Here is a 60,948-nt window from a genome sequence, read left to right on the forward strand (position 1 = left end):
AAATTGGCTCTTATCTCCACACTCATGGATTCATTTCCTCTTCTGCAGATTCCAATCTTTACATTTTTCATGAATCCTCTACCATTGTACTGCTTACTCTATATGTGGAAGACATTATTCTCTTTGCCAACGATGTCAGTACTTTGGCACATGTTAAAGATAGTCTCCATACTCATTTTGACACGGTTGATCTTGGCGAGATTGGTTATTGTTTGGGCATGGGAATTTTTTGAGATCGTGATGCTGGTATCCTCCACCTCTCTCAGCATAAGTATGTTCGTGATTTGCTGTTCAAGTATAACATGGTTCAATGTAATCCAGCTTCTATTCCAATGGATCCCGGTGCCATCTCTATCTTCAATGCTGCTGCTCCCCGCTCTGATCACACTTCTCCTCCATCCCTTTCGCAGCTTGCTTGGAAGCCTCCTCTATACTATGGTTTGCTGCAGACCTGGTATATATATATATATAGCCTTTGCTGTCATCTCTCTCTCACAATATAGTTCCAATCCATCCGCCATTCATTGGCAGTTATATTCAGATGCCAATTGGGGTACAAACGTTCATACTGGCCGATCCGTCACTGGAAGCTTCTTTCTTCTCAATGGCACAGCGATCAGTTGGTTCAGCAAACCTCAGAAAGTAGTTGCAATACCTTCTACTGAGGTAGAGTACATTGCAGCCTCTGCTGCATCCCGGGAGATTGTTTTGCTTTGTCGATTGCTTGAGGATCTTTATAAACTTCCAGATTCCACTCCCACACCTCTTTGGTGTGATAACCAAAGCACCATTGCTTTGACTAAGAATCCAGTTTGCATTCACGTACAAAGCACTTCCGTTTCCACTACCATTACATCCGAGATCAAGAACGTGATCAAGTTCTGATGGTTCGTTATCTACCTACATCTGATATGCCAGCAGACATCCTCACCAAGCCTCTCCCCCGACCACGTTTCCAACTGCTCCGATCTTCTCTCGGAGTATCAACCATTCCTCAGCAAGGTGTCACATAAACGAATCAAATCAAACCAATCTCATGACCCAAGGGTCGTGTTTGAGGGGGGGTATGTCAGGTCATCCACGACCCTGAACCATAATCGTAGCCTAGCATCTCGGAATGCATCACGTGGAGTAACACATGGAAAGCTCCATTATATATCATGTGCACCAAATGTATTAGATCCTATATTCTAAGAGATGATCACATGCGTCATCGTTGTACTGTGATCTATAAAGATCAGTTTGTATCATTCAATCAGTGTGCAATAGTTCTGTTTTTGCATTAGTTCTCTGGTGTTGCTATCAGAGTATTCTACTGTTGTTTCGTTTTGTCATATTGTATTGTATGTAAGCTTGTGGTTCGAAGGACTACATTTAGCGAAAGTTTATGTGGGGTGTTACAGAGGCTGCATGCGGACGGTGCTGTGAACATAGCAGTGATGAATCTGATACCTCTGGGGTGTACACCGGCAAGAATGGCTGTAAGGAATCCACCGGTGGAGGATCAGGATGAATATGGGTGTTGGGATGCTCTGAATAATCTGATGGATGTGCACAATGCAGGCTTGGAAGGTTTGCTACAAAGGTTGAGTAACGAGCTACCGTCTGCAAATTGGATGTTGTTCGATGCGCATGCTGTCTTCATGAACGCCATACGCAATCCCGAGAGCTATGGTACGTGAAGTTCGGTTCTTGCATTTTTCTTTCATAATTTACTGCATCAGCCGCCACTATGCTATTGAAAGTTGATAATTTTGCTTCTCTACAAAGTCTCAAATCCGGACTTTGTGGGACAAAGGCTTCAATATGTTAACGAATTGCATCAAACGCTTAAGCAACTTTTGGATTGAAGGAGCCTTGAAATTTATCGTGTAATGGATTCACCTAGTTAATTTCTTACCACAATAGCATGCTTTTACCAAATGCCGAACGTTCTGAGATCGTATTAAAATTCGATTTGATGTTTAAGGGATCCCCTCCCCTCGCCACTGCATCTTTATTAACATTTCCTACCTTAAATTCCTTTTGCTCCTGTACTTAGGTATTGACATTGTGAATGTACGCTGCCTGTAGGTTTAAAGTATTATCGTAGAGCTTGTTGTGGAGCTGGAGGAGGAGAATATAATTACAATGCGGATGTTATGTGTGGCACAACTGGTTACGTAGATGGGGTATTGACAAGAGCATGGAGGTGTGAGGATCCTTCTATGTATATGTTTTGGGACTCAATACATCCAGTGGAATCTTTCGCTAAATATGTGTCAAATGCGTTCCTCACAAGAGAGCATTTGAAGACCTTCACTAGATCTAGGATATCCGTGGCACCAAATTGGATGTACTACACATAAGTTCCTTTCGATCATTGTTAAATTGATCTCTCAAGCAAACATCAAGGATAGTGTTTGTGGGGTCAAGAGTCACGTAAACAAAACATTCAAATTCTCCATTCATAAAACGAAACGTTGTCCATCTCTCCATTGGAAGAATTATTGTCCATGTTTCATGTAGTGACACAATACCTCAGGATAAGTAAGTACTTTAAAAAAAAGAAATTCAAGCAAACAAACGAAAAAACACCATTGTTGTGCTAGATGTCACACTCATTCTAATGTTATAAACAACTTCTAGACAAAATTTCCATTGGTAACCTCCACAGATTCATTAAAATTAAGTCTTCCTTTAAGATATATGTTTTCCAAATCAATGACCTTGTTAAAAGCGTTGTTTATTGCATGGGCTATACTTTTCAAGGATCTTAAATGTTGGATGTATCCACAAGCCTTGCCTTTGTATACACGTAGGATTTGCAGCTTTGGAAACGTTGCAAATTTATGCTTGTTGTCTAAAAAAACCATCTCCATACACTAATAGAAATATGGGCCTAAATCAATGTTTGTTAGCAACAAGTTTAGAGAACATAGATACAAATTAGGTGGGCATGGGAAAATTTTGGTTAACCTATTTTTCGAATCCAATTTGAGACTCTTGCTTCTAGAATAGACTTGGATAATCCTATGTATTTGTTCTATCTCTATTCGATGGAGGCTTGATGGATGTGATGTTGTTGTCAGCATAAGTGGAATGCTTAGACAAGTATACTTGCCAATATGCTCATCGGTATAATAGCCAGTAATAAAGTCAATATCCATGCCGATAACAGTGGAAGGTTACTATCAACCATACCATATTTTGTACCATCATCTATACCTACTTTGTGTAGATTGATAGATAATAAAATATTAATTTCCTTTATTTATAAATATTAAAACTTTTGTCATTACACCTCAGCATCATGTCAAATATATAATTTTTGACATGTACAACAATTTTTGGATTTAAATTCACTTGAGAATACACAATAATTTAAAGTTTTGAAGGAGACGTGAATCATGAGTTTACATGAGAGTTGGCATCTTCAACAAAGTCCATCATATGGAAAAAATCTATCTCTAGATCTATGCCTACATCTATGTGATCTAAAGTAGAGAAAATCCTATCTACTAATGATGAGGCTCTAGATGCAATAGAAGATGTGGAAGCATGATCTCTTCCTCATTGTTAGATGCATGGATGGAATCCACCATTATCATCTCCATCTCCACATCTTATATTCAAATATCTATTTATTGCAAGTAGGATCATGTGCCATCATCTTCGATCAAAACAATTTAGATAAAATACCACCTATGATTCTGATACATTGAAATACACTAAACTATAAATACACTTATAACAAGCATGAAAAGTACACTCATAACAAGCATGAAAAATACAGTAAACTATAAATACACTTATAAGAATCATGAAAAATATTAGTCACTTCAAGAGCTTTGATTTATATGTATGCACCTACTCACATTGCATTAGATGATTAAACACTTGAAGTGTCTTGAAGATGTATTGAAAAAGCAGAGAATATGGAATCTTCTTGAACCCTCTAAAATGCCAATTATTGGTCACCCATGGAATAGTCTAAGGGCACATAGTCTCTAGGCACGGGATTGCTATTGACATGGATCAAATAAGGGCACATAGTCTCTAGACATGGGATTGCTATTGACATGGATCAAATAAAAATAATCATGGAGCTGCCACCCCTACACAATGGCAAGGGTGTCCAAGCATTCGTGGTCCATGCAAGATACTATAGAAGATTAATCCTTGATATGCCCTCGATATGCCATGATTGGCAAAGTTCATCTACATAGAAGAATGTGAATAGGATTACACCCTCTATTACCACACCGTGACCACATACCAAGCGCTCAAGGATCCAGATGTGCAAGCCTCCTTGGTGATGATAGGTCTCAAGCGTGGATCGACTGCCATGTCACCTCAACATGAAGCTGCTCGAGGAGTTCATCAACACTTACAACTCAAGTTCATCAGCACTTACATGAAGCTGCCCTCCGCGATGCAACAGGGGACCCCCACTTCCACCACCTCAATGTGGATGTAGTGCACTCGGCCTTTGGCCTACCAACAGTTGCAAAAAAGTATACACACAAGAAGAATATGTATGAGCCCCTCGGCAAAATCTCCAACTACGACAGGAAGAAAAGAAAGGGCTGCATCCACTTCTCAAAGCTCACTGTGCTCGCACTAGATAAATCGGCAAGAGTCCTCCAGTTGTTGACCCAGGGAAAACACACTGACCACCATCAATCTATAGTTCCAAACATCCTTGCGAGGCTGGAAGAGCTAAATGTCACCAACTAGGCAAATTTTTTATGTACTCAGATGAGGGAGGACCTAAAGACACATGGCAATGTCTTACATGCCTGTACTTTACCACATGTTGGAATAGTAGTCGCCAATTGGATATGGGCTCGCCGACAAAGAAGCCATAGGAGATGTCAACAGAAGAAGAGACAATGGTGGCCGATCCCAAAAGGCTCAGAATTGATCCAAGTGCGACCCCACCAAGCCGCCCTGCTCAACAGCCACTCGACAGTCAACTGAGGGAGCAATATGAGGACCATCAATTGTGGGAATACCTGGTGAGACAGAGATGCCTCGAGGCCACAAACCGTCAATATAAAGGCAAAGTGACAATCCAGACCCCCATTGACGTGGAAATGTTTCAAGGGAAAGATACAATAAATATTGGCCTCCACCTTGGAGCAACAAGTATTCCCCCCACCTCCTCTGCTCCCCAGACTATAGCCACCACCACAGTCCAGCCCCAAGAGCCATCTTATTTTGTCACAGGCTATTCCTCTTCTCCATGGGCAGGGCTCATAGAAGCCCTACAATTTTGGAGTGCATTGGAGTATCGAACACCTAGAGGATACAATGAAATGTCAACCGAATAGTTATCAAAGGCAGACAACATGAAGCTCCAACTACTGGATGCAATGGCCCCAGGTATTGTGCACAATTTTGCAACAGAGGCAAGAACACGCCTCCCAACTATCCTCCTCTCTACTGCAAACACAAGTTAGAGCATGTAAAAGCCACACCCTCATGGTCGCCACACAAGCTACTAGGAAAATCACCCTAGACAGAGCAAAGGAGCACAGGGCCAAGGTCGAATGCCTAGAGGTTACGAAGCTCAAGGATGAGCTCTCTGCGAGTGAATCCCTAGTTCAGCCCATGATGGATTAGTTGGACAAGGCAGAATCAAGCCTCTGAACCGTGGAAGAGGGATGGACACAGGCCAAGGAAAGGACCAACCGACAAATCCAAATGCTTCAGGACCTCCTCACACAGGAGTGAGCCCTCATTGGCGCATTGCAAGCCAAAAACAAGAAGCTTTAGACCTCTGGATGCCCAAAGGAGTCCACGTTGGAAGACAGTGAGCAGCAAGAGTTCATAATGTATAGGGAGGTCTCTGCACAACTCGCCACCTACACACTATCCCCACGCACAATCCCCCAAACAATGTAGAGATGTACTCCGCATACAAAATCTCATCTTCCACATCGATCTCACTATCCCTCTCCCACCCAACACCCTCCCGACCATCCTCTGCCGAAATCTTGACCACTGCTGCTTCGTTCTAGCTATGTCCTACTTCTCCCTCGGGCTTTAGTCTGAGTCTGCCAGCCTATCCTTAGTCTGCCCCTCCAATCTTCAAGCCTTAGCTGCCCACTCCATTCTCTTAAACTTCAAGGCATGGTGTCGAGTAATCACCGAGTCCACCAATTATCCACAGGACGATGACAAGATGTAGCTAGCCAAGCTCGACGAATTGAGCCCATGGGTTTATACTCCTAAAAGCATCCAAGTTGACATCGATTAGATGCAAACCTATGGCCGGGCTTTGGCAGTTCAAAATCAAGTGCATTTAGCTGCCTATCACTCCACTACCTACCACCCCCTTGGAATCATTAGTTTGTTCAACAGGGTGCTACAAGGTCTCCAGAACTCACACAACTCCTTGGTGAGCAATTTTAAAATAATTCATGTAGCACACCTTGAATTTGTCACCGAGGAGTAGGGGCAGGTAGCCATCTCTGTCTTTAACGTTGCCGCCCCCCGGCAGTATTCCTCACCTAGATCCCACACCTTACAAATCTCGCCCACCCTCCTCAGCAACCTGCCAATCCCGTTCCGCCTCCTCTCCCCCACACAAACCATCCCGAATACTCCTCTAACTCCTCCAACACTAGCACCGCACAGCATAAGACCTCCCAATCCATATTCTCTAATGCTTCTGTCGACCTCCCAGACGAAGCGCTCAATACATTGCTATGGTCGGCAATTCTGGTCCAGATCGACCTTTTGCTCGTAGCGAATGTACAGGAGGACCCCATGCCAAATGTGGATGATGATGTTCCTCCAGTGCCCCCTCCTCATCGTGAAAAGATGTCCAATGGTGTCCCGACTTGCAATCCTTCCAAGGCTTACCCAACAACGTGCTCATGCATCATTGGAAGGCACGACTCAAAGACTCCCGCCTTCACCTGTATGAAATAATGGAAGTTCGCTCCCTCACTATGTTTATCACTCAGTCGTTGAACAACTGGAGGCAAGCCAACCCAAAGCGCACACGTGGAAACTACCACTTAGTCCCAAATGCACCCATTTCCCTCAACGACATGGATGTTGGCCTTCAACCTTGTTGGGTGGCAAACCCCCTTTTTGAAAAAGGAGAAATTTTGGCGCTACTATCGCAGTGCACCCCTCAAGTGCCAGATCCATCCCCTCTATATGCCCATGGAATGATGATGGTCCTGGGCTCAATTCCGGGAGCTCCAATAGAAAGATCCCAATATCATATATAACTTCCCTAAGTACAAATTCCCTAAGGACATGACTCAAGAAGGTTTTTTCTTTCGCCATCAATCATTCAATGATACCTACGACTCAGTCACAGTGCACTTCAATTGCCTTATCCTCCTATTGTTCCGAGATCTCCCCACCCACAGGTGTCTAATTAATGACAAACTTCACAATCAACAACTAGATTGTCTTCAACCCTGACATCACCCCCCTAATTCCAAGACTTACGCCTATACTTTCGGGGGTTGAAACCACCATGGCCATCGCATTCACACATTCGAGGACATGCATGCCACCCACTTCTAGAAGTATCGAGCTTATTTTGCATGGATCACCCCACAACAATTGGATCGCTATGTTGTACTCCAAACGGTTCTCTCCACCCACCTACTGCAGCACAACTGACCCAAAGATGGCTCAACAACAGGAAGGGGGGCATGTTAACAACCATGTGGCTCATCCAAACCCTATGAGTTTTGAGGCACAAATGGCTCAGTTTTGAAGTAGCCAGCGAGATCGCCCCAATTGGCAAGGATAACACAAGAGCCATTTGAAGACAGAGAGAAGGTTGAGAGAATCAATATATGCCTTGGCGCCATATCGACCCAAGTAAGTGTAACAAAAGAGAGAGGATTATACAAGGAATACAGTTGGCCCTCCCTTCAAAAGGTGACATTTATAAAAGGCCAAGTGGTTGACTTTGGTCTTCATTGTTATATGCACCCTTTGAGAAATACAAGCTTTCTTCTTGATCATGTGTTGAGATTGAGGCTTGTTTGCTCTCCTTGTTTGCCTTTGGTGTTTGCTACTACGACCCCCCTTCACCTTCTTCTCCTTCTCCATCCCCTTCCCTTCTTCCCTCCCCCTCCCCCCTCTCCTTATCACCCCCTTCTTCTTGGTGGAAACCCCATTGCAACGATCCAGTAGGCACTTGAGTGACATGAGTGAAGGATTTACTACACTATGCTCCCACAAGGAGTAGCACAGTGTGAGGAGCTCCAGCGGCACACTTCTAGCATCCCCACAACATGTATGTCTCCGTCAGACAACATAGTGAAAATCTTTCTTGTCCCCACATTTACATTAAAGAATAGGTGCACAAAGAAGCTTATATTTGATCGCTTCTTGAGCATGATGTTGTCTTTTGGTTCCCTCTTCAAGAAGATTGTCACTTATAAGATGCTAAAGCAAAGAGACAGTGTATTCTCATGCTTTGACAATCCAAACTACGTGAAAGACTCGTCTAAATCACGTAGGAGGGTTTCTTTCTACTATTGAATAATTGTGCATATCGGTTGAAATTGACCTCCAAAGTTGTGGCACTTGTGGATGTGCCTAGATAGAGCAACTTTTTTGTTTTACGCATGGGTGGACATGGAAAACCAAACCTGCAGCACTTGCCTCTTCTCTTGCATGTCATCTTGTGCTTGTGCATTTGGAACTCTTTGTATGAGAGCTAAAGCTTTAAGATGTTGATTGTGATGTATTGATCTATGAATTGTTCTATTTTCTTGTATGTTGACTTTCATAAAGTTTGTGCAATTATATCCACCTGGCTGCAATCCATTGTTGCATTGACTTCCTCTATTTTGGAACTTAGTGAGACGAAGAAGAATTCAATAATGGTGCCGCGAATAGTGTTGCAGAACTTGATGAATGTTTTCATGGCCTTGAATTTGTGGACATAGTAGAGCACAGTCATGACGGGATCTGAGCAAAAGAGCTTATGCATGGTGGGTGGAGATGATGCTAGAGTGTCCGCATTTATTGTTTCTTACAAGGCAAGGAAGCAATCAATGAGTAGCTCCCACAATCTTTCCGCTCTGTGAAGAAAGTAACAAATAAAGGTTGGGTCCCTAATTGCCTAATCTTGGCAAAGAGGTTCTTCTTAAGGCATTGCTTATAGTTGGCTAATGTACACACACATGTGAAGTCTCGATACCCAGTTTGTGAACAAAGAATTCTCTCAATGTTTGTAACAAGTAGTATGCCTTTGAGTTGGATTGAAGCACCTTTGAGCTATAGCCCTTTCTCATGCAAACCCAAGTGCATGGCAACAGCTGTCAAAGCAATATTTTCATTGTCTTAAAGAGCAAGTTTTCTATGGATAGTGAAAGACATCAATCTTTATGTGTTATCTCCCATTTAGCTCTCTCTCGATATGTAGCCCTTGGAGGGACATCATAGCTCCATGGGTGGCCATAGAACAAAGTTGGATATAAACGACACCTTCGTTAGAATTTGTCTTTGAAAATGTTTATAGGAGAGAACAAGGTATCTGGCTCTAATTGGTCTTTTGTCAAATCTTCTTTTTCTTGTTCCAAGGTGGGTCCATTTTGTTGCTCTGATATTTGTAATAGAGGGTTTATTTGGACTTTGTTATCTCTGTAAAGAGGGATATCAAGCAACTCATGCATGGAAGGTAATGGTGGGACAAACAAGGCCATTCATCTAGTTGTGTGCGTCTCTTGATTGCAAGCATGATCGTTGCATGATAAAAAAAAGGAAGCATAGTAGCACACAATGTGCTCTATCGATGGCCATGAACACATTAACAATGCTTCCTCTCAAACCAAGTTGGCCCTCATATGTTCGTTCATGTATTTACGCAAATGGGACCTTTATCAATATTAGTTGTGCTTCCACCATATTGAGCTCAAATGTGTACTTTGTCTTCGTAAGACAAAGTCACGTTCTTCATGCATAGTTTTGGAAACTTGCATTTCCATAAGTCTTTTAAACAAAATGCACACACAATCTGTTTCTTCAAGGGTATGTCCTCATCTAGCAACCCATGTTGGTGGAGGAATAGTCGACTGATAGGATCAAATCTCTTCAACTTATGTGGAATGTTAGGCAACCACAAACAATGTAATGTTCTTAAGGTATTGGAGCCTCGGTGATATTTATGGCTCTTTTCCTACAATTAGAAGATGCTCTTGCAATTGATTGTATTGCGACATTATTTCGTGGTGTGGTGACCTCGGGCAAACCAACTTGGAGGTCAAGGCTTTTGGCTTGGATGGTGGCTACCTTGATTCACTATATTTAGTTGATGATACCTTGAATTGATTATTTAGCATGAGCATATTCATTGTCAAAAATTCTTGCCACATCGCCAGTATTGGTTGCTACGCAACACCTACTTTGAAAGCCTCAGTAACTTTTGCACCGTTGAAGTATAGCAATGTAAATTTGGTAGTAGGAGCATGGGAGAACGATGTCAAGCATGCATAAGAGCAAGGCCCTGTAGTAGCTGGATGACTTCATGGAGTAATCGATGAACCTCACTCTCAAGAATTCAAGACATTTTAGTCCATGTGCAAGGTAGTGCAAGATTGTGCCAAAGTGGCATGTTGTCTAGGTGTGACATCAAAATGTCGACTGCAAGCATTTCAAACAAGATTTGGTAAGTGTATTTTGGAAAAAACACTAATAAGCAAGTAAGCACATCGGCATTTGATGGATGTTTGTTGTTGAATGTTTCGATCCTCTAAACATTGTGTTCTCATAGTTGCACACTAGAATCCATACTTACTATTCGTGCCACGAATTTGTTGGGATAGAAGACTAAAGTGCTTTGCTTAAGGACTATGTTTCTTGTGCCATGACTTTCATAAATCTATGCATTTAAACTAAGGATTTCCCACAAACTTTGTGCCACTTAAAGCCACTTAAAATCTGTTCTTTTTTTCCTACTTGAAGTCGATGTTTCAGGGGCTCTAAAGCGTAAGCAAAGTCACTAGTTGAGAAATTTGAAACTTTCTTTGAAAGAAATAGTAGATGTATGGCAACACAATTTGCAGCGATGTTAACTACGAGAGTTCATGTAAAGGGAAAAAATTTGGCTAAATACTTTAAATATATATATATATATAAGAGCATAAATAAGAGTACCATGTGAACTTCAAAAGATAGAGATATAGTTCCATATTAAAGAGTAAGGAAACACAAGCTTCAAAACATTAATTTAGAGGAAGGCATTATAACAAATTCGCAACAATAGATGCTAATTGAGAAATGAGCTTCGTGTGGGCTTATTATATTTCTTGTAGGACTGTGAGAAAGAGTACAATGTGAATTTCAAAAGATATAAATTGAACAAGAGAACTTCCATGATCAAAGCATGAGGAAACACAAGCTTGAGAATGTTTATTTAGAGAAAGGCATTACAGCATCATCATAGCAATGGATGCTAACTAAGAAACAAGCTTTGCATAAGGTCATGCATTTGTATCAAATGTGATGATAAAGCCCAAACCATTGATGGTAAAATGCACTGAAGTTCTCCTTCCATCAACAAACTATGAGTGGTAACCATACGACACATGTGAACTCCAAAAATGAGCAATCAATATCTAAAAGATGACATGCACGCCTTGAACTTGCATAGTGACTTGGAAGCCATCACAAAGAAAATCTTGCACCTTATGCAAAGGTAAACAAACCACAACTTGGATGCTTCTACATGTGAAGCAGAACAATTGTGCCGGATCACGATTGACTCGAGGGCCTCCATACATCTCACTCTAGAACTCTGACATTCAAACTCATAAACTGCAAGACTGTAGAGACCTACAAGGGCCACATATAACAAGTAATTAGAAGTAGTTAAGAGATGTATGCAAAACCCAAAAAAGCATTACCCATACCTTCTAGCCATATCCAAGTGCAGAGACCTACCTTCAAATCACATTTTTAAGTCCTCCTTGAATGGAACCAGTAGGCATAGAGCACAAGATTGTAAAATGAAAAACACAAAGGGAGTTCCTAGAGCATATGAATGAAATGTTCTAGCAGCATACATCATGAACCCTTCCTGATTAAACTCTTGGACAAGGAAAGAGAGTGTGGATTAGCTGTGTTAATAAATTCTACATGAGTTCACATATGAAAAGCTCTCAAGTAATAAACATTGTCCATTTATGGTAGCACGATCCTCAAGATTTGGTCCATATACTACTATAATCAAATCAGATGTTGGTTCTTCATGATCGACCTTCACAATGACAAAAGTGATTGCATCCATGATGCACGTGAAAGGGCCCATTCCAAAGTGAAACTAAAAGGTTGTCCCACGCCAAGTATTAGCTAATGGTTTTGTTTGGGTAGAAACAAATCAAGCCGTCAAAAGGCTCAGCTTTCATGATGCTTTCTTGTGTGTCTAAGTGCATTGATACAAGTGACGTACCACCCTTGCTAGGTTTTTTGGGCAAGACAAAAGGCCCTTTACACCTATAGAGAGTGTCCACTTGTAGAACATCTTTCAATTGCAAAATGAATGTATGTGGGATGGTTAATGTAACTATCTTGTAGCAGTCAATATACATGAAATCCACCCTCATGTACATTGGATAAGAGGGATCCTTCACTTTAAATGTGCCATACCTCAATAGCACTTTGCCCTCGAAAGCAAAGTGATAGCACATAACCTCGCATAACTGCTTGATGCAAAGCACTAGAAGTTCATTTGGTCCGCCTAGTGTGGCCTCTAGTGGAACTAGTGCTCATGAGGTAGGATAGGTGTGTACATCACATTATCATTGTCCTCATGCCCGTGTAAATCGCCAACGTTGGTTATTTTGCTCAAGATGGTCTTTCTTATGTACCGCGGTAATGCTTGTTGGAATGCACCATGCTAAATGAAATAGAAAGTTGTGTCACAATTTGACTTATGCTCACAAGTACTTTCAATGATCTTATAGAGAGTACATATCATCTTTTATCAATAATTGTGATAGTGATTGAACACATAATCTTGCACTTAATCAATAAAAGCAAATTCATTAGAATGTTTATGATGTCATAAAATGATTAGTATCAAATTATGATGTGCACACGCCAATTTTAATAATTTATCAATATACTTCATCATCCTTTTAACTTCTTTACTAACGTAATGCACGAAATTCAATAATATTATTGTAATTCTATGTCTCACATCGAGTATCACCAAAGCAAGACTTATGCTTAACAAGCTCCATTGAAACATAAATTTATGTAATTAAAATGTTTTGTGCATCACTAAAACTCTTCTCACAAAACTGCCCTCACTTTTATCCACCAGACGCTTCAAAAAAATATGCATAGTCATTCGCTTCTTGCGCATGCAAAAAATTTCACCACTGTGGAAAAAAGAAAAATTCAAACTCAATAAAAACCTTAGGCCCACTTTAGATCTTCAAAAAGACTAGGGGAAAAAGAGATCACCCTCGATGTGGGCTTGCTCCGCAATAGCTTGAAACGCTATCTTCAATTATCTTCTCGGTGTCTTTTGAATCGTAGACTTTTTCAAAAGAGCATGATCCTTATTGGGTACATTCCCAACAAAACAGGAATGAATGTCCTTCCTGGAGAGCTTGAGCTCTTAATAACGCAACTTGTAGAAGTAGGGACAACTCGTATTTCTAGTCCATTTCCTTCATGCAAAATATGTGAAGGTGAGAAAAAAAATTCACATAAAAACCAATGCCAAACACATTTTTTGGCGTTTCAATCAATTATAACAAAGCAAGCAACTTTGCAAGATAGACATAGTTCCTTTAATCCAAAACTACTATTAAACCAAGTTTTTGCCATTCCTATCAACCATGATAGCTCAAACCCATTTGCAAAACATACACATAATTGAGCCGTCAACTCTACACATACCTCACGATGATTGGCTTTTGAATTATGGCCGTAACTAATTAATTCAATCCCTTTGTAGTCAATTAGACAATATGGTTGACCTCGACTGAGTAGACTGTGAAATTAACCAATCGACCCTAAGATGCCTTCCCCATCCCCCCGCTAGACCAGCTTCACAGGGGGGTTTTGCATTTAATGGGGTAGTCCCAATAGCATAGCTCCAAGCTGCCCTACAACAAGCCACAACACCTTCCCAAGACAATTTGCTTGGTACCCCACACCTCCTACATTGGATGCAAACCTCCTACAACTAGTTTTGAAAAGGGTTCAAAGGGGCAAAGAGGCTCTACTGCTTGCAAGTGGGGGGGTAGAGCATCCAACTCAATTCAACTTGCTTCGTAGCAGTTTTTCCAAGGCTGGGTGTTGCCCTATGGGGACAATAGAGGGGTCAAGAAATGCAAAACAGTTTGAGACCTTTTAAAAAGAGCTGCATTATTCATGTGGTGAGCATCCAAAGCCTACTTCTTTGATCAAAATCTCAATGGGGTGCCAAGTACTTCATCAATTATCCTAGTAGGTAAAAATCTCGAAGGAGCACAAAGTACATCGATTATCTAATTGATTTTACCATATGTGTGTAAAGGTTTTATAATCAAAATCAGTTGTGAGTTTTAATAGTTGTAGTTTGATTCATCCTATTTGGTTAAGCATTAAGAAATTAATTTATTTATTTCATGATTTACACAATTGATGGTTCCAATTGGACCATGGATATACAACCACCAATATATGGTGGGGGAACATTTATCAATTTCCAATCATCATTGGACCATTGGAGTCCAGAGTCAAATTTGGTACTTCTCACACTAAACTATGTCTAAACCTCATCAATGTCTCTACTACAAGCTACCTATGTGCCTTGCAAAAAGTATAATCAATGCATTTGATAGTATAAGTAGAAACATCTATGATACGAGGTGGGACACGACTTTTGAACCATACTTAGAAAGCCTTGTTCTACAAATTCAATATCTCAACCTTGACCCCCCAAATCAGCATACAAATCATTTCCAAAACATGTTTGAAGGTTTCATGGTAAATTAAAGCTTTACTAAAAACAATATCAAGCTAGTCCTCCCATACAACGAATGAATTTTGAATAATTAGCAAGACTTGTGTCATCACAAGATCTCCTAAATTGCATCATTGCTTCATCATAAACTTATTTAGCTTCCTGACTGGTGCCATAAGTGCTTTTCCATAGCCTTACATATTGGAAGGATGTCAAGACCTCAACCACCATTCCCCCATATTTGCATGACACAACAACCTTCCATAAGAGGTGAACTTTTTGACTTTCCCACATTGACATAATTGCAGTTCCACATCTTCAAAATTCCTTTAAAGGAAAAACTTCCCAACTTACTTTAGTGAAAACCATGGCTTCTTGGTGGCAAGCTTTGAAGAATGATCCTTAAAAAAAACTTAGACATGGCTCAGATAATTAGTGGGAAGAGGAATAAAAATCTTGAAGAAGACATAAATCTAGTAAACAAGTTGCAGGAAACACACAAGAATTAACTTTCTAACCATGAACAACTCTAAACAAAGAAAATTGAGCTTTAACAACCATCAGCAAGAAATTGAATTTCAAAAAACAGAATCAATAAGCAAATGACCCATCCAACCTATTGAAAAATTTTGCAAAAAATAATTGACCTTCATAATAAGCAATCCACAAGAAAATATCCCATCCACTCGTGAAAATGTAGCAACATGCATGGAAGTATTGAAGTGATTGTAGAGAAGAGCCAGAAGTGGCATAATAGTATGGAACTTTGTAAGTTTCATGACCTCTATACACGCAACCTCGGACATGGAATGAATTATTCAAAGAAAAGATCTATTAAAAAACAAGGTGGCAAAACCATTATGGCCCCACTTTTATATTGAAGCTTTTAATGAAAGGAAGAGTAGTTGTATAGCAAGAAGACTAAGCTAACTTAAACATTTCAAAGTCATTTAAAACACTAATTAGCTCCTTAATAAAGTAAGTCTATACAAATACAAACTACTAATAGGATACTTAAAAATAATCTCCATTTCAAAAAAAGTGGCAAAACTCCATGGCCCTTATTTTAATTAAAGTAAGGATAAAATATTGAATAACAAGGTTTTCATTCACTTCCAATGTAAACTTTTATAATTTGTTTTGTTGCTTTACATGTATGTATGCCCTTTTATGACTGTTGAGTTTTGTTAGATTATTTATGCACATATATAAGTTATTGAATCCTTGTCCAATATGCATAAGAAGAAGTAGCATCGTTTGATCTTTTGGTGTGTTGCTCCAAATGTGGTATAATTGGCTACCATACATTGTTGTCATTTCTATAAAATGAAAATGGTAGTTCAATTGTTTTTTGAAGGATTTTTTAATTTAATGTGTTTTTAGACATGTCAATGTTGAAATTATAATTTCTTGCGACACCGTAATAAATATGTTGTTATTATTTGTTGGTGGTCTATATATGTTTTAAATTTTTTATAATTTATTTTGCTTGCAAATGTGAGCTTCGTAACATCAATGCCTCCATGGATATGTCTATGAGGTTTCTCAAGTAATATAGATTTGTCTTTATTATAGAAGAACCCTTATTTCTATACAAGAACAAATGTTGGAGTAGTTTTCAATTGTATTGAATTTGTGAGGTATGTATGAGTCATAGTTTTTAGTTCTAGTTTTGTAAACAAATAACACTTGATTATATTAAATTTGTAGTTTCTTTTATGGTTAGATCATATTTGATAAAGGACTTTATACTTAAACGTTGAACAATTAGATTGTATTTGTTTGTATCTTGTCTTTGGTATTTTATAGTTTGCCAAATTCATGTAGTATTTAGCCTTTCCATTTCATTGTGGACATCTTTTTCTATGCTAAAGTGCATAAATTCTCAATATTTTTAACACATAAAATAGGTGCGTACACAAGTCCATGTGTGCATATGCCTTTTGGTGAGAAAGCTAGTCTTTCCATAGTGAGTCCTTGTGCTCTTGAATTGCTTTTATAGCACCTAGCTATATAGGACATTGTTCATGTGTAAGAATGCTTGTTTTTCAAGGTCCTATCTGCACTTCCTCTGCAATTCAAAAAAGTAGAGTCTAATTCCTACATCTTTATGTGGGAAGTCTACCCACACAATACCTTTACAATTATATGTATACATTTTGATGAAAATCCCACTCGCTCCATTGACTAGGCCGTCTTGCTCATTTATATTTTCAAAGCATGATTCAATTAGCATGCCTTATTTTATTTCTATGAATGTTTATCGTCTAGCTATTGTTTAAGGATCTTATAATAATTTGTAGCTACGGCACATTGTTTCAATAAAGTGGTCTGTTGCTCTTAAAACATGTTCCTTTCCTTTTGCAATTTGTAACATATTCTCATTATTTTTATTCATTTGTGAGTTAAAGTAGTAAAGGTGGGGCTATGTATGGTCTTGTGGTGGTTCATATAAAGAGTTATTGTTAAGGTAATGTATTTGTTCTTGTGTATGAGTGCATTTTCTAAATGAGTTTAATGCTTTAATGAAGTCATTGTTTTCTTTGGTCTCATTGTCTTTTTTACTTCATAGCATTTTATTTTGGTTAGCCAATATGTGTTATACATGCACTCCAAGGTATCCTTTGTTTTGAATGCACATGTGTCCTTTACACATTTTTCTTTTTGACAGAAGTCCCCACAAGTTATCACATGAATGCCACCACAATATTCACAATTATTTCTTTTAAAAGAATGCATACATAAGTCTGCAAAATTTAAATTTCAACTTCCCACTAAGAATATCTCATAAAAAATGAGCACTTGTGCCTGTAGATAAGGGAGCTCAAAGTGTCAAGTTTGTCTCTTGACAAGGATGTGAGTTTTGTGTCATGCATTGCCCTTTGCAATAATGAATGTATGGTGAACTATTTAAGTTGTATGTTTCCTTTCTGGTGCATGTAATCAGAAGAACTTTAGGTAAATGAAAGTGCTTTGATTATTATATCTTACTAAGACTTGAACAAGAAGGTATGCTTTCCATGTTCCACTGCTACCTATTAGGAATTGATGTAGTTTTTGTAGTGGGTGCATCCTTTTGCATAACAACATGTCATCAAAAATATCTATTTGTTATTTATTGAATCATATTTAAATGGATAGTACAAAAGTAATTGTACTTAAAATAATTTTTGGATACTTTACTACATCAAATTCAATAGATCTTAATGTTTTGGTGCTCCTCATGGTTACTTGATCCATCTTTGTGGTTATATTCAATTTGGAAATGTTGCTAGGTAGATATTTCTCGCTTTAATATTTGTTAGCAATTGTCTCACACATTGTATTTGTAGATTTGTCTTCTAGTTTTTTAAATTGATGTCTTTTTTAAACATGAATGCTCTGTTTTGTTTGTGTTTTGTGTTAATAAATTGAATATGAACAAGGATCAAGTAATAAAAAAGGCTATTTAAGCACTCATTTGTTGAGCATGTAAAAATTCATTTCCATTTTCTGTAATCTTTCTTGTATGCTTGAGTTCTCTTGCATGCAATGTTTCATGCAAGCTTTTGATTATTGTGTCATCCATTTTTGTGATCTAGGAAATATAATATGATTTTGTAGCATATGCATCCAAGTCAAATTGCATATCCATTTAATTTTGCAACAAGGAGATTATGTCTTTTGTTTTGTCTCTTTAGAAACAAAGTTGGGTTTGTTAGTTGAGACTTTATGGATAGTATATATGTTGTTATATTTAATTGTAAAGAGTTTAATCACTCATGTATTGTTATTGTAGTATCAAGAGGTATTAAACTCATTTCTTTTATAATTCTCTTGAAAATTTCTTTATATTATTCTCTAATTTCCTCATAAATGAGTATCATAGTTTTGTTTAGTGGAGGCTTTGGATAGTAAAAATGATAGAGAATTTAACTTTGTTTTGTACATGTTGGTGTATGTTTGTGCATTTGAAAGAGCATCTTGAAGCCACAAATTCTATGTTCTTGTTGGCTTCCTCTACTTGAAGTTTTGTCACAAAAAATTAATCAACACATTTTTAAATTAAAGATAACCTATGTTGGAGATTATGAATGTACTCTAATGCAGGTTTTCTCTTAATAGTTTTCCTAGTAGTTTGTTTTTTTCATTTGTTCCTATGCTATTGAATTTAGAAGAGTAAGTTCGTAGACATCTTGCAAGCAGGTCCCATAGTCGTTCTACAGAAGAAAATGTGACAAAAAAGTAGGAGCTCCAAATTGTCACATCATTGCAATTGCTTCATTATGCAACTTCTCTTTGTGATCAAGAGAAGGTCTTAACGGGTAAAAATCTCTATAGCCAATTCTTTAGTGAAAAACTTTCTCAATGTTTGTATTGTTCATTACATCTTAGCGAGACGCATTTTATTTTGTAATATTCCTTTTATTAAGAGAACCCATATGGATTGCATCACTTGCTAAATCAATGCTTTTATTGATTTGACAAAATTTTAAAGACACATGCATTAATTCCCATCTTACAATGTATAAGTATGTTAATCTTGCATTTGCAATGGATCTTGGTGATCCAAAGTTAGTGTGGAAATTTTAATTCTTCACTAGTTGCAATGGATATGCTACATAGAGATGAGATGTTAAATAGTTGAAGCTGTGTTGTAATGAAATTTAATTTGAACATAGCAGCAAGTTAACAACTTTGATTAAATTTTTGTCCATTCGGCATATAAAAATTAATACACATTATTTCGAATGTCAGCATAGATTTTACACAATACTTTAAGAATAATGAAATCATTATTTGGTTGATCTATTTGGTTGTTACATCATCCTTGGAGAATCAATGAAGTCGTGGCCTACTTGTTAACAATGCAAAGTGTAATTCTATCTCGTTGACATCCAAAACGTTATACACGGTTAACATTTAGTGTTCCATGTAGCACCATAGACTTTATATAATAACTTGTTGGATCATGAACATGTAATCTAGTTGGTATAGAGCCTCTGAAGAAAATTTACCAAGTTGTGGCCTACTACACAAGACAAAAATATGTGCTTATATCAAGTTGCCAATGTATAAGGATACATAAATTGTAAAAAAAGATGTCATACTGCTCTTTTTCCTCTCATGAAACTTTAGAGTACCTGAAATCATCACAAACAATTCCTTTAATACAAATTATTACAAGTCATTCAAGCCCAAGCAAGATATTTTTGTAAACGTTGATACCATATTAGTAATAGCATAAGACAAAAAGGATATATAATACATAAAAATCATACACTACATTCAAATCAATAGAAATGATAATTTCCCCCCTTAAAGGAGCTAAAACTTGCCCCCTTCTCCCCAAAAAATAAGGGATGCTATTTACATGCTATTTTTGTAAACTTTGATACAATATTAGTAATAGCATGAGACAAAAAGGATATATAATACATAAAAAGCATACACTACATTCAAATCAATAGAAATGATAATTCCCCCCTAGATGAGTAACTCATGCTTCCCCACCTAGAGTATTTGAGGTATACGGAGCTAAAACTTGCCCTCTTCTCCCCAAAAAATAAGGCATGCTATTTACATAGCCTCTTTGGGCTTGATTTGATCAAAAAATGATTTATGTCCTCATACAAAAATATTTCTCATTATAAAAATAATACAAAAATTGGCCCATGGCCATATATGTGCCTCATGACACCTCAATTGGTACCCTCGCACTTAGTTTTGTCCTCATCATTAGTTAGATCACTTGTACTAATTTCACAACCATAGTAGTTGCTAATAATCAATTGAACAAATCACCAAATCAACAAATCCCAATATAATTGTGCTCAAAGTACAATAAGAAAAAACATGAAATCACCCACCATACTGACCATTTATCATGGCAAAAACACAATCCCAATTTTGCATTCCTAGCCAAACCACCCAAGGCATCCACTAGAACCCCTGTCGATTTCAATGTGGTTCTATGATTTACTTTGCCATAGCCGACATGACTATAAAATAAAAATGATATCCCTAGCTAGAAATTTAAGAAATGCAATTCTGTAACATTCCTCTTGCTTGAATTGCAACTGGCCTTTGTTGTGTGTTTAATTAAAGGAATTGATGAGGTTTGGAAAGTATTGAAAGAACCATTTTTGCATCCATTGAGAATAATTTCACATATGGTTCTTAAACTTGAGCAAATACTTGAAATAAACGTATTCTTTGTGGGTTGAGTCCCTTGAATGGTTTCAATAAGATAATGTGAAATTGCGTTATGGATTCTCCAATCATTAAGTAATTCAAGCCTACAAGCAAGATCATTTATTTTCTGAATAACTTTTAATGGTCCACAAAATCATGGAGCCATTTTGATGACTGGCCATTTTTTAACACTTCATAATTCTTTTCTCAATCCTCAAAAGGACATAATCACCCTCTTTTGAAATCATACGTTTTCTCTTTTTATTTTCTTTTGAGCAAGGCTAATGGTTTGTTGAGAATATTGTTGTAATTGTGGGTAAATTCATCAGTTACGTCAACTCTATGGGTCAATCGAGTGATAGGTATACGTAGAACTTTCCCATAGATTATCTCGAAGGGTGCTCTTCTAGTTGCCAAATGAGGTGTATAATTGTAGGCAAACTATAAGAGATGAATATACTTTTTCAAAACCCAAGTTTTGTGATGTTTTGAGCAAAATATTTTCTATGCACACTAGTCAATAGACCCTTGCAGGGACAAAAAGGCAAAATGGATGCTAGAGCACTCCTTAGGCAACACTTATAAGACAAAGGGGCATGAATGAATCCTATCATTGCCTTCAACTTTCCCTAACATGATGAATATTATTCAAAAAGCCTATCCAAAAGAAATGCCTATTTGAATGAAGGATGTTGTGAGGAAAATTTAGAATTTGAGTTTGTGTTGTTTGGTCTTGGATGCCCTTGGGTTCAAAGTTGTAGTTGTCAAATATTTCTAGCATTCATCAATGAAGGGAATGTTGTCAAGTGTTGTAGTGTAGAGCAAGGAATGATCATACTAGTAGATGAAGTTTGTTTTGTTTGTTGGTATGTTAATCCAAATGCAGTCCATAGTTGATCCATGGATTGTTGTGGGTTTGCTAATGAGTTGTTGCATATTATATTTTGACATGAATTTCTAGATTTGTGTGCTACTTAGGCCCATAGTGTTGTAGTCAATGTCAAAATCTCCCAATATGTATATATTGGAGTCCATAAGTTCAAAATGACAAGAATTTGGTGGAGTGTGAAATAGAATATGGAAAGTGAGCATTCAGTGCCTTAATAAAGCTATAGTCCTATCTCATTTATCTGAGCATGGTTCTGCAATATGTGGTAATGCCAAGTTTTTATGTCCTAGAAATGTATAGAACTGAGAGAGGGATGCATTGTGTGTTGGAGCAACATGAATTTATTGCAAACAAAGAATTGCTAGTGTAAGAATGCTTTTACTAAAGAGGATGTTGGGCATGTTCTTTGAGAGGAGGAATCTATTATTGCTATGTGTTTGCATTCCTATCTTGTTGTCATGGAAATGAATCCATACAATGGGAGGCATTATGTTTGTTTGTGGCTATTCAAAAATACCATTTGCAGCCTTCACGAGGCCATCATTTATTATAAATTACTAGAACAAATTTTAATGATTATGCTAGTTAAGCTCTAGGTGCAGTCCTCTAGTAGCCTTTGTATCTTCTTGTATTGCTCTGCTATAGGTTTTGTGTCTGGTGTCAAATGCCTTAAGGATGTGTGGTGGGGTGCCCAATAGATTGAACACGTCATTATTGTGATTTTCTTTAGATGTGTTTGTGTAGTAAATCTGTGCTACTATATGTTTTAATTGGGGGATCACAGAGGTATAGGTTGTGTAAGGTAGCAAAGTCATTACTTGATTGTGCTCCTACACAAATTCTTTTCAAAATGTCAATGAAGAAGGCATTTTTTGATGCATTGGTTATGTGAGTTCATAATAATGAACATGATTCTTACTAAAAAAAGATAGCATTACCAATTATGTGGACCATTTTGGAAAATCCCAAGAGTCTTTTGTTATGCTAGCTTGACACATGTCACCACAAAGAAGAACATCAATAACTCCAAATGTTTCTACATTTTTTGCAGTTTGCTACCACAAATGTGTTTTTTCCTAACACAACTAGCTCTAGGTTTTTTATGGAGTAGATAGTGTTTTTCCTCAACAATGATACTTTTTTAAACATAACCCGCTCTAGGTTTTTGTATGTAGCATATAGTGTTTGTAGTTTGTCTCTTGAGAGGCTTGTGTATGCTAGTAGAAGTTCCTATGGCAAGTTTACATCAGATGTTGAGGATGGGAGAAGTAATGCAAGGAAGCTTGCACTAAAAGTAGTACCATGGAAGTTTGATCTATACCAACATTGCCAGTTAAGAACAAGTGTAAAAGTGAGGCTAGAGTAGTCTATTTCTTTAGCATTATGTCCTCCAAGGGTAGTCATTGCTCAAAGTCCAGTTTGTGCAAGGAATAGTAATATGGTCTTTTGGAATGACTTTGTATGTTAACTACTCGACTTGATGAAATTGAGTTGTCTTGCTAGTCTTATCCATTTCCCTACCTATGCCATATGTATTAGCACTATCTTATGTCCTAAAACTTGTGGATGATGTGAAGTAAGGTTGCTTGAGTCATTATAAGGAGATTGGAAGGAGGTTAGTTTGTTGAATTTGTTTTGGTTTCCCTCAATAATGTATTGATGATGGTTATGTAAGTCATGCCCTGTGGGAAAATCATCATCCAAGTATTGCTTGCTAATAATGAAAGGCAAAAGTAGACACAATTCTTTTTAAGTGGTTTTCTAGGTCTCTCACTTTGTTGTAATTGTTGAAGCATATCATCCTTGCGTGTTAAAGTAGACACAATTCTTTTGAAGTGGTTTTCTGGGTCTCTCACTTTGTTGTAATTGCTGAAGTGTATCATCCTTACGTGTTTTCTTTTCTTGCATTGTGTAGTTGTAGTTATGTATTCACTAGCAAAAGAGACAAAACATATATGTATATAAGTAATGGCATACATCAGAGATATTTGCTATACTAATGTTAGCAAAGAAGATGTGACTATTCATGGGGTCCATTTTCTCTAGTTGTGATCTTTGTTTCAATAACAAAGTGCATTCCTTTGCCATGCGTGTTGATTATGAAAATTTTCTTATGTTACTTGTAAGTGCAAGGAAAGGCACAAGTAAACACCTAGTTGTTGATGATGTGTTGCATGTTCAATTTATACCTTGCGAATGCGCTCATTGGTAGGTGCATTTATTTGTGCAAGCTATGTGTGAGAGTGGTCTCAAGTACTTTGTCAATGTTGGCTCCCCATAGTTTCAACAATGTGTCAAGTTGAAGTTGTTAGTATAGATGTCTTTTGGGTCCTTCTTCAAGAGCAATGCAGGTTGTGAAGTGTTGGTGTGTAGGGCTAAAATGTATTCATCTTCAAACAACCCAAGCCATTTGAAGGAGAAGCTAAAGTCTAACTATGTTATTGAAGGTTTTGACAGGAACAAAGAGATGTTTAAATGCAAAGGTTTTTTTTCATGGAATCACTGATAATGTTGTTCTCCATGGGGGGCAGAGTCTATGTCTTGTGCATAGGTGGCTGCGGATAGCCAACAAACTTGCAACCTTTTCCTTTTTTCTTGCAAGTTTTCATATGTCAATCTAGTTGCAAGTCTCTACATTAGAGATCAAGCTATGGGATATCATATGTTATATAGTGGTTGATGAATTCTTCAATGTCTTGGTTTGTTGAAACACCATAAATTGGTGCACATTCCACCCAAAGCAACCTATGGTCATCTGTTTTGAAACTCAGCAATAAAGAAGTAGTCTTGAATTTTGCCTAAGATGGTAGGTTATTTCTTCAAGAGAGTTTTAATCGCTTGGAATCTTTGGACATAGTACTTTGTTGTAGTGACTAGGTATGATTAGATCAAATTTTAAAATCCGAGCAAGCATAATCTACCCTTGTAGTTTGGAAATTACTCTGCAAGGCTTTAAAACAATCTTAAGCGATGGCGTCCATAGTTTCTATACTACTAAGAAGGTGAAAAAAAAGTTAAGGGCCCTAGTTGGCATAGCATTGCAAATAGATTTTTAAAAAGCCTTTCCTTGTCGTTGAAGTGGAAATAGTATTAAAGTCACAAAAACCAATGTTAATTTCTAAAAGTTTTCCTATGGCTATGTCCTCAAGTGCATCTTTGACTAAAGAGTTATTCTCCTCATTTGAGCCTTTTGCATTTGAACCCAAGTGGAGAACAACACTTGACATACCATGAATTTCATTGTTTTGAAGAACAAAGTTTATATTGAGAGATTAAAGCATCTGTCCCTATTAGTGACCTCCCAACAAGCAACAACTTGGTAGGTAATGTGTGGAGGGGTATTGTAATTGCGTGCCCAACCAAAGAATAGAGTAGGAAATACCAACTCCTCACAAACCTTATCCTTGAGTATGCTCAATGGCGAGAAACCTTTGGAAGGAGCAACCACAATAGGTTTGTCCTCAAAGTCAACTACCTACTAGCTAGTGTAGATTCCATGCACATGAGTGTTTGTTTTGAAGTCTTCTTATGAAGTACCATTTCTATTATTTTGACCATCTATATCTTGTAGATGCTTGCATATTGTGTATGTGGTACACCTAGACTAGATTAAATTCTACGTCATTCTCCTTGTACAAAGGGTTGCCAAACAATTCCTTCAATGTACACATTGTTAAAGTAGGTCTCATTCATATTTGCCTCTTTATTGCAACCATGGAAATAGCATTATCTATCGAGAAGCATGGAAGGAGTCATTATGCTCCATCAACATCAACAAAAACATTGACAACACTTCTACAAAGTCCAAATTGCCTTCATAGGTCAGATGTCAAATTTGGGTAGTGGGTATCCAAATTGTGACTATGTAGGCCTTGATATCACTAAGCATGGATGTGTATTGCCCTTGGAATGGGCATATTTTTTATCCAAAATATTGGAAGTTTCTTGTTTTCAATTGTTTGTAGCAAGTACAACATATGCTTTTTTTGTTCCAAAGGTATGGGATTAATTACCACGCCATGTTATTGTAAAAGCATTTGGTTAATGTTTCTAGTTTGCAAGGGGTTGTTAAACACCCGCACAAAAGACATGGAAACTAGGGAGTGTCCACACATTTTTGCATGTAAGACACTTGTGTTTTGTTTGAAGATCGCTCTTGTTTCCTACATCTACTTATTTGTGGTCTTAATGAATCGCTCCTTGGATTGCCATTTAAGGCAAATGTGTAAAAAAAGTCCAATGGCATTTCATGGGACATATGTGTGTTATTGCAAAAGCCCTTCTAGTTGAATATACTTTGTTAGTAATGGCCTACGGGGCGTACCTCTTGTGCGAATACTTAGCATCATATCTAGCCGCAACTTCTTTTGCAATTAGGGCCAGTTGTGACTAGCTAAACTAGTTTTGCCTTATGTTCTTATGCCCACATGACATATTTTTGCTTGATTTGAAGTCTAGACCAACGAATTATAGTTGGCGGAGTAGAATTCTCATCTTTGCAAAAGAAAATGATTTGCTTGTGTTATGGCTACACCAACTTTGAACAATATTTGGACCCCATCAAAAGACAATAGACCAAATATGCTCGTGACTGTGTTCGAGAAGTTCTTTAAGCAATCAAAAAGTAGATCTATAGAAGTAGATGTGTTGGACCCTCCACTTAACTAACTAAAACATGTAAGGTTCCACCAAGTTTTGTTCAGTTGTAGATTTCGCTTGAAAATCAGTAGCATTTGTAAGTAGATTGCCAATGCATTGACAAGGGTGCATCCCACATTTGTAGCAGATATCTATCACCTTAGAAGTCATAAAAGCAAAACCTGAAAAGCATTAGATTGTAGCATCAATCTAAAAAACTTAGAATTGTCTCTCAATCACTCCCAAAATTACAATGAAACCACCACTATCTTCCATGTATGCTTGTTGAGCAACCGCTTGAAATGCTTTTTGGAGAGACATATTTGGACTCTTCTTTGTAGATGAGTTCTTTAACAAGTTTCCATTTTGCATCGACTATAAGCAATACATGAGTTGCAGACATTGTAGGGTGGGTTGGGGAAGCACTTGGAGTACAAGATGTGCAAATGAGTTGTTCTTCAGAGGAGAATTGGTTGAGCAAGCCAATAGACTTGCAAAAATTGACTTGAGATAACAGACCAGCCATAAAACAGGGATAGGCATAACAAAGCAAAACATACCATCAATAAGAGATTTCCCCTCATCGGTAGATCATTGACATAGGCACGTTCCAATTTAGTTCACACTACCAGTTTAGAAATTCAAAAAGAATGGAAGCAAGAAGAATGAAGCTAAAGAATTGTGAAGTTTAAAAAGATTTGAGCAGCCAAGACCTTGTTCAAAGTTGCTGTTGTTAGTATCCATGGATTGACTAGAAGGCTTGCACTGCACTAATACTAAGTTGCTATATGACTGCTCGAAAGCTACTCGAAAGAGATGGGAGACTTACTCAACTAATCCTTATTACATAAGAATAAGAACCACTTGCTCTCATTCAATACAATTCAGCTACTTACGTAGTGATTAATGAAGCCGCACATGCCTAGCTATGACCTACAAACAACTTGCATGCTTGCGCTAACTCTTCCCCACTCGACAAAGGAACCTCACATCCGAATAAACAGTCTTCGAAGGTACAAGAACGAAATCAAATAAACAAGAATAAAATGTTCGCAGCAAGGAAATGCTTCTGATAGTTGGCCACCTATTGCAGCAGCAATTGTAATATCTGAAGCCGGTGAGGCTATACGTCCTTATCAAGGTGAGCATCAAACATTGATATTGCACCATGGGTTGTAAGGTTGCAGCTTGAGTTGCTGTGGTGGTCTGGTTGTGCTTGCGTGGGTATATGGACCTCCCATCTCTCATTAACACACAAAATCTCCTTGGTTATAAGCTTGGGGCTCAAGAACATTTGTGTAGTAATGCATAACTATTCGCTCGGCCTGTTAGGTTGTGGGGGAGCTCAACATTTTCAAGCTATCATTAGTGAAGTTGTACAATACTTCATAGTACTGCGCATCACAAACTAGAAATCTCTTAGGAATTTGATGCCCAAAAATATTTGAATTGACCTCCAATATCAAAGCTAGAGGGGAACCTTATATCCAAGACGGAAGCTTTCATGAGCCTTGTTGTGTTGGCATCTTGGAAGGACTTGATCTCTTTATTGTAAAGCTGTGAGTAGCTTTCACCGCGGGCGAAAGACTTGCACATTGTTCAGAGATGCAGTGAGTCCATTGCTTGGAAGGCTTGCACTGATCCCAAAGGCATCCATTGGTAGTTCACAATCATGACAAGCGGAGGGAAGAAGCAATCTAGCCCTTTGTTACATAGCTCGTTGGTTGACAACATAGAGAAGATAATTCCATAGCACTGGTGGCTTGAAGAAGTGTGTTTGCTCAACACATAGTATTTCGTGATAACCATAAACACAATTAAGGTGAAAGGTATGCATGCAGACCTGCTCGGACCTGCTATCGCGTATTTTATGTTGAAATGTCTTAGTATTGTGGAGGGAAGAGGCAATCTAGCCCTTTGTCGCATAGCTCATTGGTTGACAACATAGAGAAGATAATTCCACAGGACTGGTGGTTTGAAGAAGTGTGTTTGCTCAACATAGAGTATTTCTAATAACCATAAACACAATTAAGATGAAAGGTATGCGTGCAGACCTACTCGGACCTGCTATCGTGTATTTTAGGTTGAAATGTCTTAGTATTGTGGTATGTCTATGTAGATAGTTTCAATGTGACTTTAGCATATCTTGAGTGTTCTGTTCTTAAAAATTAGCATTATTACTCACATTATTCGTGATTTTGAAGCATAGAGATCGTCTTTACTGCATGTGCATCCCCTTCCTTGGACAAGTAGCGACGAATTTCTAGGTAGCATGGCATGAGAAGAATCAACCTTTAGAGTAAGCTGGGATTTTGCCTCTAAGATAAAAAAAATTGCCAAAAGATGATGAGAATTTGAATTTTGGGTGGCGCTCCGCTCGTGGTGATTTTACAGATGTTCCACTACGATTACGACTATTGACATTCAGGTAATATGCCTATATCTTATTCATTTGTTAGACTTCTGCTCGATGCTAATATTCTCAGCATTCTCAATCTCGGTGCCTGAGGAAGGGCTCGTTCCCTCGGATTATAACTCTTTGGGAAAGGAAGCGTGCTGCCTCCGTCCACACTATGTGATTATAATAATTATATATTATATATTATCATACAAATATTTTCAATTGCTCCTCTGTTCAAAATAGCTTGCTTTCTTACAACCTTAGTCTCTTTTGATGCATGTTCTCGATGCAAGGGGGCAAGGAAGGCCAAGTTGGATGCAAGATCAAAATATATCGACACTTTTATTCATATGATCGCAGTCCATGTGACAATATTGTATAGACTACCACCCTTGACATTTGCTGGTACGATCAGGTCTTAAGGGACCCTCATGTCCACGTCGTTACTTATTCACTTTTTTCCTTTGAAAAATGCTAGGAGCACGTAAGTAGTAACTCGAAATTGAATATGAATCCTAGATGGAAAGGCGGCCTAGTTTGGCGGAAAAAAGTTGAAGTCCTTTGCGATTCGATCAACTCCCTTGCACATCAAAATTTGGTGCGATTTTGTTTCGTCTTGTTTGAAAGAAGGTTGCGGTTTGCAAGCATGGCCGGGGCCCTCGATTCGGACGAGAGATCAGCTGCTGCTGCTCCACTATCATCAGCAGCTGGGGGCGCATCAAGCTCCCTGGATGCTTCTCGAGCAGATCGTGCTGTTTGGTTGCTCAAAGTGCCCCCCATGGTCTCTCAGACCTGGCAGCAACAGACAGAGTCAGGAAATAGCTTAGCCAAGGTGCTTTTGTCGTTCGATCCCACAAAATCAGACTCGGAGTCGGCACTACAGGTGGCTATCATCTTATGCGGCTCCCTAACTGCTTTCGCTACTTCATTGTGATTTTAATATTTTTATACTTGGTAATCAAACATCTGTTTGACAGTTCAGCTTGGAGTTATCAGCAAATGAAGCAACAGGGGTTCCCAAGGCCTACAAACTCAATTTCACCAAAGACATCGTTCCTATGTACATCTTTTCAGAGACGCCTCAAGGTGCGTCCTTTACGCATCTTGTAGGCGACGCGTTTCGGTTATTTTTGTAGGGTTGAGATCGAGAGGAGGCTTGTGAAGCTCGTAATGACAATCATTCGTTCTATTCAGTTGATTAAAATAAGGCAATTGCGCTCTTTCCAGGTAAGTTGGCAGTGGAAGGAAAAGTGGAGCATAAATTTGACATGAAGCCGAACAATTTTATCAGTGACGAGTATCGAAAACTTTGCAGGGAAAGGTTGGACAAGTCTAAAGTAAAAACAAGAACCTTACAGGTCTGTTACACTGCTCGAGCAACACTATTACCGTTTGGTTTTCTTCGTGTTCGTTCCAGCTAAACTCCTGAGATGTTCTTTAAATCTGAATCCAGGTTCTCGAAAATGACCATGGAGGTTTCATAAGGCCTTCACCTGTGGCAGTCGGGCCAATGTATGCTTCAAAGGTATACCCTTAAATTCCTAAACAGACATCAGAGAGAATCTATGTTTTGTTAGAAAAGATAGTGGGAGAGTTTGCTTAGTCTCAGCGGAAGCTCGAACTCAGAAAGATAGCCAAACTCCCTTTCCTTAGTGTGTACTGTGTACTTGTGCAAACAGTAAATGGACAATGCACAAGAGAGAAATGTAGAACCAGCAAAATATATTTCTGTCCAATGTGACTATTCTCCTACTTCCTTGGTACCTTCAAAACACTTAACCTACATGGCTCTCCTAGGGCTTATGTGGGCCTCGTAAGATGTTTCCCATCACACCTCCTTGCTGCTCCTATGGACAATCAATCCTAAGGTAGTGCTTGCTGTGGATCCTTTAACCTCTTCGCTGTTGTGAAGGCAGTCCACAATGAGGCACAAGTCTCCTTTAATGCCATCGTCCTTTGCTGCTCCTGTGTACCATTTTCTACGCTGAGTAGATCTGCTCCTCCGTGTGCTCCAGGAATGTATGAAGACTGGTGATCTTCACTTCCTGCATTCAGCCGCACTTGTGCATCCATCAGACGGATGCTGGTCTACTCCTGAAGTGGATTGGAATGACCAAATCTGAACTAATGAATGAGCCTTGAAGGGGCTCCTTTTATAGGCTGGACCCCAGCCCTAGTACTTGGCTGACCTACAGGTTGGGCCGACTTGTAGGCTTATTTGCTAGCAGACTGTACCGACCTTGCCACATGGCAGCCTAGCCTGCCACTAGCCTGCCTACTTCCGCACGTATCTCGGACCTGTACAGGGTCTTTTCCTGGTCCATTCTTCACGCCAAATTGCTGCGTGGCAGACCTGACAGTTCAGCCTCCATGTCGGCCCTGATCTAGTCCATTTGTACTTGATCCATGCACCTGTGCAGTCTGTCCTTACACTTCCATGTGGCGGTCTTTCTTTTCCCATTAGGCCTGCCAATGTGGCATCTAATCTAACTTGGTACACCTCCTCCATGCCCTCCTTATTTGGGGGCTCACAAATGGGGAGGTGACCGCCTAGCCTCTAGCACTCCCTCCCACGACATCGTGGGCCAAGCCCAACACGTAAATGCAAGTGCTCCATCAGCTCCCTTGTCTGAAAACTCGGAGTCGTCATCCTCCTTTGGTCTTTCAACTGCTCCTCTAGGTTGTCTTGCACAAGAGAAGAACATAGGTAGTACCACAAGTCCATGGCACCTCCACCTTCAGTGTCAAAGAGCATATACAGTGTGGCATGCTGTCTACAGGCTGCAATGCCATCATATCCTGCCATGCAGCCTCAGAAGACAGCACTGGTCAAAAAAGGCACAGCTGACTTTTTGATCAACGTGTTGACTTTTTGATCAATGTTGACTTTGGATCAACCTTGTCAATGGTTTGCGTTGCCCAGGTGATCAGGGTTGGTCAATCTGCCCTTTGGCCTCATTCTTCATCCCATCTTCAGAGCAGTTTGGGGCTTCACCACCTCAGCCTGCAGCAGGGGATCAGTGAGCTTTGGTAAGCTGTTCACAAACGAATTTGGCAGCCCGGAACCAAATCGCAGCAGATACGGACCTTTTGGAGCAAATCGCAACTAGGTTTAGCCTCGTGGTACAGATTGCAATCAGATTCTCTCTGTCATGCGGAAGCTCACGCGTGCAAATTGCAGAGGACTCTTGCGTTATCACATCGTAGCGGGAGGCATGGAGAGACAAGGAAAAGTGATTTGCAGCAAGAGAAGGTGTCTGGGAGAGAGAGAAGAAGACGATACACAGTACTAGGGCCTAGAAAAAAGGGCTGGACATCCCAAAGGTCTTTATTGAAATAGAAATTAGCTTTGTACAACTGGCTCTAAGAAGAGCATAGAGTTGAGTACAACCTTGAATGAATCTAGGAGCTTTGAGGTCCTTTCTTTGACAGACGTGGTCTAGCTAAACATAGACCTGCTTTTCTAAAGATGCTTTTTACAAAAGCTGAGCTTTCTTGCTTTTAACCCACTTTGGGGCAGCTTTTATGCTCTTTTTAGAACCTCGTTGGGTCTCCTTTAATGGTCCCATTTCCCGGGTGTTTTTTGACTTGTGGGACTTGCTTTTTGTCACTTCCTCCATCTCCTTGAGCCTTTTAGCACGTTTCCAAGTTCTACACAAACTCCAATACTTTAACCCATTAAAGTGTAACAAGGCAGTTTCTTGAGTTAGGTACTGGTTTAATTAGCCTCGTTATTGCCTTAGTAAATAGTGTGATTGATGAGGGCTGTGCTGGTTGTGACATGTGGCATCATTTACAGCCATCCCATAAGTAATATGTACTTGATGAGCTCTGGCCTTGTACCTATTCATTATCATTGGAATGAACAATTGCTTTGTTGTTCCAGATAGCTGAGCTACTTGATGTGCATAACCAAACAAAGAATGTTCCTGTCTTGTCCCTGTACAGACCACTACAGGGTCCTGTGTAAGTAACTTACCACTCCTACTCTTCCCCTAACTCATAAGGTACTATCTTGGCTGTAACCAGCTTTTGGAACCCTAAAGGGCGGTAAACCACAACTAACTTGTCAATTACAGCCCCTTAGCCTCCATGTACAGGTGATGCTAGAATGCCCCTGCTCAATGATCACACAACGACACCGATTGGCCCCAAACACTTGGTGCCCCTTGCGGTATTTCTTTATTCTTCTTTAGTGAAAAGTAATAGCAAAATTACAACAAGGGCGCACCTTGAATTGTTCACACTAGCTATCAGTGTTCACCGGCCCACACTAGGCACACACTGCATCCCAAACCGTGCATCCCAACTGCTAGAGCAAGGCATAGGCATCCTCTGACCTCAACAACCTGGTATCAACCTGGGTTCACCCTCTGTAACTGGGTGATTGCAACAAACCCAGGGAATCTTGTAGAGAATCTCAAATAGAAAAACTAGAAATAAAATCCACAGCGAAAAGAAGAGAAACTGGGTTGGAATTTTGGGATTGCACGCCCACAGCACGGGCTGCAACCAAAAAACCCTGCTCCACACTAGGACAGGTACCTGTGGTATCCAGAACCCCTCCAAAGACCTCAAAACAGGGATTCGTGCAAGAAACCCTAATTTGCAGCAACCAGAAGTCTGCCTCGAGCTGCGTGCAAGTGCAGAACTCCTGCAACAAAGTCTGTACAGGCTGTATGGCCAGTCCGTACAGTCCGTACACAGGTACCCGCAGCAGGAAATGATTCCGTATAGTTTGTACGGACTGCCTGTCAGTCCTTACAGCCGTAAATACTGCCGTACAGCAGCAGATCAGCACCAGGATGGGCTTCGGCAACTCGCAATTGATGCTCCCATAGGCAGTCCGCACGGCGGTAAATACTGCCGTACAGCAGCAGATCAGCACCAGGACGGGCTCCGGCAACTCGCAGTTGATGCTCCCTGGCCTAGACTGCGTGCAACAAGACTGGAGAGCCAGGAAAAGGTGAAAAATAGTGACCAGATAGCAACCCGCAGCCTGGAGAAGGTTTGGCGCAGCAAATAGGAGAAGAAGGAGATGGCGATTTCTAGAACAGGCTCCAGAATTGGACGCCATCTGCCCTAATAGGAGGGAGATGCTAAAATTGGAGCTGGTAGGCTGCATGCCTGACACATGTCACATTAATGCCCCTAACCCCCCATACCAAGGAAATGTTGGTTTCCTAGGGGCAACTTTTAAAGGCTCTAACCCCACTAACCAATGACAAACCCCTCTAACCCCACTAACCAATGACAAACATTGGTGTTGTCTAGGGGCAACCTTTTGATCCTTTTTAACCCCTCTTCCAATGTGAAACTTGGGAATCTATTTGGGGGCAAACTTCCTAGCTCCATCACACCCCTTCGCGGGGTCAAAGTGATGCCATGCCTTGATTCTAGTTCTAGCTAGTGTGTCTAGTTAGATTTACACTAGGGGCTTTTAGGAACTCACCGCTTCTCTGGCCAGTCCCCCATGGCCAAACTAGTTACAAACTTAGTCACAGGTTATTTGCTTACAAAATTCACGTCCCCGTGACATACCCCCCTCTTGAAACAGCAAACATAATGGTTTGCTGCTCCAAATTACAGCAAATAACAATGGAAGGGATGGGGCATGAATAACCCATCCAAGGATATATAATGATATACAACTGGCCATGAACATATGGTCTAGGAGAGCACGTGAATCCATCCATAAGTCCAGGCATAACCAATTGGACTGACTAGTACACTCATCATAGGGGTCTCATGGCAGAAATATTGTCAGCCAACAGCTCCTCGGGTGAACATAAAGTATCACCAAGCGACCCTATGATACCGTGTGAGTTGTCCGTCCTGAGGAGGTGGAGGCATGACCCCCTCGTGAGCACCAGGTACTGCTATAGACCGATGCTCAGCTGAACTTGTATGTCCCTCGATTGCATTCGGCATAAGCTGGAATGCATCCAAATAGAGCTGCACTAGCTCAGGTGAATCTGCCAGTTCACGTTCCACCAACCACTTCACATCTAGTGCTGAATAGTTCTTAAACTTTACTTACCAAGTAGCGACGCTGAGTGCGATGCTGTACTTTCCTGTTAGAATGTGCCAAAATCTGCTCAGGAATAAGTACCTCATCAAGCTTTTCAACCTCGGGCTGATCCCCATGGAGCATATCATCTGGCACTTCACCTTGAAAAGGTTTCAACAAACTAACATGAAAGGCATTATGGATGGTCCAGTGATCCGGTAGCTTCAGCCTGTAAGCTACATCATTTATCGGTGCCAAAACTTGGAAAGGACCATAGTACCGCATCTTCAACTTTGTGTACACTTTATCCTTGCCTTTCATCTTTTTTAGTTGTGCTTTCTGAAAACGCGCAGCACCCAATCTCCTTCTTTCAGAATCATTTCACGGCGGTGCTTATCTGCTGCCCTTTTGTGCTTATCCTGGCTTTTTTGGAGGGCTAATTTGATCTTTTGATAGGCAACATCCAGACTTTCCACAAACCTGTCCACTTCAAAAATCTTCTCCTTTGTGTGCAAAATGGGTGGAACCTTGCGTTCCCTTGCCACAATTTCGAAGGGTGCTTTTCATGTGATTACACTGTCAATTACAGCCACTTAAACACACCACATTAGATAGCATAAAAGAAAGTATAGGTAATGCTAGAATGCCCCTGCTCAATGATCACACAGCGACACTGATTGGCCCCAAACACTTGGCGCCCCTTGCAGTATTTCTTTATTCTTCTTTAGTGAAAAGTAATAGAAAAATTACAACCAGGGCGCACCCTGAATAGTTCCCACTGGCTATCACTGTTCACCGGCCCACTCTAGGCACACGCTACATCAAACTGGCAAACTGTGCATCCCAACTGCTAGAGCAAGGCATAGGCATCCTCTGACCCAACAACCTGGTGTCAACCTGGGTTCACCCTCTGTAACTGGGTGATTGCAACAAACCCAGGGAATCCCGTAGAGAATCTCAAATAGAAAAACTAGAAATAAATCCCACAGTGAAAAGAAAGAGAAATTGGGCTGGGATTCCGGGATTGTACGCCCACAGCATGAGTTGCAACCAAAAACCCCTGCTCCACACTAAAATAGGTGCCCGTGGTAACCAGAACCCTGCCAAAGTTCTCAAAATAGAGATTCACAGCAACCAAAAGTCTGCCTCGGGCTGCGTGCAAGTGCAGAACGCCTGCAACAAAGCCCGTACAGGCTGTCCGACCTGCCCGTACAGTCCGTACACAGGTACCCGCAGCAGGAAATGACCCCGTACAGCGGTAAATACTGCCGTACAGCAGCAGATCAGCACCAGGATGGGCTCCGACAACTCGCATGTGCAACAGGATAGGGGAGCCAAGAAAAGGTGAAAAACAGTGACCAGATAGCAACGCACAGCCTGGGGAAGGTCTGGCGCAGCAAACAGGAAGAAGAAGGAGATGGCGATTTCTAGAACAAGCTCTAGAATTGGGCGTCAGCTGCCCTAATAGGAGGGAGATGCTAAAATTGGAGCTGGTAGGCTGCATGCCTGACACGTGGCACATTACTGACCCTAACCCCCTGTACCATGGAAACGTTGGTTTCCTAGGGGCAACTTTTAAAGGCTCTAACCCCACTAACCAATGACAAACATTGGTACTGTCTAGGGGCAACCTTTTGATCCTTTTAACCCCTCTTTGAACGTAAAACTTGGGAATCTATCCGGGGGCAAAGTTCCTAGCTCCATCACACCCCTCCGCGGGGTCAAAGTGATGCCATGCCTTGATTCTAACAGCTAGGTCTAGCCAATGTGTCCAGTTAGATGTTACACTAGGGGCTTTCAGGAACTCACCGCTCTGTTAGGCCAGTCCCCCATGACCATACTGGTTACAAACTTAGTCACAGTTTATTTGCTTACAAAATTCACGTCCCTGTGACATTGGCCTAACTTTCTTGCTACATTTTTATCTTAGACTGCCTAGTTAGTGGTGACTATCTTCAGTTAGAAGCAGTCTTGTTGCATTAGTATCAGAGCTGTTTCCTTGGGATTTAGTGGTCAATCCTCCATCATTTTTGCCTGAAAATTGGAGCATGGATTCATGAGCCTCGTCCCTACCCCTGTGCAAAAATTTTGTCAACCCGCTGCCACGTAAGAAACCCTATTTGTCTCGGATTTTGGGGCTTTTTGCATCAATGGAAAGCTCTTGATTTCCTGATTCTCATTATTTGCTGGAATCACGAAATTATTAGGGTTTGATCCCACATTGCAGTCATAATCTAGACGCAGGTGGAACCAACAGCCAGTGAACGATCTCCTGTTAGAATGCACCAAACTATGTCATATATGGCTTGTTCTGGTTGCCTTAGTCTCTAGGTGCTGCTCGTAAACTTTTGTGAAGATCTAAGTTCAAATGGAGGAGTTATGAGCAATTTCGATTGTTTGGCATAGAAGAACTGCTGTGAATTTCATATTTACAGCTCCATTTTTTCGGGTCAGCTTTAGTGCATATGGTCGCCCAGCTCCATGGATGCAGTTGATAAAGTTTGATAGTGATCTGATTTTTTTGTTACTGAGAAATTCGAAATTCAATTGCAACAGCTAGCGCAGGACAGTTATTTGTCAAATGTTCTGGCAATTTCTTCCAATCCAGGTGCAATGTTACGAATTTCTACACCTAATTGGCTCTATGGTTCATTCTTAGCATAAGGATCGCCTAATCAAGTGGGAAATTTCAAGTTTTCTCTCAAAAATTTGACCTGCGAAATTAGGGCAAGACTGAAATTTGGGGCTTTCAAGTTTTTTCTGCATATATGGAGTCGCACCAGCTGGTTACACCCCTGTACCAAGTTTCATACTGATCTAACTCCATTTGCTCTTGAAATAGGCTTGAAATTTGTTCCAGCCGGAGACTTGAAACAATTTGTTCTTCCTTGAGAATTGATCTATTCTTGATTAGGGCTTAAGACAGTACATTTACTCTTGATTCGAGTCATTAAAGGTGCCTGTAAAGAGGTCTAATGGCCAAGCCCAATGGGTATCCTTGATTCCATTTCAGAGAAGGAAGCAATCGATGATCAGGTTGTAGTTTCTGAACCCAATGATCCTCATGTTGGCAATATTCAAGGGGATTTGGAAGCAACTCCTTATGTACAAATGCCCCTTAGCCAGGAGCAGATTATAAGGAGCTGTATGGATCCAATGCTACAGATATTCAAGGATTTAACCAATGAAATTAAGACCAATAATCAGAGGATTGACCAGAGGATGTAGAACATGCCTGCCACCCTTAATAAACGTTTTGACCAGCTCAAGAGAAACCAAATCTATGATGGTAAGAGATCTTTGGATCCCCAATTTGATGGAGACTTGGATTCAGATGATGATGATGATGATGATCCTGTGCGTGTAGTTGACCCAATGGGTTTTATGGCTTTTGCTTGAAAGACCTATCATGCCAGTGGAGTAGCTGCTCATATGTTCAAGGATTGTGCACACGGTAAGGCTACTAATGGTGACAGTGCAGCAGTTGATGAGTTGTGTCTGAGATTCCATGAATACAAAGCGTTGCCAACAGACCTTAGGTCAGCATTGACATTCCAGCAATATATACAAACAGTTAAATCTATTGAATCACTTTTCATCAAGATAAAGATATGAAAGTCAAGATTATACTTCCCAAGTTCAAAGGTGATTCCACCTCTCTTGAGGAATTGGAGGAATGGCTCAGCAAGATGGATGATTACTTCTTTCTCTATCCAAAAAGTGATGAAGGTAAGCTCAGATTTGCTGTTCTTCATCTTGAAGATTATGCCCACTCTTGGTGGAGGCACCTACAGCAAGAGAGTACAAGGCTGAAATGTCTAGAACTTTTATATCTCCTTGTACTAGAGATCAAGGTGGTATGATCTAACAAGGATCACTGAAAAACTATATCAAACAGTTCTGGAAATTGGCTTTATTTGTTCATGGTATTGATGACAGGGTTAGAATGCCCAAATTCATCCATGGGCTACACCCTAGTATTGCTTCAGATGTGGCAGCTTAAAAGCCCATTTCTCTTAAAGAGCCCATGCAGTTGGTAGAGCTTTATGAGCCCAAGTACGATTGGAAAGAGAAGACTTTGGGTATTGGTCACTTTGGAACTAAGCCTACTGTCAACGGTGTTCTCATTGATGAAAAAAAGCTTGCTGCACCTGCTATAACTTCTATTCCTAGATTTCCCACAGTGTATGGTAGTGGCATGGGAGATACTAAGGTTTACAAGGCTGCTGATGCAAACCCATCATTTAAACCTACTCCAAAGGAGGATCTCGGTGATAAAAAGAACAAGTTAGGTACTCAAATGATGAGTTATATTGGAATACTCAATCAGTTATGTATGGCGTCTCTCCTGAGTCTATTATGGGCTGTAAAAGTGATCAGACTCTCCCTTTGAAGGAATTTATTCATAACAGACCTGTCCATATACTTGTTGACAGTGGCAGCACACATAATATCATTAACTCCAAATCCATCTCCATTGGATTATGGCCTTAAAGTTGAAGTGGCTAATGGAGAGCACGCCATCAGCAAGCAATGTTGCAAAGTCACTCAAATCAAACTTTCTGAAGACTACTCTTTTATGGGTGATCTACTTGTACTGGATATGGGCCCTATTGATATTGTATTGGGCTGTGAATGGCTTAGGTCATTTGGAGAGTTTTCAATGAACTTGAATGAGAGGTATATGAGGTTTTTCTATGCTGGGAAACATATTACACTTATGCGTTTTAAGCCTCCTAAGATGGCTCTTGTATCTGCAAGGAGAATAGCTAAGGATCTCAAATGTGTTTGTAGTATCTATGCTTTACACTTAGCCAAAGCACCACAGGGTGATGGGCTGCAAGTGGAGGATAGAGATATGCAGGAGTTACTCCAGGAGTTCCCTTATGTATTTGCAGATTTTCCCCATCATCTTCCTCCTTGACCACCTTTCTGCTGCAACATGGGTGCAAACCAGTGAATAAGGCTCCATATAGGCTCTCAAAGGCAGAAAGGGAGGAAGTGGCTAGACAAGTGGAAGAGTTATTGAGCAGAAATTTTATTACCCCCAGTCAATCTCCTTTTGTTTCTCCCGTGCTCTTGGTGAAGAAAAAGATGGCTCTTTTAGAATGTGTATTGACTTCAGGGATCTGAATAAAATCACTGTCAAGAACCGTTACCCTATCCCTAGGATTGACGATCTCCTGGATGAGCTGAGAGGGGCTAGTTTCTTTACCAAAATTGATCTCAGATCAGGTTATCATCAAATCAGAATGAAGGAGGAAGATGAGCCTAAAACTGCCTTTAGGACTGAAAGGGGACTCTATCAATTTAAGGTAATCCTTTGGCCTGACAAATGCTCCTGCAACCTTCCAAGCTTTAATGAATACGATAAATCTGTCTTAGTGTTCTTTGATGACATACTAATATACAGCAAGTCCAAGGAAGAGCACTTACTGCATGTAAGACATGTCTTGGAGGTGTTAAGGGCACATCAACTGTTGTACATTCATGTCAGAGGAAGTGGAATATTTGGGCCATATAGTCAGCAGCAAGGGAATAAGTCCAGATCCCAACAAGGTTAAGTGTGTTCAGGAATGGCCTAGACCCACTAATACTCATTGATCAACTTAAGGAGGAGGCTGTCTTTTGGACTGCTATTGATGACCTGGCCCATATGACTGTCCTGTTACAGCAGTGTAAGGGCAACATGATGAAGGCTCAAGCCAGGATGAAGGAGAATGCTGACCATCATACGAGGGCTATCCATTTTGAGGAGGGGGACTTTGTTTTCTGTAGACTCCACAAATCTCGTTAGGCATCTCTGAAAGGGAATACTAATGTCAAGCTTGCTCATAGATACTGTGGTCCCTACAGGGTGTTGAAGAAAATTGGTGAAGCGGCTTATCAATTGGAGCTTCCACCTTCTACTCAAATTCATAATATTTTCCATGTATCTTTACTCAAGAAATATCTAGGACCTGCAGAGCAAGTTTTAGAGGAGTTACCTCCCATGGATGAGTCTGGATTCATTGAGTGTATTCCTGAAAGGATCATTGGTTTCAGAGATCATGAGCTCAGGAACAAGTCATATGTGGAGTATTACATCAAGTGGAAGGGCCTCCCTGATGGAGAAAATTCTTGGTCTCCAGCATCTTTTGTTGAGCAGTACCCTTATCTCCTCAGTTGATGCGGACATTGATTTACTTTTTGGGCTTGGAAATAACCCGGTACCATCTATCTTTGTCACTATCTTCGTCCCTTGTTTCAGTTTATCTGCAAATTTGAGGACAAATTTATTTTAGGAGGGGAGGACTGTAACAAAGGCAGTTTCCTTAGTTAGCTACTGGTTTAATTAGCCTCTTTACTGAGTCTCAAAAAATAAATTCAATTAGTTTGTTTCCCAAACTACCTAGATTAAGCTCAGTTAGGAACAATTAACCTAAACCCCCCAAACGATTCTTTGTTTTGACAAATTATAAGAATCCCTATGGTCACTCATTGTGCTGTCTTTTTAGCAAACTTTTATCTTTTCACTTATAAATTTGAGTTTATACCACGTCTTATTTCTATCAATACTTGCCCTATTATTTTACATAAGCTTAGCCAAGTTAGGCGTTTAATAGATGATTTATTTGTACCATATGTTCCTGACTTTCAAGACTTTATGTACAAAGATGCTTGTGTCTTTGGAGAAGGAATCTATCCTCGTGACTCTGGTGAACTTAAATGCACTTCAAGAGAGGATTCTTGTGTTTTCTTAGATCTTAGACTCTTTCAACCTGCCATAGGATTAGAGGTTGATATAGATGATAAAGGTGAACAACTTGAATAGAATAGTTTACACATGGTAAAAATGCCTCACATTGACTCAAACATTTCTGATTTGGCAAAATATGGAGTCATTTCTTCCCAATTCCATAGATTTTCCCGCCTTTGTACAACAAATATTTCTTTTATCACTGAATATAGTAATTTGATAATGCACAAAAGGTATAATCCAAGAAAAGAAGTGAAAAAAGTACGCACAATCTTAGATATGAGGTCTTTTATGTACGGTGTATTGGCCTTAGGCATGTTTAGAATGATTGAACATATTTTTCTTATAGTTTCAAAAGAGAGTTAAACTGAGTGTGCATGTGCTTTCAAAGTTAGGAATGTGAATTTGCATCTTTGTAGAAGTAGTACATAAGTGTAAGTGGTTCCTTTAGTTTTTAATGTTTTAAATAATTCATTAATACATGTGAGAGAGAGAGAGAGAGAGAGAGAGAGAGAGAGAGATTTTATTTGTGTGTTTGTTGATTTGTTTGTTTATTTTTGCTTAGTCACCTTTTTCCTTTCTTCTTTATTTATTGTTATCTTTCTCTTTTGTTATTTTAGTAAGCACTGGGTTTAGAAACCTAGTATAGTTGCTTATGCTTGGGCACTGACGACAGCATAAGCGTTGCTTTGCTTGCTAAGTATGTCTACCTTTTGTTTTTCAAAATCCGTTTGTTACATCATTGCCGTTTTCTCTTTTATTTGCTTTGTAGAAATTTGGACTTTAGAACAACAAAAATCTGAATTTGTACAATTGGATATATTCTAGTCTTACAAAGGTATATATAGTCAATTGACAAAGTTGTTCATCCAGTGTGGGATGTTTTTTAACATTGCGCACACTTCTGCTTGGAAAAAGGCCGTAGATCCATCTCACGCATAGGTTGTTCGTGTGATGGTCCCTCTTATCACACCTTGCGCACATCACACCTTCTCAAGGAAAATGAGCCTTTGGAGAGGGAGCTGCAACCACTAAGGTAGGAGAAGTATGGATGCACATTGCTATGTGATGGTTGGTCAGACGTGAAGAGGAGAACTGTATACGGTATTCTTGTCTCATCATGCAAACGCACTATGGTTCTTCGTGCCATTGATTCATCCGTTGTAGGGACCGGGTTACAGGTGAATTTATTTGGTCCCATATCCATCAGGCTATCAATGAAATTGAACCTGAAAACATTGACGGATAATGGCTTCAATTGTGTGTCTATGGAACACATGCTTGCGGAAGAGTTTCCTAAGGTTGTTTGGTCACCTTGTGCAGCCCACAGCCTTGATCTCTTGATTGAAGATATAGTGAAGCTTGATAGGGTGAGTAGTCTTTTCTCTACAATATCAAGCATTTGAAATTTGGCCAAAGGTTTTGAGACTGTTCAAGGATCTGGAGCTCCTAAACCCGCCACCACATGCTTTTCATACATATTTATTGTGTTGAAGAGGTTGCGAAGAGTGCGACGTGGCATGTTACATACTGTGGTGTGTCGTGAGTGGTGTACATGGGATGATAGGGGTTTGGCGAGATGTACAAACCCTTGCGGTGGCCCTAAATCCTCTCTATAGGGTCTTGCCACTCCTAGATTAGAGAGTAGCACCATTTTGGGCTTTTATACGAGTTCATGGACAAGATTGGTGGTTGTTCTCTAACTAGTAACCAGGTGTGGGCGCCTGTGCGAGGGTAGAGAGGTTCCTTTGGGATCACATGGAGGGGCATTACCCAGCCCAGCCTTGGGGGCTTGTGAGGCCATCTTCTTGTGCTGCTGCAGTCCCTCTCCTATGAGGCCTTTTGTAGGCTGAGGTGAGGTCGGCCACGTAGGCTTGCTGGTCGGCCTATAGGTGGGGGGTCGGCTGTGCAGCAGCCTCATATGAGGCAGGAGTGGGTCGGCCAGGTGGCGCAGCTCAGTCGGGCCTAGAACCAGGGCTGCAGCCCTTGTAGAGGAGCCTGGCAGCATCTATATGGAGCAGTAGGTGGTCGGCCAACTAGGGCTGCTGCTGGCCCAGCAGTCGGTCAGTGTGGAGCAGGCGTTCAGCCCCATACATTGCGGAGCCCTAGATATAGGCTAGCGGATCTCAGCCGACCCAAGATGGTGAGGGGTTATTTATAGGCCCTCATCCCATTGCATGCATCTCAGTTTGGAGCATTGTTGTGCTTTCAGTAGAGGTTTTCCCCAGAAGCTGTGGGGTTTTGGCCTGAGATCACTTGCAGTTTCTCTCATCTCTCTCTTCTTTCTTGTTTGGTGTGTGTGAGGTTGGCTCTCTCTCTCTCCACTCCCGTTCATTTCCGTTGCACTTCTCACATGGTATCAGAGCCACGGTGTAACAAAGGGTAAATTTACTTAGTTTTTAGAATGGTGGGTCTTTTAAATGGATTTGTAAGTGTGTAGTACTATAGTGGGGAGCCATAATTTGCCACGTGGCATCATGGGCTGGCCATCCCATAAGTAAGCTTGTATTTGATGCCAGGCCCACACCTATAAAAGGGGGCTCTGCTGTAGTATGTACCAATTCATTCTTAATGCAATTTTGTGATCACGCATCTGCAGCTGAGCTGACTAGCTCTAGGCTGAATTAGGATGTTTACTCCTAGCCTAGGAATCTCCCTTCCTAGCCCTGTTGCTGGTGCACACAAATCCAGGTACTTTGATGGTTCAGCTCATGAATTTCTGCAACCGACATGCTGTCCTTTATCTTTGCATTCATTTGCTTGTACTAGGCTGTTGAACTAGACCTAAACTAGCATGCTGTAGGCTAGTTTAGCTACAATGGTATCAGAGCAATTTTGGGAATTTGTGGGGGAAATCATGTCAGTTTGTTTTGAAACTTGGAGCACATCATCTTGAGCCATGGGCCTACCTACTTGCAAATACATCACTATGCTCAGCTTGATCTCCTGATCAGAAGCCCTAAAGTCTGGCAGTGAAATTTCTAAATTCGACCTAGGATTGGCCAGAATTCAGTGGTGCTGGTAGAAATTAAATTCTGCAACGATCTGGCAATTGATGGCTTCAAAAGTTGATTTTACTGCATACTCTGAGTCGCCTTTTGCCTATGGGACACCTGTACCAAGTTTGGTACTGATCAGATGTCATTTGCCCCTACTTTTGCCTCAAAATTGGTTCCAGCAGGTGCATTTTTGACTATCAGAAGTTACGGTTTCTCTAAAATTTGGGGCTTTTGAGTTTTTCCAGCTAATCTGACCTATTCTATTCCATCTATACCTAATTTGAACATTTGGTTGGGAATTGAGCTCCAAATTGGGCCAAACTGTGAACTGTCCAGTCAGAAATTGACATGTGGCATTGAATCTGCTGCCCTGAACAGTGACACTTTCTGATTCAGATAGTATTTTTCTACACAGTGGGCTAGTCAGTGCTCTAAATCTCACCCAGTGCTCCTAAACAGTGTTCTAAGTTCTGCACAGTGTTTCTAAACAGCTCGGTTTAAGCAATCTGCAAATAGTGCTGCTACAGAGCACCTCTTTTTCTGCAATTTCAACCTAGCTTCTTCCTAGAGCATCGAAGGACACACCTTCTCAAAAGTTGAGAGGATTTGATACTTCTCCAGCTATTAGTCACTAATCTGGTGGAAGCTTGCTCACCAAAAGCATGGCTCTTTGATCACTGTCCAGTTTTTGACCAGCTCCCTCGAGAAAGATGAATGTTACCTAAGGGACAAAATCCTCTATTATTTTGTCTAAACAAGCCATATAGGAAGCTTGGGAAGGTCTGGAGGATACTATCTGGATAAGCGTTGTGTAAATCCTTTTAAAGCGATTTGTTCCTAGTCCCTTCAGATAATCGTAGCTTTAAGGGACTCACATGTATATTACACTGTTTTGGTTCAATTCAATGTTAATCATACGGTGCACTCCTCTCCTCCATTACTCTCTTGTTTTCTTTCCCTTCATTCCATATTTGTCAAAGCTATGGTTATGGCCTTCCCATGAGGTCCATGCATGAACCCCCTAGTCTCTCTTCCATTGTGTTAGATTTGAGAGTTTGAGTAGATATATCGTTCTTGACGTCTTTGTGAGGATTTTAATTCTATAAGCTGCTCTTCCATTGAAAGCTTGACATTGCTCTGTTTGTACTAGTCGGATGACCGAGTGCTTATCTGAACTTGCATAAGACTCAGCTTCGAACACAAGTCAAAAGATATAAAACATGCGGGAGCTTTGCCAAGATACTTTGCTAGGATACTACATACCAAGATTTCGCATGTAACTTGTGCGCACAAGACCAACACATGGAGCACTACCCAGCTCATGTTTGCTGCTAGGACGGGTGAGTATGCTGCACCCTTTACCCTAGAACTTCTGCTATCTGCTGCCTGCCTTGCTTCAGTTAGCTGCTCAAGAAGGGCTCGTCCAGGATCTGGCCGATTCTCTGCTGAGGTTGCATACTATACTGGAGTTGTTCTCATTATGTAGAGGTGAGGGCTGGCCTCTCCCTTCTCTGGAACTATCTGACCCCTAGGCCCAATGGCGGACCTACAGATGGCCTTCAGCCGACCAGAACCAACTTGTAGGGTTCACAGACCCCTTCTCTGTGCTGACCTGCTGCCAACTGGCTGCCGACCAGACCAACCTGGTGGCAACCGTGTCCGCGCCCATTATCGCGTTGTTTGCAGGTTTCTCCCCTGCCCATGCACCTGCTTGGCTGCTGCAGACATGCTTGGTGAATCAGGTGTGTCTTGGAGCTGACAAACTCGTTACCCCAGTTGTTGCACTTCCACTCCTGGTTGCCTGACCCAATTTCACTGAGGGGTTGACAACATTGCTCATGCGCTCAGGGGATGAAATTTTAATGCACATGCAGCATGCCATGAACAAGAAAGTAAATCATATTTGTTAGCCCATAGACTCCAAATTGCAAATTTCAAAATGACTGAATCACAAATAATTCTATTGCACAGTGACATGTGCAACATACAATCTATCAGAACACACACCAATAGTGGGGTCTTATCTGAAAGATGGAGGACATGGAGCAATTGAAGGAGCAAATCTGCTCCAAAATTTTAAGTTTCAGCCTTCAACAATTGAAGCCCATGCCCAAAATCTCTGCTGTCCACTTTCTAACAAATATCTCAGCACATCCTTGCAAAAGGGTAGCAAACAAGCCAAGGAGGAGAGCCAAGAAGGGAGAGAGACTATAGAGAGACCAAACCTGCTCCAAAGGAGAGATTCCAAGCAGTTGTGCAGGCTGGAATTGCCTTGAAATTGGTGAAGAATCAACCAGTCAGCCACCGTCAACCAGCAGCAGCAGCAGCAGCAGCAGCAGTAGGATAGGGCCCAGAGATGCAGGGGTGCTGGTGTGGAGGTTCCAGTTTGAAAGTGAGAACTTCCAAGCAAAAGTCAAGGAGCAGATGGGGTAGCAAGCAGAGCCGCTGCAGCCATATGCTATATATGGACAAGTTGCATTAAAAAACATCCTTGGAAATTGGGGCATGTTTTTTTCCCTTTCCAAAATGTCTCTTAAACCTCTTGTGACATGTATATGTGTCTTATGGATAAGACATGTGAGTCCATCCAACCTTGGAGTGATTATTTTACCAATGATATTAATTCTTTAAAGGTCTATAATTTACTAAAAGCAATGAAGAAGCTCTGCTCTGTTCTACGTTATAGTTGCTATGTTTTTGGGATTTTCACTTGGGTTTTGTTTTTCTTAAATGTCATCTAGTCTTAGGTAGTATTTTGCTTTGAGAAATTACAGCACCCCTCCCCCCGGCATCCGCTGGCCAGCCCTGCTTTCTCACTCTTTGTCTCCTTGTGTTAACGGTTTTGTTGCTTTTGTTTTGTTAAGTTCATATTTTTGTTGTTATTGATGTCGTTGGTAGCTTAGTAAGCACCAAGTTTTCTCAAATCTTTTGAATCCCAGATGGCACCTTATGCTTGGGTACTGGTGAGAATAAGCATAGCTTTACTAAGTTATTTTCTTTTGAGAGGGAGCTTGAAGATGAGATGTGTGGTGGGGTGCTAACATCAGCTTCAGTCTGCAGCACAGTACTTTCAAGGTAGTAATTTTTCTTAAACGTTCTGATATATTTATAATTGCTCCTTTTGGTTGAAGAAAAAAGCTACCTTTACGAAGGCTCCAGAAGCAAAGAGGATAAGGATTGAACGTGGAGAGCTTGAGGATATGGTTTTCAAACTCTTTGAACAGCAACCTTATTGGACCTTAAAACTGCTTGTGGCTGAAACTCAACAGCCAGAGGTATGATTTATCATACAAAAGTTCTTATGCTGCAAGTAGTGTATACTTGTCAGAAAGAACTGATGTTGATATTAGGCGGGTGACATTGGCTTTTTTAGTATCACTTAGCAGATTTCAATGTGCTGTTTACAGGCATTCTTGAAAGAGGTCATGAGTGACCTTTGTGTTTACAATAAGAGAGGACCAAATCAGGGCAAGTATGAGTTGAAGCCAGAATACATACGCAAGCCAACAGAAGAAGAAAAGCCTGCAGAATGAGCAACAAAATCAGAAAGTCCTGATGTTCAGGGAGCGGCTTCAGGATCTGAAGGTTCATTTTGGATTGCTTCATCACCTCTTTTTATATTTTCTGCTTTTTTTATACAGTAACATCGTATAGATAATAGAGATTTCAACTTCTTGATCTAAAAACTTGAAATGTGCCAATGGAGCAACTGACCAAGAAAAAAAATATTGCGTTGCATGTATTTTGCGTGTCAGCAGATTTGTCATACAGTTTTCTGCAATATTAACGATGCCAGATTGTATCTTATGGAGGTCTTTTTTGCTAGAGATCATAATTTTAATTCATTGCAGGAGAGGAAATGTGAGGACATTGCTCCTGTCTGGTGCAGATGAATGCGGGCGGACAGAAATGGATATGATGAGACCAGGATCTTCCATAGGGGATGTAACTTAAAGAGATTTGTGACAAATGACGTTCCTAACCTTGGGCTTAATATGTTTAGCCCATAGATGGTAATTGTGTTGTAAGGGTGACAAGTTATGTCTTTGTATAGCACATTTTGAAAAATTCGGATAGTAGATTTTTCTTTTATGTCACTGGAGCAAGGAGATTGTAATGGCTTACAATTCTCATCAGGCTTCCTGTAGAAAACCCCTTTTCTAGTAGGTTGTATGAAGTAAGAAACGCTTAGCATTAGTGCCATCAAGATAAGGGATATTTACTTAGTTAGAGAATGGTGTTTTTCAACTTGCAAGTATGAAGCAATCTTGAATCTCACACGCAATTGTTTAGTAGAATTTCCTTTCTTCATTATGCTTCTCTCATTGCTATCAAGTAGAACATTAAACCATTCATTTGGTGCTCTGGTTGGTGGTGCTCTAGAAGTTGGGTTTTTGTCATTTGTGGGGTTTGGGGCTTTCTTGTGATGGCAAAGCTATTCTTTAGGCTCTTGCTGTATAGTGTTTTGCCACCACTCCCTTGAGGATCACTCTTCCTTTTTGAAGCTAGGTCATTGGTTGTATTTACTCCATGTTTAGTGCCTAATCTCTTGTGCTATGACATTTTGATAAGTTGTGCTAAGTTTGTGCTTTTATGTTGAGGTGGAGTCTATTTAAAAATTCTTTCAACAAATAAGGAACAAACAAGCAACATTTGATTTCGAGGCACAAGACCTTGGCAATACCCTCATTCCTGCAATCTACTTGTCAATGAAAATGAAGACAAAACCACATTGTCTTGAAAGATCACTCTCGCCTCCTTCTAGTAGAGTTACTGTCACCACTTGTTGTCTGCACACTTCTGCTCTTCCCTTATTGCAGTTGTTCCTTCCGTTTTTTTTTTCCCCTCATCCAAAAATCCTAGCCTCCTCCGGTGCTTAGGTCTTCAAACAAGGGGAAGGCTCTGACGACTCCTTTGAGCCTCATGCTTCTTCCTCTTAGTCCTAACTTGGCTCTCTCCTTGCTCAAGACGTAGCTCTTACAAAGCATTTTTGAGGCAGATGTCTCCTTTAATCAGCTTCCAAATCCAAGTCTTATTCAAATAGTCCCTTTTGTGTGGGTTTGGAGGCTTGGACCTTGAAACTACCTTGATATCTCAGATGATTACTTCCAAGCCTTGGAGGTGATCTTGCAGCCTCGTGCAAGGGGGTCCATTGGGACAATTGGTTCCTCCTTGTTCTTTTTGTGGTTTCAATTACGTTTGCATGGGAGAAGGGTGGTGAATATTCGCACTTTTTGATCTTGTGATGAGTGACCAAATGATTCATATGATGGCTCAAGAGTTGTGGATTTTCCATGAGGACATCGCTATCTTTCAGTTGGGAGACAAGGATTCGGCCTACAAGCAGTAGTTGTGCCTCAGAGGTTCAACTCTAGCAGGTTACACACTTGGTGTTATAGTGGTGCACTAGATGGTTCGGTGTAGGGGTCTCCTCCATGCTACAATGGGTTCTCACGTGTAATGATGATTGGGATCCTAGGCGCAAGAGTTGTGGGTTTTCCATGAGGACATAGCTATCTTTCAGCTGGGAGACAAGGATTCGGCATACTAGCAGCAGTTGTGCCTCGGAGGTTCAACTCTAGCAGGTTACACACTTGGTGTTATAGTGGTGCACTAGATGGTTTGGTGTAGAGGTCTCCTCCATGCTACAATGGGTTCTCATGTGCAATGATGATTGGGATCCCAGGCGCAAGAGTTGTGGATTTCCATGTATCTTTTAGGTGGGAGACAAGGATTTGGCCTAGCAGTAGTTGTGCCTCGGAGGTTCAACTCTAGTAGGTTACACACTTGGTGTTATAGTGGTGCACTAGTTGGCTTGGTGTATAGGTCTCCTCCATGCTAAAGGGGGTTCTCATGTACCACCACGGATACATCCTTACAAATGTTAGACAAATCCATGGTTGTTCAAGCTCCCATCTGTAAGAGGGCCTTGTTCTCCATCTCCCCCTCATGAGCTGACCATGGTGAATCGGAATGTGCATGGGCTTCATGATCTTGTGTGGCAGTAGCCATAGTAGACAAGACTTTGCCAGAAGTTGGAGAGGGCTATGGTAGGAGGGGTTGTGCATTTTGAAAACATCACATGCGAACCTCGCTTTCTCTTGTGGAGGGGCTCTGAGGTTTAGTTACGCATAGTAGGTAGGAGTGGAGGGATCTATGTTTGTGTTTCCCAACCATTAGCCGAAAGAGGGAGGTCATGCCCAACCAATGTGTATGATGCCATATGAGTGGCTGCCTTTGAGCATTTGGAACTAGCCTTGGCCACACTTCAGCCTAAAGGATCTAGGACCAATGAGGTAATAGGATAGAGGCACATGATGCAATGCCTCCTTCTCGCATGTGCAATTCGCCTTGGCTAGAGGATAGTGTTTAGGAGATGGTGTCCAACATCAACGCATGGAAGATCTAGATTGCCTCCTATGCATTTTTTTGATGGGAGGCCATAAAGTTCCCTTAGTAGCCTAGCAAGATATCATCTACACCTTGTGTGCCATGGAAGAGTGTTGGACTTCAAGTTTAAGAGTGACCTGCCAAAAGGCGAGAGCGTTTTTGCAAGGCTTGGCTTGTAGGTAGCTCTTATCACATTACTACACGAGGTATTCGTTGGATGTATAGATCTCCACCCTAGTTGCTAGCCCCTATTCCAAATATTCCTTAGGGTCATAAGCTGGGTTCTCTAACAATAGGCTGGTTTTTGTAACAACCAGTTTTTCCTCTTTCGCCTATGATCAATATCTTTCAGATTGCTAATTTGTATGGTTGGTTTTTTTCAATAATTACTAGAAGTTCTTTTCTATAGTATAAAAAAGAGAGTATAATTTGTTGCTGATAAGAAAGCTTACATGGATTGCATGATGGAAATTAGGTTCTAATTCAAGCTTCCATCACCCCTTTAAGTTGCGATATGAGTAATCGTGACCACTTGCACAAGGGACAATGGAGGGGTGCATCATGAGGAAAACTTTGTAAGGCATTATATGGGTTGAAATAGGCCCCTCGAGCCAACTGATCAAGATCACAAATTAATCCGAAGTGCATCTATATCTCCATTTAGAGGGGGACAATTGAGGTTGACAAGTCATCAAATTGATTTTGTATGTTGATGACTTGAGCTAAAGGGGAAGTCACGAAGAGAAAATTGAAGAGGTGAAGATACGGTTGAAGACAATTTGACATGAATGATCAAGGACTGCTTCACTATTTTCTCAATATTGAAATTTGGTGCATTCATGCAAGAAATACTACCTAGATCTACTTAGTATTGCAAGGTGGGAGTCACTCCAATGGAAATCAATGTGAAGATTAGCACCAAATTTGCTACTTAGTCACTATAATTGGCCCTTTATGGACAATAGTCTACTTCATATTGTGCCAACACTCGATCTAAAGATTGCCTTCTCAATCAAATTGCTCTATCAATTTTAAGCGAGATACACTAGAATGCATGCCTTCATGTGCTTTGGTACTTGAAGGGTACCATAGGATATGGAATCACTTCTTAGAAGGTTATACGAAGGGTACCATAGGATATGGAATCATTTATTAGAATGGAATTGACATCCACAAGTATCATGACTTAGATTGGGTCAGAGATGTGGATGTATGGTGATCCACTTTTGGATAATGCTTCATGCCATGAGCTAAGCTTAACCTACAATTTCATGACTTCTTGGAGGCTGACAAGTCATCAAATTGAACTTGACTATTGAGCTCTACCACATCATTGAATCTGGCATGATTATCGAATAATGAGCTCATCGTTGAATAGGGTTCAATTGATAACTATTGACTAGTCATCAAATTGGGTTAAATAAATAACAATTTCCATGTCACTGATTCAATTGATAACTATTGACTAGTCATCAAATTGGGTTTAATAAATAACAATTTCCATGTCACTGATTCGAGTGTTCATGATGAATAGGATTCAATGAATGATGCATCCATTAAGGTTCCATGAATTAAGTATGACATGCAGAAAGCACTTGGACTGCTACAGCCACTCCTTATTCCAGAAAGATCATGGAAAAGCATTGCCATGGACTTTATTTTTGATGGTATGTGGACCATTATTTGTAGGTTCATCAAACAGACTCACTTTATTCCAGTGAGGAAGAAAATTATAGTAGAGCAAATGGCAAAGCTTTACATGTCTCATGTTTTCAAATACCATGGAATGCCTATTGTTAGTGATAGGACCCACGGATGACAAGTCTATTCTAGAGAGGACAGTTTGACAATATGGGTACCATGCTGAATTTCTCATCTTCATTTCATCTTAGTATGATGGGCAGTCCGAAGAGGCAAATTCCACTATCCTCGATCTCCTAAAATGCTATGTCTCGGACCACAAAGAAAATGGGAGCAATATTTGTGATTGGTTGAGTTTGCCTACGACAATATAGTGCATACCTGTATAGAAAAGCTCTGTTTGAAATTGTGGAAGGTAACGGAAAAGTACGGCCCATTTTGCATACCAAAGATAAAGTCTTTGAAGTGGATATGCTTGAGGAAAACTTGGATGAGGCTTATAGGAAAATCAAGATCGCTCTCTAAAGGACTCAAGAAAAGCAAAAAAGATCAATTGACCATCATCATCATCTCGTGAATTGATATTCAAAGAAGATGATTGGGTTCTCTTGTACTTTAAAAGGCACGGTTGAAAAATAAGCAGGGCAAAGATAGACTGTATGCTAAGATTACGATGAGATATTATGGTCCCTTTCAAATTTCACCGGATCACTAGAAGATTCACAATGCATTTCCATGTGAGTCTTTTGAAACCATTTTAGGGAGATGTGCTAGAAGATATACCTCTTGAAGAACAACATTGAATGAAATCTTGGTTCGGAACAGATTTTGGCACACAAGGAATGCAAGGTAAGAGGTAGAGTTATTCGTCGCTATTTGGTTAAATTAAAAAATTATCCAACAATAAATGCAAAGTGGATGGAGGAGGGTGAACTAGCAAATTCACCTCAGTTATTACAGCTCTACCTAGAGGCATTTTAGCTTAAGGTGACTTGTGGGGCTCAATTAGGCTCATCAAAGTTTGCGTCTAGAGCATTGCCTGATGCTCAAGAGGGGGTTGTGGGGATTAAAGGCCACTGTGCCTTAACCTCGGTTAGTGGGAGGTTGTGGGGATTAAATGCCACTGTGCCTTAACCCTGGTTATGTACACAATACTCAACATATATGTATCAATGACATAAAGATAAGGGTGGTTCAACACCTACAAACTTGTGTGTTCCTCTCTGGCTCTCACTCTCTCTTGTTTTTTGCTTCCATTGTGAACTCACAACAACTGGTATCAGAGCGGTTCTTGTGTGGCCAGGGCCTTCTCTATTGCTCCTCTACATTTTGAAAGACTATGAGGGCTATTAATTGAACCTTTGGTTTTGATGATGCAAATTAAAAGGCATTTTCTTTGCTCTAGTGAGGATTTCTCCGTTCCTTTTGACGCGGTTGATAGCTCGGAATGACTTGAAGAGGCAACCATTATCTGCTTTTGCTGTCCCATTGTACTTAAACGGTCTGAAAACCCTTGATTCTTGAATTAAGGATCATTTTCTTGAAAAAAATGATCCATTTTCTCTGCCTCAATGTTTTCATCCCATGTGTTGGAACTTGAGCATCCATTCGCAGATCTGTCAGTTTTGGTGGACTCAAGAGGTCCTAAAACTTCTATGTTGCTCATCATTTGCATTTTGGTGGTGTTTACAAATAGATATGTTTGCTAAAATGTTTTTGGTTTCGTGTGTTGGGACCCGGTGATTGGGACCACAGTTTCCAAAACCGTCTGTTCCATTGCATTCTAGAGGCTTGAAAACCCCTACCTGTCAATTCTTGCACAATCTCGTGGAGATTTGGAGAAGATTTGTCTCTCTGAGACGACAAATTGTCTCCTTTTTCTTTGTGTTAGAAAATCATTCAAAGGTTCAATTTCAAGTCAACTACAAGGATTGACTGGCTTATACTCCCTCATCAGATAAGATTTTGGAGCTGCGGCAGAAAGGAGAAATGTGCAGATTGCATCACTGAGCCCGCATATGCAGTAACGTTCATGTTTTGAGGCATCTCATGATTTATTTTGCAGTATTGGCCATTTCCTTGAGGCCATGATTTGGGCGTACTCTATGCAAATCACTAGACTTGTTGTATTTTGAGCTGTGATATGAATGTATAATATATGCACATGAGTCAGTTGCATTTTGATGCTTTGAGCTTTGCGTTTTGGTGATATTGTACTCTATTGTGGCATACACATTTAGGTGCACCTGGTATTTGGTGTGATTCTTTCTTGCAGGCACTAGCATTTGGGATTTTGCTTTATTTGCATCATGGCATCCTCATCCATGTTTGAAAAAGAATTTTCAGCATTAAAAAGTTTGATGGGAAAATCTTTTCTCTGTGGAAAGAATAGATAAGGGATGTGCTTATTCAAAAGAAGTAGATTAAACCCTTGGAAGGGATTGCAGCTAAGCTTGCAGGTATGCCTGAGGATTATTGGAATGATTTGGATGGATTAGCAAAGTCTACTATTAGACTTAATCTTGCAGAGTCAGTTTATTTCACAGTAGTAAATGTGAAGACTACAGAAGATTTGTGGAAGAAATTATGTGCCAATTATGAGAAGGAAATTGCCTGTAATAAAGTTTACCTCATGAAGAGGTTGTTTGAGCTACAGATGAAGGAAGAGGTCTCCATTGACTCAATATTATTTTCAGCCATCTTCAGGATCAGAAGCTAAATTTTGATGCAGAGACTAAGGCAATATTCATCTTGTGTTCATTTTCCATCCTCATAAGATACCTTCCGTACAACTGTAAGTAACTCTGCACCTGGTGGAGTACTGAAGTTTGATGATGTTGTGGGTAGCTTGTTGGCTAAGGAGATTAGACAAAAGTCTATGGAAGGCAACAAGCAAGATGAACAAGTAGGATGCAGCCTTAAATGTGCAAAGGGGCAGATCACAGTCTAGGGGGAAGTTCCAAGAAAGAGGGAAGTCTCGAAGCAAATCCAGAGCATAGAACATTGAGTGTTACCACTGTGGCAAGAAGGGCCACATGAAAAAGTATTGCTACAAGATGAAAAGAGAGAAAAAGAATAAGAAAAAGAATGCAAATTGGGGTGCAAATAAGAAGGAAGAGAGTCCAAGGGAGGACAAAGGAAAGTGAAGATTGAGGAGATCAATGCAATCATTGATAATAGTGACAATGACATTCTCTTCATGTTTAGTCTACCTGTAGAGTTGTTTACCACTTCAGATGATGCATATTCCTAGGATTGGATTTTGGATTTTGGTGCTTCATTCCATGTAAGTCCCCACAGGGAATGGTTCTCCACTTATGAGAGTGGAAAGACAGGTTGTGTGCCTCTTGGAAGTAACTATGTATGTGACATAGTAGGAGTAGGTGAAATAAAGTTTTCTTTTACAAATGGATCTGCATTTGTTTTGAAAATGTGAGACATGTGCTTAAGCTGACCAAGAGTCTCATTTCAGCGGGTCACCTAGATGATGCTGGTTTTCAGACCATCTTGGTTTTGGGAGTTGGAAAATTCAAAAGGGCTCTATGCTTTTGGCCAGGGGTGCCAAGTGTGGGACTTTGTATCCCTTACGTGTATCAGGGGTGTTTGATCATTTTTTTCCAATAATCGAGCAGCCAAGTACTTCTTTGTGGCATTGTTGGTTGGGCCATATGAGCCAAAATGTAATGAAATGTTTATGCTGTTTGGGTTATGTACCGCATTTGAGTTTTTTTGACTTTGAATTTTGTGAGCACTGTCTTTATGGGAAGTAGAATAAATCAGCTCATAAAAGAAGGGAAAAGAAATATCTTGAAAAGCTTGATTTGGTGCATTTAGACATATGTGGTCCCATGCCTTCACGGTCATTAGGCGGGACTAAATACTATGTGACATGTTAAATTACACGGCATAGCGGAACAAAAACTGAACAAAGAATAGAGAGTACACAATATACGCAAATGAGAGTAAGAGGGCTTCTTGCCACTCCATGCCTCTTCAGGAATACCACAATCCAAACTCTTACTAGGTGATCTACATGCACTGTAATCTTCATTGCCTCTGCCCAAAAACCATAAAAAAGACTTGCACTGGAAAGCATACATTGCAACCTTTCCTGAATGATGCGGTTCATCTTTTTTACAACTGGATTTTGCTTTAGAGTACGAGGGGATCTCCCTCTTGATCCCACATGTACCATAGAAATGCTGAAAATCATGAGAGATATACTCTCCAAAATTGTCAATCCATAGGCATTTAAGCGTTCTACCTAACTAACTTTTAACCAAAGCCATCCATTTCTGAAATACCTAGAGCACATAGCTCTTTCGAGCCATAGCATAAGCCCACATTTTCCTAGTTGCATCATTAATAAATGTCACGTTAGATATGCTCAATGCCCCACCCTCCTGGTAACCACCAGTGGTCCAAGGTGCTCAAGTTGTAAGGCCCCCATATGAGGAGAAGCCATGTGTGAGCTTGGGACATTGGATGGATCCTAACTTCCATGTCAGATGAGATCTATCAATGAGACCGTTGATGGTAGAAAGGTGATTGTGTGGGAGCCCCTTGCTCTTACTGGGGTCTGAGGGCCAGTTGGGAGGTCCTAGGGGGGCCAGTGGCCCCCCTGGTGGCCCCCGAGGCGACGATAAAGGGAATATTCTTGAATATTCCATGGACAACTAGTCGATTCCACCGACTAGGTTGACTGGTTGGCTTCACTGACTAGGTTGACTGGTCGGTTCCACCCACTACATTGATCCGACTACCACCCTCATAGCCATAAAGAGGCAAACTTAGTAGTCCATTGTACCATCTCTAATCTATTTAGTTTCTAGTATGAGGACCATATGCAACAAGTATGGGCATCTGTATGTGTAATAAGAATGTTTCTATGAAGTGTTATGATGGGCAATTGATGATATGAATCTTCTAATATATGCTCTAAATAGATATAGAGAATGTAAAGAGTGATATATAAGATTGTAGTTCATATATTGCATAAGTAAGGCATGATCCATGTTAGGATATGTGATGGGCATATCCTATGATAGATGATGCCCATAGTGCTTCTAAGGGAAATGATTTGTCATTAAAGAGATATATTCTCATGATAGGTATTAAGCCAGATTATACCCAAATACTAGGAGTAGGGAAACATGTGCCAAGCTTTTGGAGATGCCGATAGCCTACTTGCAAATGGAAAAAATTATGAGAAAACGGAAGCATTGATACTTCACATAATTACGTGTGGATTGCCATCTAGTTTGGCTAGATGGGAACCACGTCGATCTAAGTCGGTTTGGATAGGAAATGAGTCCATCTAGTAGGAACCAAGTCCCATCTAATTTGGCTGGATGGGAACCAATTCCATCTAATACAATTGGATGGGAGCCATGTCCATCTAAGTTTGTTGGATTGGAAGTAAGTCCATCTAGTTTGGCTATATGAAGAAAGTTCATGTAGTTTGGCTACATTGGAACTAAGTCCATCAAATTTAGTTACATGGAAAACCATGGATTGCTAAATTTATGTACCCAAACCATGGCTTACCAAAACCATGGATAATCAAACCATGAGCAAAAGACACAAATTTTCCCTATAAAAACCATGAGAGGTAGTGGCTTTTTACCACCAAATTGTGGGATATCAACTTATGCATTAACTAGATAAGATGAACTAACTAGCTAGCCAAATTGTAATGCTAATCAATGAGTCATCCAATTTGATAAGGCTAACTATTAGTTGGTAAGTAGCTAGATAAGGTTAATCATCATCTAGCATCTATCCAAGTTAGTTCACTTACCCCACAGCCATGGTTTTACAAGACCATGTTCCCAAACCATGGGCTCTAAAACCATGTGCTAGCAACTTAGGGGCTCCCAACTGGTAGGTTAACTAAGAAACTTAGTTAGTTTCCTACCAAATCTCACCTATAAAAGAAGGAATTCCCATTAAACTTTGATGACAATCTACCCATACCCTTGCTTCTATTACCAAAAAGGAAAACTCTAAAATTTCCCATCTCCTAAGCTTGTAGGAACCCCTTCCTATCACATTTTTGAGGATTCCACAAGAACATGTCACCCATGAACTCTTCTTCATGGCCAACCCCTTTGTTACTATGAGAGATTCATGTTATAAGCACTTTTGGAGCTTGGAAAGTCCCTAGAAGTGGAGGAAATATCCTTCCTCAATTTCCTCTCCCTTCTTAGTCTCTCTCCACCCTTTCCATGCATTGGGTGTAAAACATGAGAGAACATAACTCTTGGATTGTGAAGTGTTCCTCCCACATGAAGGCATGTACCTAGATGTCAATGTTTATTATGTTATTATTTTTTCCTTTTTTGATGTATCAATGAATCTAAACCCTGGTTAATTTTTTGTAACACAATGTGGGTGGCAATTATTTCTTTACATTTCAAAGCTCATGGATTAATGTATCACAATCCATATTTTGTAAAAATACTTAACAAGTTTTTCATACTAAAATTTGATGCATATGCAATATATTTGTGACTGTTGAAAATAAATTTTCATTACCTATTAATTGCAAAAGTCAATTAAGTGAACATGCATTAGATGACAATTGCAAAAGAAACAAACAACTTCTAAAAGGGATCACACAAAAAAATGATGCATATACACAACTTTTGCCAAAAAAATCATTTAATAATGTCAACTTATGATCAATTTAAATTGAACATGATGTCAGAATTTGCGTTGATAATGTCGAGTAATAATCACTTTGAATCGATAAATCTTTATCAACATTGCTATTATAATAAAACTCAATTCCAGCAAAAATAAGATTCTTATGCAAGGGACTTGAATGGTTAGATGATATCCACTTAACAAGATCGCCATCAGTAATAGGATCTCCCCTCACATCATCCAATACTCTTTTGTTTGCATATACATACACAAACTTTTTGATCTATTTGATTAAGCAATTTTTTGTGACATGCAACTCCAAGTTTGTCCATAAGAGGAATGAATCCACATCACATGGTTACATGTTTTTAGGTGCATCCCCTATGGATACACATTTCCTTAACAAATCACCTTTATGTAATATGTGAGGCCCATCTCTTCAATAATATTGCTTCCAAGCATTGCTATCTACCAAGCCATGTACAAATTACCCATGGTTGGACTTAGGTTGAAGAAAGCCTTGTATGGCTTGAAGCAAGCACCTAGAGCATGGTCTGACAAGATAGGACAGTATCTTGTCACTATTGGCTTTCAGATTTCCAAGGCAGATTTCTCACTCTATGTGAGAAAAACAGAGAAAGGTATTATGCTGCTTGTCATTTATGTTGATGATTTGATCATCACAGGTGATAGTGATGAAGATATCCTTCATGTGAAAATGCTATTGAGGCAGAAGTTTGAGATGAAGGATTTGGGAGAGCTACGTTATTTCTTGGGCATTGAGGTGATTAGATCACCAAGTGGGATACAGCTCTTGCAGAGGCAGTATGGATTGGACATGCTGTCCAAATATGGGATGATAGGCTGTAAGCCTATTTCAGTTCCTTTGGAGCAGAATGTGAAGCTGAGCACAGATGCAGGTGAGCTTTTGGAAGACCCTACTATGTACAGACGCATAGTAGGAAGTTTGATTTATATGACTATTACCAGGCCAGATCTAAGCTATGCTATTGGATTGGTAAGTCAGTTTATGCAGGCTCTAAGGAAACCGCATTTGGATGTGGCTAGATGCATACTCAGGTATGTGAAGTCCACATTGCAGTATGGACTATTTTATGAGGCTGGGGTTCAGATACAGTTGCATGGATACACTGATGCTGATTGGGCTGGTAGTATTTCTGATAGACGATCTACCAGTGGATATGTGTTCTCTTTTGGGAGTGCTGCAGTCACTTGGAGCAGTAAGAAACAGCCTACAGTTGCCTTGTCGAGCACAAAGGCTGAGTACAGGGGTGCAGCAATGGCTGCATGTGAGGTAGCTTGGTTGCATAAGCTACTTTATGATATGCATCAGTCTACAGATGGGCCAGTTGTCATTTATTGTGATAACATGAGTAGTATACACTTGGCAAGTAACCCAGTCTTTCATGCTAGAACAAAACACATTGAGGTGCATTATCACTATGCGTGGGAGAAGGTTTTACTAGGTC

General features: G+C 40.2%; 2 protein-coding genes across 4 annotated transcripts in view; both read left to right on the forward strand.

The window, feature by feature from the left end:
• LOC147889899 (GDSL esterase/lipase At4g01130-like) overlaps nucleotides 1–2,470 on the forward strand; it is a 4,875-nt gene extending 2,405 nt beyond the window's left edge. Inside the window, exons 4-5 of one of the 2 annotated variants that reach the window (XM_087390123.1) lie at nucleotides 1,404–1,674; nucleotides 2,074–2,470. In XM_087390123.1, the coding sequence (XP_087246249.1) occupies nucleotides 1,404–1,674; nucleotides 2,074–2,348 (546 nt within the window). In that variant the 3' untranslated portion in view covers nucleotides 2,349–2,470. The remainder of the gene's footprint in view (nucleotides 1–1,403; nucleotides 1,675–2,073) is intronic. The other variant, XM_087390122.1, reaches the window with a different exon arrangement.
• Nucleotides 2,471–29,522: 27,052 nt separating this feature from the next.
• On the forward strand, nucleotides 29,523–49,014 carry LOC147889900 (Transcription initiation factor IIF, beta subunit). 2 transcript variants are annotated; one of them, XM_087390581.1, is made up of 7 exons: nucleotides 29,523–29,914; nucleotides 30,009–30,117; nucleotides 30,259–30,389; nucleotides 30,485–30,556; nucleotides 47,911–48,054; nucleotides 48,187–48,364; nucleotides 48,631–49,014. In XM_087390581.1, exons 1-6 carry the CDS (start codon nucleotides 29,540–29,542, stop codon nucleotides 48,310–48,312), a joined length of 957 nt encoding a protein of 318 aa, XP_087246707.1. In that variant the 5' UTR covers nucleotides 29,523–29,539; the 3' UTR covers nucleotides 48,313–48,364; nucleotides 48,631–49,014. The 2 variants fall into 2 exon arrangements, with proteins under 2 accessions (XP_087246707.1, XP_087246708.1); XM_087390582.1 differs by having other exon boundaries at nucleotides 48,669–49,014.
• The last annotated feature ends 11,934 nt before the right edge of the window (nucleotides 49,015–60,948 follow it).

This window comes from Dipteris shenzhenensis, chromosome 19 (assembly GCF_047967505.1).
Source record: "Dipteris shenzhenensis isolate YYH24624 ecotype China chromosome 19, Dip_SZ_1.0, whole genome shotgun sequence".
Taxonomy (NCBI): Eukaryota; Viridiplantae; Streptophyta; class Polypodiopsida; order Gleicheniales; family Dipteridaceae; genus Dipteris; species Dipteris shenzhenensis.

Bases quoted from the DNA above. Each gene is read 5' to 3' on its own strand.
- LOC147889900 (XM_087390581.1), top strand. From the start codon at position 29,540: ATGAATCCTAGATGGAAAGGCGGCCTAGTTTGGCGGAAAAAAGTTGAA. The intron at 30,118-30,258 runs GTGCGTCCTTTA...CGCTCTTTCCAG, and splicing joins CTTTTCAGAGACGCCTCAAG to GTAAGTTGGCAGTGGAAGGA. The intron at 30,557-47,910 runs GTATACCCTTAA...TTTTGGTTGAAG, and splicing joins GGCCAATGTATGCTTCAAAG to AAAAAAGCTACCTTTACGAA.